Source organism: Myotis myotis, unplaced genomic scaffold, assembly GCF_014108235.1.
Source record: "Myotis myotis isolate mMyoMyo1 unplaced genomic scaffold, mMyoMyo1.p scaffold_m19_p_1, whole genome shotgun sequence".
Taxonomy (NCBI): Eukaryota; Metazoa; Chordata; class Mammalia; order Chiroptera; family Vespertilionidae; genus Myotis; species Myotis myotis.
The window spans coordinates 178,525,211-178,584,166 of record NW_023416313.1 but is presented as its reverse complement, the minus strand read 5'-3'; the positions used below and the strand labels follow the sequence as shown (position 1 = coordinate 178,584,166).

The 58,956-nt window shown below is 42.2% G+C and overlaps 2 protein-coding genes and 1 long non-coding RNA gene across 10 annotated transcripts; 1 reads left to right on the top strand and 2 right to left on the bottom strand.

Annotated features, from left to right (window-relative positions):
• Positions 1-835: 835 nt before the first annotated feature.
• On the bottom strand, positions 836-26,292 carry LOC118653255. Of its 5 annotated transcripts, XR_004966825.1 has the most exons (9): positions 25,723-26,292; positions 23,102-23,639; positions 21,394-21,891; positions 19,555-19,850; positions 18,937-19,071; positions 14,526-14,649; positions 10,232-10,351; positions 2,602-3,524; positions 1,000-1,121 (listed from the first exon to the last, which is right to left on the bottom strand). It is a non-coding gene; the product is annotated as an uncharacterized LOC118653255 (long non-coding RNA). The 5 variants fall into 5 exon arrangements; XR_004966829.1 differs by lacking the exon at positions 2,602-3,524 and having other exon boundaries at positions 836-1,121; XR_004966830.1 differs by lacking the exon at positions 14,526-14,649 and having other exon boundaries at positions 21,394-21,426.
• Positions 26,293-27,562: 1,270 nt separating this feature from the next.
• RPS27L (ribosomal protein S27 like) lies at positions 27,563-30,598 on the top strand. Of its 2 annotated transcripts, none has more exons than XM_036303918.1 (4): positions 27,563-27,716; positions 28,478-28,586; positions 29,215-29,325; positions 30,398-30,598. In XM_036303918.1, exons 1-4 carry the CDS (start codon positions 27,711-27,713, stop codon positions 30,424-30,426), a joined length of 255 nt encoding a protein of 84 aa, XP_036159811.1. In that variant the 5' UTR covers positions 27,563-27,710; the 3' UTR covers positions 30,427-30,598. The 2 variants fall into 2 exon arrangements, with proteins under 2 accessions (XP_036159811.1, XP_036159819.1); XM_036303926.1 differs by lacking the exon at positions 27,563-27,716 and adding an exon at positions 28,319-28,337.
• Positions 30,599-35,645: 5,047 nt separating this feature from the next.
• On the bottom strand, positions 35,646-55,067 carry LACTB (lactamase beta). 3 transcript variants are annotated; one of them, XM_036303905.1, is made up of 6 exons: positions 54,603-55,062; positions 54,146-54,212; positions 48,986-49,176; positions 48,365-48,716; positions 46,137-46,302; positions 35,646-36,425 (listed from the first exon to the last, which is right to left on the bottom strand). In XM_036303905.1, the coding sequence occupies exons 1-6, from the start codon at positions 54,975-54,977 to the stop codon at positions 35,894-35,896; spliced, it is 1,683 nt and encodes a 560-aa protein (XP_036159798.1). In that variant the 5' UTR covers positions 54,978-55,062; the 3' UTR covers positions 35,646-35,893. The 3 variants fall into 3 exon arrangements, 2 of the variants coding, with proteins under 2 accessions (XP_036159798.1, XP_036159804.1); XR_004966816.1 differs by having other exon boundaries at positions 36,288-36,425; positions 46,137-46,298; positions 54,603-55,066; XM_036303911.1 differs by lacking the exons at positions 35,646-36,425; positions 46,137-46,302 and adding an exon at positions 46,397-46,487 and having other exon boundaries at positions 54,603-55,067.
• Between the last annotated feature and the right edge of the window lie 3,889 nt (positions 55,068-58,956).

Here is a 58,956-nt window from a genome sequence, read left to right as displayed (position 1 = left end):
ATTTAATCCTTTATTTACTATTTTAGACTATTTTTTGTTTTTGTGGATGTACTACCATTCAGGTCTCTTTCATTCTCTAGTAGCAGAAACCCCATCAGACCAAGTTCTCCAGAAAGTAGTGTTTACTGGCTCAGGTAAAGTTGAAGGACAAATAAATAGCTAAGGAGGTCTGGACCAGTCAGGGCTCTCTGTCTCTCATCTCTTTTTTTTCCTTCTCAGTTTTAATTCTAATATGTCAAATACCAACAGAAAAGACCCACATGAACAAAAACTCTTTAGGGTCCTCAATAATTTTTTTAAGATGATAAAGGGGTCCTGAGGCCAAAATATTTGAGAAACTGGCCTAGGCATTTGCCTTAGATCAGGGGTGGGCAAACTTTTTGACTCGAGGGCCACAATGGGTTCTTAAACTGGACCAGAGGGCTGGAACAAAAGCATGGATGGAGTGTTTGTGTGAACTAATATAAATTCAAAGTAAACATCATTACATAAAAGGGTACGGTCTTTTATTTCAATAGTTTTATTCATTTCAAACGGGCTGGATCCGGCCTGCAGGCCATAGTTTGCCCATGGCTGCCTTAGATCAAAAGAAACAACTTCTAGTAGGTTATAGGAGGTTATTAAGGGAGCCAGTGGCCTCAACCATCCTATATAATAAAAGGCTAATATGCAAATAGACCAAACAGCAGAACGACTGGTTGCTATGATGTGCACTGACCACCAGGAGGCAGATGCTCAATGCAAGAGCTGCCTCCTGGTGGTCAGTGCGCTCCCACAGGGGGAGCACCACTCAGCCAGAAGCCGGGCTCACAGCTGGTGAGCACAGGGAGGTGGCGGGAGCCTCTCCCGCCTCTATGGCAGCGCTAAGGATAAGGATGTCCAACTATGGCTCCCGGACTTCGAAAGGGTGAAGGCCGAGCTGAAGGCCCCCCTCAAGCACACGAATCTCATGCACTGGGTCTCTAGTTAGTGGAATAAGGAAAAAACATGGACAGCTAGTTGAACAAGACAGCAGGCTTTTATAAAACACATCTTTGTGACTTCATGTACAATGACAGTGATATTTCCTTCTTAGTCTTGGTATGAAAGAAGATTTAGTTGGCTCTAGTGCTGGCCTTCACCTACATGGAAAGAAGATGAAATGTATCATTAATTCACACCTATTGATCATATAGTACCCAGAAGGTTGCTGTAAATCTAAAATCTAATTCCTAGAGCCCACTTGATGGGAACAAAGCTCTAAGGAGGTCAAAAGTCATAATTTCTGCTGCCTAGTGAGGAGGGTTTCTGCCCTCTGCCCCAGGCGGACCCTCCCTGCCCCAGCCAGTTCTTGGGCAAGTCTTTGAACTTTGCCTGAGCAAAGACTGAACAAGTGTGGACAGCTCAGTGCTACATGTTCATCTTTATTCTGAAAAAGAAAAAAGATATCTGCAAAGACAGTGGGATCTTTTTCATAAAATGTGTGCTGATTAAAGTAACATTTAGTCCCACTATCTGCATGCAACTGTTGGCATTCTCTTTTTGTGTGAATAAGAACACACTGCTCTCCCCTTGTGGCTCAGTTGGTTAAAACATCCCCCCATGCACCCAAGGCTCTCGGGTTCAATTCCCAGTCAGAGCATATATCCAGATTTGGGGTTTGATCCCTAGTCAGGGCATGTGCTGAGGCAGCTGATGGATTTTTCTCTCTCCCTCTCCCTTCCTCTCTTTCTAAAAAAGATTAATAGAAAAATAAAAAAATAAAAAAAGCCCTGGCTGGAGCATCCTCCCATATACCGAAAGGTCTCAGGCTCCATTCCCAGTCAGGGCACATACCCAGGTTGCAGGTTCGATCTCTAATTAGAGTGCCTATCCATGTTTCTCTCACATCAATGTTTCTCTCTCTCCTCCTCTCTTTAAAATCAATAAAAATGTATCCTCAGGTGATGATTTTAAAAATAAATAAATAAATAAAAAGAACACACTGATGTGGTAAAAAAAAAAAAAAAAAAAAAAAAAAAAAAAAAAAAAAACAACAACCTAAGGTCAGAAAAGAAGCTAGAGTTAGGAATTTTAAAGTCCCTAAATTTCCTTAGGGGAATTTTGTTAATTGATGGGAATTTTTTTAAAAAAATTCTGTTTTATTCTCACTTCCCTGGTCTTTCTCTGCTACCAAGTGTATATAACATTGTGACTTTCTAACAGGTAAGTCTGTGCACCACCGTTGAACCATTCAAGCATTTTGATACATTGACATTGCTTCGAAGAATCCCATTTTTTCTTTTATGCATTGTTCATCTTCATATTTTGTAAAACAGAATGTTACTTAGAAATGAGGTTTTGGTGGTAGTAACAATACTATTGAATCAAGGCATTTTGCTCAAAAGACTGGACAATCTATTTGTAGATCTAAAGGTACCAAAGGTGACAGGTTGCCACTTTCTTTCTCCAAATGGCATCTTTAGATCTCTTTCTAAAGGAAACCACATCAATACTCTTGTGCCAGTTATCCAAACCCACCCTTGAAATACTACATCACTGCAGAGCCCTAGGCGGACCAGCACATTCAATTTGACCTTGAAAATGTTTATTGAAGCTTTTGCACATGGCAGCTTGACTTACAGAAATCTAGATGTCCAAGTAGTTTACCCTCTGTGTTTTTTGTCAAGCCAGCACTTTTTCTTCCTGCTTTTTGGAAGCTGCTCCTCCCCAACTGGTGACTGTGAATCATGGTACTTTACTCCTCCAGCCACAGAGATGGGCATATGACGGGGCTGGGTCAATCTGAGTTCTTCTCTGTGCATTTTCTAATGATGCAGAAAGGAAGTCTGTGTGGTGTGAGGTCTCTGTGAGCTTTTGGTTTTGATCAGACTCTAGTTCATTTTTCTGTAGTCACTGGTTGCTGCCGTCCTCGATATGTTTAGTTTGTACTCAGGCTAGCCTCACTCACGGTAGCAGGCAGGACTGCCGTGTTGCACAATTCCAAAGGCATTATTCACTTCTTACAGTAGTTTAATCATCTTGCGGGTTAAAGGCCTCCAAGAATCTACAAACATATTCATGAGGGTGTATGTGTTCTCTAGGCAAATTTTCAAATCAATTCAGGCATTCTTTAACTGGTTTAAATTGCTCCGTGACACTTGAGTGCAAGAAATGTCACCTTTCTTAATTGCTTAAATGAAATTATATTTGGCTGAGACTCCTGCTTGTCAAGGGCTGGCACAACTGGTAGCAATCGTCATTGGGACTTTTCCTCCCTTTAATTGTATCCTACAGGAATCCAGGCACTTGCGTGGTCCGGAAAAATGAGGGGCAAAATATCTACTGGCCATCAGTCTGCACCCATGAGTGTTGACGCTTCTGCCCAACCACTCTTGAGTTCTGGTCCTCTGCCATCTGTTGAGCACAGCTGTCCCGGTGGGCTACAAAGATGTCCTTCACGGTGATTATTTTCCCTGACTGATGACTCAGCCACCGAATAAGCTGTCTCTCTGTTATCTAATAATAGTTTGTGTACTTCTTTGTCTTCTCCCTTAAAACTTGAGCTGATGGAGAAAAAGGACATTGCTAGTTTTCCACTTTGTTCCCAGCATGCCTAGCATGATGCCTTACACACATTAGGTACCCAACTGAGTTGTTGAATGGATGAACAACTGACTATCATGCCAGCGGTCAAGGTATTTTAAAAACATCTGGGACACCTTCAGTTTATTTGCCACGAGACTTAGGTATTTTTGGCCTCACCAATACCTTTCTGGTTGTACTCTAGCTTGTATTTGTATGTTATTCATTTTCTAAGTATACTATTCATTGTTGTGTTTAAGAAATTAGTGTTATCCTATATTATTTCTCTAGCTTGTCAAGATCATATTGAATGATAACTCCTCAAAAACACCAATTTCTCTTTTATCACCTGTGTGTCATCAAAAAACATGCTATTTGTTTAGTGATGTTCCAGTGGATAATTCTATAATTATCTTTATCAGAGAGGGACAAACTATACTCTTTCTACCCACTGATGTTTCCTGAGTAATCACTAGGTGAATAATGTCCACTCAAACAAATATTCATTAAGCTCACACGATACAACCAGCTCAGCTAGGCCACCTGGAGGATATAGAGGTCTATCACGTGGTCCCTGTCCTCAGTTTATTTCCCAGCTAATGGAGGAGAGAACGCACAGGTGAAAAGTTTAATGATAAATGGGAGGCAGATATTTGGCTGGTACACACTTCATTTATTCTGATGGGTCAGGTGTCCATTCTGATTGGTTGGTTTTAATTAAGATTGATTAAGCATTCATTCTGATTAGTTGGGTGTCCATTTTAATTATTTGCACATACACTATGATTGGTTAGACTTCCAATCTGATTGGTCAAATGTTCATGCAAAACTGATAGTAAAATATTTTACACTGCATGTAAAAGTTAAATAAAAATGACATGGAAATACAAAAAAAAAAATGCTACATGAAAGTACAGAATCCACTTGAACAACCGATCTCTATAAACCTAACTTCTTAGAACAAAGTCAGCAAGGTGTAGAGAGGATGAAAAGACAGTCTGCATCCCTCAGACCTGGGTTAATGAGCATAACTGAATGAGAGGCTATCTATGGCATGGGCCCCTAGAATATAGGCAAAGGCTATGGTCAATGCCCAGATGAAGGCAAAATTCTTTTCTTGGGAGTAAGAACCTAATCATCCAGAATCGAGAAGAAGCCACCCAAATTGCAAATATCCTGGGTGGCTCCATTTCTGGGCAGGGTCCAACCCACAGAAAGGGGAGGTAGAGCGTAGCCTGCATAGAGAGTCAGCTCAACATTACTCCACGAACGGGTGGGTGGGAATGGGCTGTTCTTATACCGCTTATATTATTTCTTTCTCTGATAATAAAGTTTCTGACAATAAAATATGTTAGTAAAATTCATTCCTTTCATTACCCTCGGCATTGCTATATAGGGTTTTGTGTCAAATGGGGCATATTCAGTAAGTCCTAGGAGATTTGAGGATAGTCTCACATAAGCTAAGTGATTAAATAAAGACTTTTGGGGCCAACTTTAAAATGGACACTGACCCAAAGGCAAAGTCAAGATGTGTCAAAGCTCACAATCAGCATCATAACAGGTATTGGGAAGCATGTGGTAGTAAATAAAACACTAAATGGCTTAACTGGTAAAACTATTTATTCAATCACATACTGAAATAATAAGAAATAGAGGTAGGGACAGGTGAGTAATCCAGCAGCTCAAATGACATGCAGGAAACCCCGTGTCTCTCTTTTGGTTTCTTAGCAGTGCTTCCTCAAAGTAATACTTATTTCAACAGGCTGGCCCCAGGTGGTTGCAAAATGTCTTTCTGAAACTCCTGGGACTCCTTGCTTCCAGATTCAAACAGCAAAATGTACAGCATCCTCTTTTTCAAGAGTTCAAATAAATACCCTAGACCAGTGATGGCGAACCTTTTGAGCTCGGCGTGTCAGCATTTTGAAAAACCCTAACTTAACTCTGGTGCCGTGTCACATATAGAAATTTTTTTATATTTGCAACCATAGTAAAACAAAGACTTATATTTTTGATATTTATTTTGTATATTTAAATGCCATTTAACAAAGAAAAATCAACCAAAAAAATGAGTTCGAGTGTCAACTCTGACACGCGTGTCATAGGTTCGCCATCACTGCCCTAGAACTAACTGAGTTCCCTGGGCCCTGACTGCCCTTCTGTGAACCAACCCTGGGGCCAAGAAGATGGCATAGGTCAATTGGCTTAAGCCACTGAGGCTGAGTGTGGGGTCAGACTCATCCTGAATCACTGGGTTATGTTAGAAATAGAGGAGACAAGGCTGCAGAAGCAACAAATAGAATACCTCCACCTGTTTCAGTGTCAAGTGCATATTGATAGTTGTACCAAGTACTGCTAAGTGGTTGGTTATGTGGAAATTTCTGGAGAAGTCCTGGAGCTGAATACAGAAAAATTCTGACTTGTCATTCTCTCCTTTTTAAAAAAAATATATTTTATTGATTTTAGAGAGGAAGGGAGAGGGAGAGAGAGATAGAAATATCAATGAGAGAGAATCATTGATTGGCTGCCTCCTTGCACGCCCCCTACTGGGGATCAAGCCCGCAATCCAGGCATGTGCCCTAGGCCAGAATCAAACCTGGGACCCTTCAGTCCGCAGACCGACACTCTATCCATTGAGCCAAACCAGCTAGGGCATGACTTGTCATTCTCTTAAACAAATCTTAACTGGGAAGAAGAGGCAGGAAAGAAACATTGTTTTCTAAAGAAAGGAGGTGTGGTCCAATGCTAGAATTAATGTAAGCGCTTAAACACCTGGTCCCTTTCCTTCCCTACTTCAGCAACCAGCTAAGGTTAAGCACTTCGGCAGCCTAGAACTTTGCAAGTTCTCTATCAGGCTCTGTCAAGTCTGTCCTGGGATTCTGTAATGGAAAGAGGGGTAGATTAAGCATCTGGTGACCTGGGTTCAGTTCCCAGCTCTGCCATTAACTAGCTCTGTGACTTTAAAAAAGAACAACCTTTCTGTGCCTCAGTTTCCTCATCTGTAAAATGGCGGAGGGGAGGACTGGATTAGATAATCCTTTTCTGTCTATAAAATCCTTTGGCTCTCAAATTCAAGCTCCCATAACAGGTGACCTAAGGTTTGCCATGGGATTTCTAGTCTTACAGACAAACCAAACACCCTGGTGAATTAAAGGGATTTATCAACAGCCTCCAGACCTAGGGGATCCCAGGAGGCCAGGCAGGGTGTGGTGCTGGGAAAGGAGCCCAAGACACCTAGTTCCTTGTTCTAAATAGCATTCAGTTCACCCTATGACTCAGTTATCAGCACTTCTCTCTTTCGGAGGAGTGAAAAGTTTTAGTCCTCTCTGTGCTGACGACAACCATTTATTGAGTTGCCAATCTATAGGATTAAGAGAAAAATGAATTTCTGCTTTGTATTTTGAACCATATCCAAATCAGACTCCTACCTCAAATTACGACTTAATTTTTCCTGAATCATAGACTATTTTCCCCCAATTTAACAACAAGGGCTTATAGATGGAGTGAATTAGAGAGCAGGCCGAGTACCCAGAACTTATGATAAAACACACTCTCTCTCTCTTGAAATTCCTTGTTCTCACTGCTCAGACAGAACTGAAGAGTTAATATGAAGTCAAGCAGAACTCTTTGATTACTCATTTTTAAGATTTACAATTATGTATACATGATGGTGACAACCTAATAAAATGTTGAACAAATAAGGCAGAATAGGTGATTCTTTGGATCAAAGGTGAATACTCAGGTTAAGAAAAACTGCTAATGAAATTCCAATCACATAGTAATTTCCCACTTATTACTTTCTGAAACTCAAGTAGCTGTATGGTCTAACGGGGCCTGTTTGGGGAATTATCACAACATCTCACTTCTGCAATGAGTGGCGTCATTGGACATTTAATATTCGTTAAGGCTTTTATGAAACAGAGAGGTTTCCATATGTCTCTAGAGCAAAACATTTGTGTTTGCCATCTGCTACTCAAGAGCAGTTTTGTTGAAAAAGAATACAAATTGCTTGGTTCTTTAATTACTTCGAGGTTAGGCCATGTGATAGTTGGGACTATAGGCCAGTCAGTTCACCGTTAGGAGAATACTGTTATTTACTCAGGCACCAACTTAAAGAATTCTTTACAAGCAAATGACCTGAAAAGACATGGAAGCCTAATATCATCGTTGTCCTTTTAACTCAATGCAAAGACCACTGTGAAGCGATATGTGAGATTTTTAAGAGTTGGCCTTAGGGAGACACCATCTAGGACACTGGACTTTAAGGTCAGTTTAGCAAGCATCAGTTTCTCTTTCTGAGTCCTGACCAAAGAAACATATGACTCAACACTTCAAAAAAAGAATTAAAGGATCTGCTTGAGCTCAGTATCAAAGAAAAGGTAATCTAATTTTAATCACCCAGGAGCTAATAACCTGGGCTTTGGACTCTGTGCCATTTGTTTTTCCTTCCACCTTCTCATTAGCTTCTTGAACTGTAGATAATTCTCTGCTCAGTCACATCTCCACTAGCCTATAGATATAGAACATTAGTTGTGCTTAATCAGAAGTAACTACAAACAACAGAGTTAATCCACAAGTAGAAATCCTGGAGCTTACAGATTACTTGATGCTTTTTCTAGCCCGCCTCACTGTAAAATTTCATTCACTGGAGTTATTAACATCTGAACCATAACAAATTGACAAATGAAAGGGACCTGGTTTGGCCAGAACAGCTATGAGATCCTACCACATGGACCTCTGATTTCTAAGACTAGTTTCTGCTTTAAGATGCTATAAAACCAATAAATACAGAGATCGTTTATTGTAATATTTCCAAAGTTCATAATACCTCAGCATACTGAGTGAGTCAGTAGATATTAGTAGGTGAAACTAGAAGAAAGGGTTTCATGGCAAAACCCTTTGGAAAAATGCTGTTATAATAGCGTTTTGATGGTACAACTTCCCAGAACCCTCAACATGCTGGTGTGCACTCTCCCCACACTTCTGCCTGAGGCCCCTTTTTGAGCATCTTATGGGACTGTGTCCTGCAGAATATACGTTGAGAAACTGATTTAATCTAAACCCTTCATTTTAGATACGAAGGTCTACATTGTGAAGTCCTCCTGGACCCAGAACACCTGTTCCTGCCTCCTGGGTTTTTCCTGAACCCCAGGGAAGGGCATCTCATGCAGCCTCTGTCACTTACCACATCCACAGAACCATCAGCCAAGGGGGTGGGGGCGCCAGATGGCTGTTTCCTCCCTACCTGGGGCAGTTGCTTTACCCCCAAGTCCTGGGGAACTGGCAGACATTGTATTAAACTAAAGTGAAAGTCATCTTATGTGCAGAGGCAAATTTACCCAGAATTCTGAAGGTGCAAAAAACTAGATTCTTAAATGAACATTCTGGATGCTGTTTGTTTTTCAGGAAAAAAAAAACCACATCACTAATGTCAAGTAATTAAGCTAATATAAGCTTCTTTTCCTTTTGTATTAGTCTGTATTTTGAATGAGTTGTAGGATGTTAGAGGGTCACATCACACCCAGGCTAACTTCCTAGAGTGACATGTAAATTCTGTAAAATGATCTGCACAATAAAATGTTTTTAAAGATAAATTATTTCAATTTCTTGTAGGCATGGATTATATTCGTATTGTATACCTAATGACTAACACAGGGCTTGGCATATATTAGGCACATGGTGGTAAATATTTTTGCATTAATTAGTAAATTATAATCTGATGATTGGACTTTAATAATGGTAATAATATATTAATGGTTTTAATGATATCCTACCTTTTCAAATATCTCAAAGATAAATTCCTTGACCTGGTTGAGATTTATAAACTGGTTAACACTCCTTATTGTAATCTTTTATTTATTTATTTTTATTTTTTTTTATTGATTAAGTTAATACATATGTGTCCTTATCCCCACATAATCTTTTATTTTAATAAACAATTGCACGGTGATGTGATGTTTCTTTCAGATAATAATAAATAAGCTCACTTCAACATTTGACTTTTAAACTTATGCACACAGACCTCTAACTGGAATGAGCCAGTAGATAACAAGTCCTAACTTCCAGTCATTGTAGAATTCCCCTTTCAGCCACTTGGACTGTATTAAGCATCCTTAGAGACATTGCACATAATAATGAATCTGAAGAAATGTGTGATCCTGGAGGGCCTTCTGAGTCATCAAAGACGGGTGAAGTCATGTTGGTAAATTAGTTTGTATTCTATATTTTCATTCATTTAATAAAAACTTTTTTAGTACCTACAATATATAAAGCAATTCATTAGGTACTATAAGGAAATAAAGATGAAATTTGTACAGACCATCCCTTAAGAAGCCTATGTCCTGGGAGGAGAGGTGGGGCACACACATAAATAATTACAATGCTAGGTAAAATCAGGATATGCAAGTAATGTGCTATTGTGTTAGTTTATGGTCCTTTCAAATTAGTTTATTTTTCTTACAAAACTGGTAGTCTACAGTTAAGCAGATTGCCCAGTGCATTAGAACTCCCCATTTCCTAGCTACTCTGGATAAACAGAAGGCTACATCACTTGGTTATCAGTGATATTAGATTTTACTAGCAGTCACCAGCACCATCAAGAGCCATGCTTCTCATTAGATGGCAAGACAGGACCATCCTAGCAAGCTCTATTGACCAGCACTAAGTCACTTACTGTGGACACACAACTCACCTGAACTGGATGGGCAAAGAGGATGGCGTGGGAACCTGACTTGTGGTGGGGAGGCTGTGGGTATGCTTTCAGGAAGTCAGATACTTGTGTGGGCAGCAATGCAGTAGTAGACGGGCCAAGCTGTCAAGTGATAACCAGAAATGGGGTCAGTATAGGCACACAGATTGTTGCTGGCTCTGCAGAGTGGTTTTGACTGAATGGAGAGTGAATTCGTTGGGGAGGAGACTATGGGGGCAGGGGAAAGACCTGTCTCTCCACACCCTAGAAGTCACTACCACCTGATGTTGGGAATTGACTCTTTTATTCTGATTTGGCCCATATTTTTGTCTCCATTTTAAAAGCAAAAATAAAGATTTAAGAAAATAGTTTATATAACCAACATGTGAAGACCATTATGGAAATACCTCCTCTATATATTAGGAACAATGCTGTCAGAGAAGGTGAGAATAAAGCCTTGGTCTGAGCCAAGAGTCCAGAATTCTGTTAGCATTATTAACATATACATATCTCTATATATAAAAGCCTAAGTGACCATTAAGATGGAATGACCGGAATGATTGGTCGCTATGATGCGCACTGACCACCAGGGGGCAGACACTCAACACAGGAGCTGCCCCCAGCCCGCAGGCCCCGATAACTGATGGGGCCTGCCGGCCAACCAATCTCCCAGTCGCGCCCCGCCCCCCCCCCCCCCCCCCCCCCCCCCGCCAGCAGGTGATAGATCGGGGCTGGGCCCTGGGCTGGGATGGGGAACTGGGGGTGGGTGGTGGCAGACACGGGTCGGGTCGTGAGGAAAGAAGGAAGGGGGAAGTGGGGAGGCGGGGAACCGCACAGTGATGGTGCATGGGTGGGGAGGGAAGGAGGAGGCAGGGAACCTGATTGGCCCTGATTGCCAGCCAGGCCTAGGGACCCCACCCATGCATGAATTTTGTGCACTGGGCCTCTAGTGTTAATATAACACAACAAATTAGCATCAAAGTACACACTTTACACCTTTCCCTATTGACATTTTTGCCTTGAGAATTGATAAAAAATAACTTTTATGTGTGGACATAGTTCCTTTAAAATTAAATGTTGTGAATCATTTATTGTTTTAAAAATTTAGTTAATAAGGAAGCTCATAATTTTAACTTCTTTGCATGTCAAGCCAGGACTATGATCATGACTGATTCTGAGGGGAATGCTATGGACACAGGGATTGGTTTGTCCCATAGCTCCTTGCAACCTGGCTGACGCAAGGACCCCCTCCACAAAGGGCAAGGCAGCACATGCCCACCTGGTGGCCCAGAAAGTCATGCTTTTCTCCTTCCTCCCACTTGGTACCTTTTGGGGAGACACTAGCAGGGATACCCACCATCTAGAGCTTTGGTATATGGTTTTTCATGGGAGCTCAACCTCTCCAGTAAAATATTTAAGTATGGAGTTTATTCATTTGGGTTCTGGCCCTTATACCTTCTGGAGACCATGCCTACTGCCCAGAATAAGTAAGTTATCTGTGAAAGGCAGCAAACAAAACACTTGAAACAGCTCATGCCTCTGTGTTTTACAGTTGAACAATTACTTATGCTATCCAGATTTGTATAGGTTCCAGTATTAACTCACACTTTTGGCTTATTTATTATTTGGCCAGATATCATTTGCTCTTAGGTCTTGGCACGAAGAAGCCTTCTCCTGAGGCCCCCTCCTTAGAAACCCCACCCTTGCTCTCTTCTAGTCACTCCTCCCCACTGGGCAAGGAATCCACAGGCCAGGTGGACGTATTTACTCAGAGCCATGCCCCCCTCTTAGGCCACACTCTAGGAATTCAGAACTCAGAATTCCTGCCAAAAGCCCTGCTTCCAAGATTCGTGTGGGCCTCTTATCCTTCCAAGGGTGGACTATGTCATTGCTATGGCACCACAGGCCCAAGCAGTGGCCAAAAGTGGTTGTGATGTGGCCAGAGCTTGAGCTTATGGGCAGGGGTCCTCATTGTGTGTGTGTGTGTGTGTGTGTGTGTGTGTGTGTGTGTGGCCTGTCATGATGTGGGCCAGGTCTGCAGTGGGAAAGAAGGACACGGGTCAGGGCCAGGACTGCTCTCCATGAACTACCATACTCTGGTGTGGAGCTCTGAGGAGCCAGAAAACTCTAAATCCAAACCCATTTTCCAGGTCATTATGAACAAACAGCGTGTCCCAAAAATGTATGTACACTTTGAATAATTATAAAGGAGTTTTTATTAAAATACATTTCATTTTCAAAATTGAGCTTCAGCTGTTAAAGTGTGTATACATTTTTTTTTGGAACACCCTGTTTTTCTGTTAAGGTAGGAATCTAACTTGTCAGCTTCAGCTACAATTTTTAAGTATTTAGACACATGATATATGGGCCTCCATTTTTATTCTTGCCCTGGGCCTCACAAATATGGGGCTAGACCTGCTTTTGGAATAGGTTTGATTTTTGAGTTTGTTTTAACATCCTATATAATAAAACCCTACTATGCAAATCGACTGAATGGCAGAATGACCGGTTGCTATGATGCACACTGACCACCAGAGGGCAGATGCTTGATGCAGGAGCTGCCCCCTGGTGGTCAGTGCACTCCCAGAGGGAGCGCCACTCAGCCAGAAGCTGGGTTCATGGCTGGCGAGCACAGCGGCGGTGGCAGGAGCCTCTCCTGCCTCCGCTGCAAGCAGGAGGTAAGGAACGAGGGATCCTGGACTGCGAGAGCCCTGGACTGTGAGATGGATGTCCGACTGCTGGCTTAGGCCTGGTCCCCCAGGCCTAAGCCGGCAGTCGGACATCCCCCGAGGGGTCCCAGACCGTGAGAGGGCACAGGCTGGGCTAAAAGACCCCCCCACCCCCAGTGCATGAATTTTGTGCACTGGGCCTCTATCCTATATAATTAAAGGGTAATATGCAAATAGACTGAATGGTGGAACAACCAGAACAACTGAACAACCGAACAACTGGTTGCTATGACGTGCGCTGACCACCAGGGAGTGTGTGCGGAACATAGAGGGCATTGGCCATGGCGGAATGGTGAAGCAGGTGAGTGGGGCACCAGACCAAGGTGGGGTGCCAGTCACTGTCATTGGGGCAAGCCTCTGGTGGTTACTGAAAATTCTTTGCTCCCATGTGCCACAGTTCTGCCCAGTGCTCACACCTGCTGCCGGCGCCAGCCCCACTTGTACCTGCTGCCGGTGCCTGACACCAGTCTTGATCACTCAGCACTATCCACTCAGCACTATCAGCGGGTGTGAGCAGCGGCTGCCAGCCTGATCAACCCTGAGGGCTTCTCCACCTCCCCCTGATCCTGAGGGGCAATCGGGGCAGCAGCCACTGCTCGCACCCACTGCTGGCGCCGGCCCCAATCACTCTGTGCCATCAGCAAGTATGAGCGGGGCCAGCACCATCAGCAAATGGGAGTGGCGGTGGCGGCAGGAGTGGGGCTGCCGGCAGACAGGGGACCGAGGGCTGCGGTGGGAGGGGCTGGGTGGGGGCGCAGGGGATGGGCCGAGACCTGCCCCTATGCCTACTGCAGCCTCGCAGCCCACAGTTCCTTTCAAGGTGCACAAATTCAGGCACTGGGCCCCTAGTTTATAATATAAAGTATCTGATAACAGAGGGTTGAAGTATGAGTAGTGGGGGGGGCTGCTTTCTACCAGGTCAAATGTAGCACAGCTCCCAAGCAACATTCCAACTATGTCTCAGTGGCCCTGTTCCCTGGCCTTATAGGAGAAATTATATGTGTGTGCGTGTATGTGCATGTGTGTATGTGTGTGCACATGCGTGCATGTGCATGTTTAACATCCATTAAGAAACAGAAGAATATGACTTAGCTATTTTGAAATAATTCAAGCCCCACACTGTTGCTCTGGTTTAGTTTATTGCTGTTCCCCTGCCAAGCAACTCTTCCCAGTTGACTTCCTTAAGCTGCTTGGAGTTAAGAGCTGGGCACTCTGAAGGCCTCTTCCAAGTGAAAAAAAAGAAACTATATAGAAAGGGAATTGGGCCAGGTGTCCTTGATTGAATGCCACTTCACTTCAGCAAATCTCTAAGCCCTTCTGTCTGTTTTGTCAGCTGTAAAATGAGCAGACTAATTCGGCCCTCCCGCAGAGTGGCAGGTTTAGTTAATAATGATGGGGACCGGCTTTGTAACGTAAAGTTGTATATACATGGAAAGAAGCACTGGAGCCATGTTATCCAAAGTCTGGAGTGCATCCTGCTTTCCACGGCCACAGTTAAGCCGCTAAGTCCTGGTCACAGGCTGCTACAGACTTCAGGGGTGCTGAAAAGCAGAGTTGGGTCACATTACCTGAACAGAAAGCAGGGTTTGGTAATGGGCGTGGAGCACAGAGTGAGTAAGCAGTGCACGATTCAGATTTCTGGCGGCACCAGGATCCACTGGATCTAGCTGGTGGCAGGTGATGGAATGGTTTCTGCAATCAAAGTACAAAGAACAGGTGTACCCATTTATTCTTGACATTGTCCTGGTAAGATCCTTGAGATCTGAAGTATCTCACTGAAGGGAGATCTCTTTCCAAAGATCTTGCTGAGCTTCTTCCTGTTGTCCCTGCTGTGGTTTGCTGGCCGACAGCTCACTTTAGAGGTGTTTTCCGCTGCAGCAGCGTGGATCAAGCCTGTCTTATCCTTAGGGGGAACATTCCACAGTTCACTTAAAGACATGGCTACATGGCCTACCAGAAGTCATACCCAGCCTGGTGAGAATCACACCTGGGAATTGTTGGTTACTTTGGCTAATATGGGATTTCTGTCTCTCCCACGCAATTCATCTAACAACATTCATATGCAGCAAATCATAACTTTTATATACTCAGTAGACATGATCTCTGCTTCCCTTAATCTCCTGGAGCCTTTGTGTTCCTAGGATGGAGTAACATTCATATTATAACTACAATAGGGGCCCAGTGCATGAAATTCGTGCATGGGTAGGGTCCCTAGGCCTGGCCGGTGATCAGGGCCAATCAGGGCCTTCCTTCCCCTGCTGCAGGCTGCCAGCCAGGGCCTTCTTTCGCTCCATGCCACCCCCTGGTGTTCAGCGCAGATCATAGCAAGTGATCAAACTCCCAGTCTCCCAGTTGAACTCTGAGGGGACACTTTGCATATTAGCCTTTTATATATATAGATTTGTACAGCTTCTTCCTTAATATTAGATGACTTTGAGTTCCTTGAAAACCCTGCGAAGATCTTAATCATTTTCTCATTGTCCTTGACATCAGTGCCTTCCTTATAGGAGACACACACAAAAAACACACACACTTGTTCAAATGCATTTAAAATAAAAAGACCTGATGAGTGAGGAACAATGACAGGAATGGTAATGGGAGTAAAGTGCAGAGTAATCTGTGCATTAAGAAGGCCTAATGCCCATTAGGGAGCTTCATTTTCAAATATTGGAAGATCTAAGTATATTATATTGATTAAGATCAAAGTTTTCAGCAAGACTTAGACTTATATCTTGGTTCAGCAAGTTACCGTCTATGGGACCTTGGGAATGGTTCTGCGCCTTAGTCCCCTCATCTGTAAAATGAGGACAATACTGCTATCCATCTTATAGCGATGTTGTACAGAGTAAATGAGATAATCCATGGAAAGGGCTTCGCACGGTGCTTGGCACAAAGTAAGCACTCATGGTATTATGGTCATCATCATCATGGGCTGTAGGGGAAGGAGTCTGGGTTGCTCTCAGAGCCTAAGAGTAAGTCTTCAGATTTAACAACCGGCCTCCAGAGCTCCCTTCACGCCACCTGATGAATCTGAAGCATGGTCTATTAAGGTCAAAACCTCCAGATTTTCTGCATCTAGAAAATCTGATTTCAGATTTTATTCTTTGGATAGTTAAAGAAGTATGACTAAGACAGTTTTCATTCAGACATAATATGAAGGCTGTTTAAAAAGGCACTTTGCAAATTAATTACTTGTGTCTGTGCATAAGTAATTTTGTTGGTTGTAAAATATATTGTTAGGCAATGTGGATCCTTGTAAACAGGCTCAGTTCCAATATACTTTGTATGTTTTTAGTTTAAACTGGCCTCTCCCCTCACCATGTGGTCCCAAGATTTGATTATTCTATATGGGGGGAAAATGTTTTTGTTGCATATATTCATCACCGATTTGCTGACACTCATGGAGGTGTTTTCAGTTAACAAGCTATGTCCAGTTAATGTTCAGTGTTCCAGGGAGAAGGGGGAAGACTTAAGCCGCTGGAGGGAGTAGTCACCTCCAGGATCTCCATTCCGTCTCTGCCTTTCTTCCTAAGCGCTTTCCCCAGCCCCGTCCACAGGGGCGGGCCCCAGGAGTCACGATCACCCCAAGTGCCCACAGGTTATTAGAGTAGTTACTCCTGACACACACTGAGACAACCAGAGTCTTTTCCAAGGCATCTGGAATTGGGACACGGGCCTTCTGGTCAGTCACTACTGGCCCTGGAACTAGGACAGCATGTAACAGGGAGCTGGCATGGCCATTTTCACTGTGTGTTCTGGGAGGCAGAAAAACTGGAATGTAGAGAAAGGAGACTGAAATGGTGTCAGGGAGAAGCCGAGACGAGAAACCAGGTGACCCCTGAGAGAAGAAGGGAAGTGGCAAAAGAATAGCCATCTCCATTCCCAGTGGCCTCTCAGGGCTTTGTCCTGACCCTCAGGAAGCCCAGCTACCGTTCCTGCCCTGGCCCAGGTCCGGTACACTCTCTGTTTTAGCTCAGGCAAGGTTAGGATGTATCTGTTACGTGAAACCCAAGGAGCCTTGGCTGAGAGTGAGCTGGCACTGCGAGGGAGGCTGAGCCAGGGATTCTGGTTATACAGGCAGGGTCTGCCTGAGAGGACCACCTGGGTGGCCCAGTCACACTGACCTGCCAGAATCAGACACGCACACAAGTAGCTTTCGCTGATGATAAAATTGAATGGAACAGATTCAGAGTAATTCCTGAAAGCTCCCTCTTAATCACTTCCTGGTATATTTTCTTGTGTAGTAGGGTAAATAGGTGGCAGTACAGATGGCACACCCAGAATTTTGTCCAACCCTGAATCCTTCTACAGGGGTGTGCGTGTCTGTGGCTGTCATTGGTCATGCCTGTTGCAGCAAAAACAAAAACACTGGACAGGCACTGGTCTCTTCTCATGATCTGTCAGTCCCTGTTGCTGGGCCACTTGACACTCGTCCACAGCTTTGGCCCTGCACCTGAGTCAGCGACAAATCCTGTCTCTAGCTAAAGGCTTTGAGAAGCTGTTTCTGTGGTTCAGGGGACACGGTTAGGTTACCCTGTGGCTTGTCTTGCTCTGACCAAATACCCTGGTTCTGGCTCCTGGGCTTCTGCCTTTATCCTGACACAGCCTCAGTTCTGATTCCCTCTTGCAGGGCTTGAGTCCTTGATTGCTTGGGCTTCAGTCCCTGCCTCCATAGCCTGGCCAGAACCCCGGCCTCTTCAAAATCAGGACTCTAATTTGAGTACCTTTATTTTTCCCCATAACATACCTGAAATGCAGACCAAGCTGAGAATTTGCTGCCTGCCCCTTGTCCTGTCTGACCCACACTGCCAGTCTGGGTCACTTATGCTATTCTCCCCAATATCTCCCCACCATTCCACCACCCCACTTCACCACTGCCAAAAATCATATTTGCTCCACTTCTGGGACATCCACCTTTTACTAACCTTCCAGATCTAAATCACCATATCACCTTTGACTACTCTGAGGAGCCACATGGTCCTGCAGCTCTGTCTGCCTTTCAGACTTCTGCCCACCGACTTTGACTGGGCACCAATTACAAAGCCTACCTCACAGCAGGGTGACAGGAAGACAGTGTGGTATGGTGGATGAGCATGCCATGAGCATGGGCATCCCGAGTAGATCTGGGTTCAAATCCTTGCTCCTTCACTTGCACAAGTTTCTTAATTCCTCTAGAACTCAAAAGGATTGTTGACGGGATTACATAAGATAATGTATCTGGCAAAATTTATTAGTTTTTGAATAAAATACAAAATTTAGTACTTAAAAAGATACATCTGCCTTTCTTTCCTGCACTTATGTTTTTTTAACAGGTTTATTGGTATATAATTTACATATCATTCAACCCATTGGTTTAAAGGATATACTTCAATGGTATTTAGTGTATTCCCTGGGCTTAGATTCCTTAAAATGCAATTATAGCATAAGGGATATGAGATTTAGTCACAGTTAAAAAATTAAGGATGGTATCAGCTATATGTTTATGGAAATCAATCATGTGGTGCCATTGCATTGCCCAAAAAGCTAATGTGATATTGGGCTGTACTGACACATATATGATGAGCAGAATAAGAGAAGTAATGGCGCCATGTTGTTCTGAGCTGGCAATGTGTTAAGTCATTGGGCCTATTTTAAGAGGGATATGGACAAACTGGAGCACGTCCAGAGAAACATGAAAAGGGTGATGAGAAACTGCAAAGATGTAGGAGTCTGTGATGTTCATCTGAAGAAGTAAAGCCATCCTCAATTAGCGCTGGGGGTGTCATTTGGAAAATAAGTGAAGGTATTGTCTGTGTTCCCTTCCTAGACCGGAACTTCAATAGGTGAGTTTAAGTTAAAAAGAAGATTTTTACATGATGTAAGGAACAATTAGAGCTATCTAAAATTGGAATGAATTGTTCTTTCCTAACCTGAAATTCTATATTTAATATAAACCTCTTTATCTACAAGTCAGAGAGAAACATCTTACAGAACTCTTACTCTGTTACATGTTGTGCTCAGGTGGGCAAAATGATAAAGTCAGCCAACTCTTCTTTATTCAAGGGCATCCAGTGTGGGTTTGTCTAGTAGTCCATTCTTTCCCTTATTTTTCATTCCCATTCTCTGATTTTTGACCTGAGGAAGGAGAAAAGGAAGCCCAAAATTGTCAATATGGATATTTTATTAGTAGTTCTGATGATAACGGCGATATTCCTAAAATAACATTTTGGCGTTACCTGAACAGGAGATTGTGCTCATCTCTTCCCCATTCTGTGTAAACTAACTTCATCTTAGTACTTGACATTGGCCATGGTGGCGACATTTATGGAAATTAGCAAACACTGCAGATCAGTGGCACAACTCTCCCCCGCAGCTCACGCCCCAGTGCTCCCCTGCTTCAGTCTCTGCTACCCAGTGACTGCCAAGCTGCCGTGAGTAATAATGAAGACACACCTTCTGCTATATTTTGGACTATATGTTTCTATAAAAAATATATTTAGAGCCAGTGGTATTTACTTTATGTAAGGGCAATTTGGAATTGAAGTAGTTTAATATAGTTAACTAGCTTCAGATGAGTGGAATATTTAGGAGAAAATATTTGTGGAAGACTAGTCTCACCTTCCACAGCCTTCTAGGCCACACCTTTCTCTGTCGGGAAAATCCAAATAATCACGGTCTGCACAGCTGCTTTCAGAGTGACCATGCAACAGACGAGGAAGACATCTCCAAGATGAAGGCCCTCTGGAAGCAGAAAGGTACAGCTCTCCAAGGCCAGTACTTGTCCTGCACAAGTGCCTCCTTGTGCCACCTGTTGGATTTTGAAGGAGCAAGCTCTCAGCTTTTGATCAAAGGTAAGACTCCTGCAAACTTTCTGCAGATGGAATGTATTCACAATCTCCCCTCAGGCAGGACTGCTGTAAAAACCTTGCATTTTACAAATTATTTTAAGGAAATCACCGTCGGCCCAAGATTCCCAGAGCCAAATGATTTTTATAGTATCAACAAGCTCTAGCAATTACAATTGGGCATTTATTGAGCACTTAAAGCATACTATACACTTTACAAGTATTATCTCACTTTATATTCATTTAACCTTATGAAACAGGTATAAATATTTTCATCTTACAGATGGAGAAACAGCTTAAAGAGGTTAAGTGGCTGTTAGAGTTAAAAAGTTTCTGTGCTCCTAAGAAACAGGGTTTCTATTACCTACTTCTTTGTATATAGCAGACATTTCATAAATAGTTGAATACGTTCTTTAATGTGAATAAATAAAATACCATTCTTAATACTTTAAACCCTTTGGCTCACTAGACTTTTAACCAGCTTTCATTTAATGGTAAAACAGAATGATTTCATTTATTTTGCCTGTACACACTTTCCAAGGGAAGAGCTCACTTTAAAATCTGACCAACCCCACAATGACTTAGGATTGTTTTCCCAGTTTTAGAAACAAGGTAACTGAGGCTTAGCCAGAATTAAGTGGTCTTTTGGTCTTTTCATCACACCAGGTTGTGGCAGAGGAAAACGGTCAAAAGGCATGTATCATGAAAAACCTAGTAAAGTTAAACTGAAATAGAAGGGTTCCAGATAACCTAGTGGTACAATAGTCCTCAAAGAATGACCATCCAGTTAGCTACGTTGAGTATAGCACTCAATGGACACATCCCTGCACTTATTATGCATGGCACTAGGCATGTGGGGGGATGAGACCAAATCCTGATCTTAAGAAGCCTGTGGACTTTTAGGGAAGAAAAGACATAAACACATAAACACAGGAGCTGAAATTACAGTAAAAAGGCATAAAATGAAAACCACACAAGGTAACAATGATTATTAAGCAACTAGAGTCCCAGTGCACGAAATTCGTGCATGGTGGGGGAGGGGGAATCCCCTCAGCCCAGCCTGCACCCTCTCCAATCTGGGACCCCTCAGGGGATGTCCAAATGCCAGTTTAGGACTGATCCTAGGGATTGGGCCTAAATTGGCAGTCAGACGCCCCTCTCACAATCTGGGACTGCTGGCGCCTAACTGCTCACCTGCCTCCCCCCCACACCAGCCTGATCACCTCTAACTGCCTCTGCCTGCTGGCCTGGTCATCCCCAACTGCCCCCCTCTGCCAGCCTGGTTGCCCCCATCTTCCTCCTCCCCCTGTCCAGCCTGGTTTCCCCCAACTGTCCCCCTGCCAGCCTGGTCACCCCAACTTTGTCACCCCCAACTGTCCCCCCTGCCGGCCTGGTCACCCCACACAGGCTGCTGTTCAGTTGTTTGGTCATTTCTCACTAACCCCCTTGCCGGCCTTGTTGCCTCACGCAGCCTGCTGTTTAGTCGTTACTGTTACTGTGATGGTGTCCCAGACAATTTGCATATTCCTCTATTATTATTATAGATGATTAATGTAAGAGCTGCAAGAGTTCAGAAATAGGAGAGATTACATCTGTATAAATTTTTGCTTACCTCAGCATCTTCACAAAACATCTTCACTATGAGCTGTGGGAAGACAATGTAGTTTGAGAGAGTATCTGGCCTCTAAGCAGCTCACTCTTCCTGGAGACTCAGGCAGGTAGTGAAAGGATTTGCAAGAAGCAATAGGTGGAGAGATGAGGAGACCGGAGGCCTGATCGTCAAGGCAGGCAAGACAATGCTGGGAGATCTCACCTGACTACTGAGGCTGGATATTAATGTTTTTTTCTTCCTCTATGCATTTTTCCTATCTCTACCTTGAAGCAGGAACAACCTATAATTCTTCCTGGGATTTGCTTTTGAAAATTTGAGGCCTCAGGAGAACTTAGAGCAGTAGTTCTCAACTTGGCTCCTCATGATACCACCTGGGGAGTTTTAAAAGCTCTGCTGCCTGGGTCCCATCCCCAAATACTCTAATTTAGTTGACCTGGGATGTTCCTTTGGTGGTTCTAATGTGCAACCAAGTTGAAGTATCATTGACTTACAGGATTCCTAGACACAGTAAGAGAGAATGAGATTTGCTGTAATGAACAAAATATCTTGGAGAAGCAGGGGAAAGGGGGAGCTTCCTTGCTCCAGTTTAGAAAAATAGCCTTGAGTTGTTACCCTGGAGTAGTAGGAATCTGGATTCTGGCTTCCTAACAGCCCCACAGGTGTTGGTAGGAGGACTCCAGGGAGATGGCAGTGTGGTGTATCTAGGCCAGTACTTCTCACACTGGGATGTGTACACCAATCACCAGGGCATCTTGTTAAAATGCAGATTCTGACTCAGAAGGTCTGTCTTTCCAAAAAATTCCTAGGTTTTCCCAGTGCTGCTGGTCCACAGAGTGGCAAAGATCTGCATGGCTAGGACTCTAGGTGGTCCCCCTTAATATTCCCAGATTCATCTCAAGCCATGACCTGTTAAACCCAAAGGGTTCCACAGGCAGGGACAATGACATCCCTGGGGTAACTTGGTTAAATTGATGACTGAGGAGCAGATGGAGCGCATCTGCAAAGCCTTCCAGGCTAAAATAAAAAGGAGCGCATCCCAGCAGGGGATCCCCATGTCCAGGGTCTGGCAGATTACACATGGCCCATTCAACCATACAGGGACAATTTACAAGGTTGGGGCGGGGTTAACAGAAACCAACAAAAAATTTGGAGGCACCACCTCTCAGGCCAAAGGGGAGGGAGTAGTGACTGGAATCCCGTGAGAGCTGTGGGAAAGGGACACCTGAAGCAACTGTTATTTGTAGAGAAACACAGCCACTTGGGAGAAAATGAATCATCAAGGATAAATCTAGGAGAATAAATTATCCAATACAGCTCTTCTCCCACTCTGTGATTTCCTACTGATGCCTCCCATCAGCCTAACCCAGGGGTGGGCAAACTTTTTGACTCGAGGGCCACAATGGGTTCTTAAACTGGACCGGTGTGCCGGAACAAAAGCATGGATGGAGTGTTTGTGTGAACTAATACATGTTAACACTGCTGCTGGTGAAGGAGCGGAGGGGAGAGCAAGAGAACCCTCTGCTCTTTCGGCTCCATGGGCCGGATAGAACAGCCGAACGGGCCGGATCCGGCCCGCTGGCCGTAGTTTGCCCACGGCTCTAACCCAACCAGAAACCAGAGGGCAAGAGAACCCAGCTGCTGTAGCCCATCAAAGTCAGCCTTCTGGGCACAGATTGGGTGGTTTAAACAACAGATATTTATTTCTCACATTTATGGAGGCTGGGAAGTCCAAGATCAAGGGCATCAGCAGAGTTGGTGTCTGGAGAGAACCATCTTCCTTGTTCATAGATGGCAGTCTTCAAACTGTCCTTACATGGCAGAGGGAGTGCTCTGGGGCCTCATGTAAGGGCACTAATCCCATTGATGGGCTCCACCCTAGGGACCTAACACCTCCCAAAGGCCCCACCTCCCAATATCATCATATTGGAGGTTAGGATTCAACATTTGAACTTGGGGGTGGGGGGACACCAACATCAGTCTATAACACCATCCCAATAAGGGCTCAGCCTTAGTCAGAAATTAAGTTATGGAAGGTAAAGAAAAGGACAGCACAGTCTGCATCTGAGACTCTTACCCCTAATAGGTGGGCACTTACCTGAGAGTGTCAAACGTCTTCATGAATGACAGATGGATCTGAACCCCTGGTTGTGACCCTGTTGAACTGGTGTGTAGAGAAGACGCGGACTTTCAGAAGTTGCTGCTGATTTCAGGAATGTGTTGAGAATAAGTCACATGTGCTTTGAAACCTGCCAACAGGTGGACAATAGAAGGAAGAAAAAAAAGAATGCAGCCTTGTTACAGTTTGCTGATGACACAGATTTCTCTGAGCTTCTCAGAAAAAAAAAAAAAATACTCAGAAAGGCAGGAGTGTGAAAAGTTATTTAGGCCCCCACCTCACACCCCAAGTTTCTTAAAAACAAAACCTCTGACCATCTTTCTGGGAAAAGAAAGGTACAAACCTGAGAAGCTCTAACCCAGGGAAAAGTGGGATCTGACCTATTTAGAACCAGTCTTGGCCGGCTTGAAATTTAGCACGAGTTGAGCTCCCAGTTTATCCCAAACACCTGTGAGTTTTCCCAGTGTCTGGCATTGGTAAAGGGGGAAAGGAGAGGAGATGACTGCACTTCTGAGGTGAAGTGAACCAGGTGCTGACTGGGAGTTCAGCAGCACCTCCCCAGACCTGGCCAGAGACAACAGCTGGAGAGTTCTCAGGCAGTAAACAGAACTCCAGCTGGCTTTTCATGGTTCTTTGGGAAGCAGGTGGGAGCTCCTCCAGCAGGATGCCTGAGAATCGGCTACCAAGGCAGAGGGACTCTGGGCCCCTTCATCTGACATCAGTGCAAGGGCCTGGGGGACAGTTTAGGAGAAACTGAGTGCTGGAAGGGGAGGCAGAGTTATAAACACAGTTCGGGGCTTCCTGAGAGTTTTATTTCTCAGGTTACCACAGTTTCTCAGAAGTTGGAGGGTTTCCACACTGTATTGGGCATTGGTTACGGAACTGAAGCAATAACTAGGCCTGATCATTAGAAGTTCTGAAACCATCAAGCACCAAAATAAATTCCAGGTTAATTAAAAAGTTAAAGACTAAATATCGCAACAAAAAAATTGGAAGAAAATATAGGCAAATGTTTAGCCGATTCTAAGGTGGCCAAGGCCTGTCTTAAAAAGGAAAACCCAATAGGTTTACAATATACAGCATACCCTGGAGATACTTCGGGTTTGGTTCCAGACCACTGTAATAAAGCAAGTATCGCATTAAAGAGGGATGTAATCCTTTTGCTGGTGGAGAGCCTTGCCTTACATTTGTAAAACATGTGACATCTGTGATACACAATAAACCAAGATGCAATAAAACGAGGTATGCCTGCATTATACAGTGTGTGTGTGTGTATGTAACACAATTAAAATTTACTGTATGATTTTTATTTTTTATTTTTTATTTTTTTTTATTATTAGTTAAGGTATTACAAATGTGTCCTCATCCCCCCCTACTGTATGATTTTTAAATCGCACAAAAATAAAATTAATAGAAAAAAATTGGGAAAATATTTGGTTAATATCCTTAATACAGAAGAACACATAAGGAGGAAATAGATGATGAGCCCAACAGAAAACTGCTAATGAGAAATAAGCATATGGAAAATATTAATTAATACAACAGCGAAATATAACAAAACACCATATAGTTTTTCTGGATTGACTGAAATAGGGAAAACCATAATACCCAATATTGCCAAGGGTGAAAAAAAGGGGGCATTTTCAATCCATCTGGAATGTAAATTGGTTTGACTTTTCTGGAAGGTAATTTGGTCGTTAATATTGTAAACCATTTTATTGTTAATATTGCATAACTTTTAACTCAGCAATTCCTCTTCTAGAAATTTATCCTAAGAACATAATCAAGGATGTGCACAAAGACTAATCTACAGGAATGTTTACCACAGTGTTATTTTAATAGTGAAAACTTGGGGGTCAGTTGTATTGACTGTTAAGATATGACAGAGTTGGGCCCTAACCAGTTTGGCTCAGTGGATAGAGCGTCAGCTTGTGGACTCAAGGGTCCCGGGTTTGATTCCGGTCAAGGGCATGTACCTTGGTTGTGGTCACATCCCCAGTAGGGAGTGTGCAGGGCAGCTGATCGATGTTTCTAACTCTCTATCCCTCTCCCTTCCTCTCTGTAAAAAATCAATAAAATATATTTTTTAAAAAGATATGACAGAGTTGGGTGATGGGTACATGGGTCTTCATTATTGTATTTGTTTTCTATTGTTGCTATAACAAATTACCATAAAGTTAGTGGCTTAAAACGACGCAAATTTGTTATCTTACAGTTCTGTAGTTCAGTCTGACCCGGGTCTCACTGTTAAAATTGAGGGGCTGGCAGCAATGAGTCCCTCCTGGAGGCTCTTGGAGAGTCCATTTCCTTGCCTTTTCCAGCTCCTGGAGGCTGCTCACATTCCTTGGCCCATGTCCCTTCTTCCATCTTCAAAGCCAGCAACATAGCATCTCTCAGACCCTTCTTCATCATCACAGCTTTTTTCTTTTTAATTCTCTTTTTCTGTCTTTTTCTTCCACTTTTAAGGACTCTTGTGATTACATTGGCCCTACCTGGGTAGCCAAGCATAATTTTCCTGGTTTAAAGTCAGGTAGTTTGTAACCGTAATTCAACTTGCCATGTAACTGTAAGTCTTGGGGATTAGGACATTGAAGACTTTGGGGTCCACTATTTTGCCTACTCAATTGCATTATTCTATATACTTATCCATCTGAAAATATTTATTATTTAAGATATTAAATATTTAAAAACCCAAACTTAATTCCAATTTAGCATGTGGATGAAAGGAGGATATATATTCATACGATAACTACTATGTGCCTATCCTATATAATAAAACCCTAATATGCAAATCGACCAAATGGTGGAACCACTGGACACTATAAGGTGCACTGACCACCAGGGGGCAGACACTCAATGCAGGATCTGCCCCCTGGTGGTCAGTGCACTCCCACAGGGGTAGCGCCTCTCAGCCAGAAGCTGGGCTCACTGCTGGTGAGCGCAGCTGCAGTGGTGGGAGCCTCTCTGGCCTCAGCTACAGGTGGGCAGTAAGGAGCAAGGGGTCCTGGACTGTGAGAGGGATGTCCGCCTGCCCGCCTCCCAGCTTGGGCCTTCTATCCACAGACATCCCCTGGCAGCCGGACATCCCCAAGGGGTCCGAGACTGTGAGGTGGGAGTGCAGGCTGGGCTGAGGGATCCCCCCAGTGCATGAAATTTTGTGCACCAGGCCTCTAGTTAAAAGTCACAATTAGGAAAATATGTAGTAACATGGAATGATGTTCATTATACAGTGTGGGGGAGATGAAGTCCAAAAAGGAATATGCACAAGGTATCCATTATGTTAAACAAAACCCAAAACAAGCCTATTTGTAAGTGAATAAAGAAATGTTTGAAAGGACAGAGGTCAAAATGTTTAATATGTTTATCTCTGCATGGTAATCTTAATTTTCTGTTTTTCTGCATTTTCCAAAATGTGTATTATACATATTTTATTTTTGCAAGCAGAGAAACAGGTGATTAAGAACGCCTACCTAGGACCATTTTCTGGCCAAGAGTCTCCCTGGTTTCCTAGCGGTCGATCACATTCCCTCACTCACACTCTTCCCTCAAGCTTGTCCTCCTCATCAGAACGTTTTCTAACGGTGACCCAGCCAGGAGTCTGCATGCGCCTCGGGGGCAGGCAGGAGGCGCTAGTGACGGCGCGCGGCAGCGAACTGGCCGCGAATCGCGCCGAGAAACTTTTCCAGGGCACAGCCCGCCCAAGGCACAGCTCCACCCCGCGGAGCGCTTGGCAGCCGCTGCCTTGGAAGCCGATGCTCGCGTATAGGAGCCTCTTTCCTAGCCGCTGGCACAGGTTACAGTTAACTAATAATATTGTGTTCAGTACCCAAAAGAGCAGAGGACGGCGGCCTAGCGACCAGCGGCCGCACCCCCTCTCCGCGGCCCACGCCCGAGGGGCTTCCCGGCCGGGCACACCCCGCCGGGCCGACCCCGGGCGCCGCGGGTCCAGTGCGGAGCCCTACGGCCGGCGGCGCAGCCCTGGGCCCGTTAGGTTGGCGGAGCGCGGGCCGCGGAGCCCGGGACCGCGGACAGGCCGGGCCGAGGCGCACCCACCACCGAGAGGAGCGCCTAGAGCGGCCGCCCGCCGCCCCGCCCCCTCCGGCCTCCCCTCCCCCGGAAGTCGGTGCGGCGGCCGATCGCGTGCTGCTCCCCTGGGTGTCGCTAGGAGATCGGGACGGGCTGCGCCTGCGAGACGATCAACATGCCTGTGAGCCGTTTACTTTCGGGCCGGGGCTGCTCCGGGTGCCGAGGGGCCGGGGCGGGTTGGCCCGACGTCCCGCGGGCCTGCGGCTCCCTGCGGCTCCCTGCGGCTCGCGGCCACGCGGCCGGGGTCGCGCGTGGCGGACTTGCGGGGGCGGCGCGCCCGGCCGGCCCTGCGGGCGGAGAGTGGGGGAGGGGCGGCGGCGGGGAGGGGCCGCTCCGGAACCTAACCCGGGATCTTCGGAGTCCTGGGGCTCTCCGAGTGGCGTGGTGCGAGCCCCCTCCGCCTGGTCTCGGGAGCGATTTTCTGCCCGTTTCCTTTTTAAAACCGAACTTCGCAGCTGCCTTTCGCGTGAGCTCCGCCCAGGGCGGTCGCGCCGCAGCCACGCAAGGCCCGGTCCGGGCAGATGTCGGGCCCTGGGGTCCGCAGCCCCTCCGCGGGTCGGACCCGGCGGGCCCGGGGTCGCGGTCCCGTCCCGACTTGGCACCGCAGGGGTGTTTCTATTGGAGACGGTTCCTCGGTGGAGCCAAGGAGAACCGGGTGAACCTGACCATATGTTTCCCGGTGGCCGGAGAGCCGCGTTCCCGGGACCGGGGGACGTAAACGTCATGAAAAGTACCGAAGAGGGTTAGCGAGCTCCACGGAGCAACACCCGGGGCGTGGCCTCTGCCGATCGGGCTGCTTTTTGCGTGTACTTTCCGCGTATGGTCGCGTCTGCCGGCGCTGTGGTTTCATTCCGGTAGTAATCATGTGCTCTTTTTATTCAGTTGGCTCGAGATTTACTACACCCGTCCTTGGAAGAGGAAAAGAAAAAACACAAAAAGAAACGGCTAGTTCAAAGTCCAAATTCTTATTTTATGGATGTAAAATGCCCAGGTAAAGTTTCAAACTTAATTCTTTCCTAATGAAAATTCCTATGGGGATTGCTGGTGTGGCGTGTGTATTTGGTACCTTAGGACCCTCTGGTGAGAAGTGGGGTTACAGAACTGGGTGTTTTCATCATAAACGTATTCAGACCACGATGGAAACATTTCGGGGTGGGGGTCAGTCAGGGGTGAGGGGTGAAGATGGGACTCCCCAGGGAATATGGCATTTGATGTACTAAGTCTTCAAGCTGATGAGATGATGAGCTGCTTTTTCATGATGCAATGAAAAGTATGTTGATTCTTGAGGGTAAAGCAGTGCTGCCCAGTAGGGCGGTGCGGTCATAGCTGTACGTGTGGCTACTGAACCCTTGAAATGTGGCTACTCGAAATGAAAATATTCTATAAGTGCAAATCACACACCAGATTCTGAAGGTGTAGCTTCCCTCCCCCCACGTATTGGTTACATGTTGAGATGATAATGTTTAACAAGTCTGTGGCTACGAGACAAGTTGGTTGCATCTGTGGCTTCTATTGCACAGCACTAGAGTACTTCATCGTTCACAAGGTCTCTACTAGGGTCACGTTGAACAAGTGCTGTGTATTCTTCTGCTTTTCACTTTTAACTGCCCCTTTTCTAGGTTGCTACAAGATCACCACGGTTTTCAGCCACGCTCAGACGGTGGTTCTTTGCGTAGGTTGCTCAACCGTGTTGTGCCAGCCGACAGGAGGAAAGGCGCGACTCACGGAAGGTATAGCACCTGGCATTTTCTAACCCGTGATGAGATTTCATGATTGTAAATGTCTATCTTTACGAAAAGCCAATTTAAAAGAAACCTTAAATTCGTGATTACCAAAATAATTCTGTCTTTTGATTGTGTACTCTTTTAGTAAAGAGTGTCCTGTTCAGTCTGACCTTGCAAAGAACTTTGAATATTATTTTTTTTTTAGGATGGAACACTTTACTTTGCTGTATTTAATCACTTAGTTTGCCTAACTTGGGATATTAAACATAAATCAGAATGGAGCAAAAGAAGAGTATACAATAGGACATGGTTTTTTATAAAACAGGATTTAAAAACTTCTCTTGTAACCCTTGCCTGTTTGGCTCAGTGGATAGAGTGTGGGCCCATGGACTGATTTCTTTTGTAAATATTTTGTTTCATATGTATATGGTACATAAGACTTAAGACAGTTTTTATCATTGCTAGTTAAGTAACAGATAATATATAAATTTAAATGCTATCTCTGAGTAACTACTTAATGGTTAATATAAAAAATTGAATTTTAATCGTTTTTCATTTTCGTGCAGTAGGAAAAAAATAATTCCGTATATAGTTTTCCATGGTACAACTTGTAGATTTAGAATTCTATATGATACTTGAAATTTGCTTGTGATATTTTGGGGAATTGTGAATTCTCTGTTGTTCTCACTGGGAGAGTTATAAGTGGATTGGCAACAAATTCAAGATCTATTTGATATGATCTGGTAAGATATAAGTATGAAGTCAACATACTTGCAACATAAAGTTTTAACTAACAAATTCAGGCTCCTGGTCTTAAATAGACTCCATTATAGCATTTGAGAAACAGGAGTGACAGAGTCACATTAGAGTAAATTCAAATATAAACGATTTATTATAGCAAATTTCTGGTATGAAAGAATAAATAACCTAAATATGAATATTAATGTAATATCCCTAAAATATAAGTTTTTACTTGTGTTTTTTGCCATTAAAACTATACCAAAGGAAAACAAACCAAAAACTATACCAAGAACAGAATTAGACTTGTGTTTAATATGCTTTTGTAATTCTATTGCAGGATGTTCATTTAGAAGAAAGCAACACTAATGATCCACACAGCTTCCTGAATTTGGGTTATATCACAAAAAGCCTTATCAGTTTAGTAATTCTACTTAATCTACCAGGATAATGTAATTACATTTAATTTTGTAAGTATACAACAGTGATCTCCTATTTTGGTGTCAATTTTTCAATAAAGTTTTGATTATGGGAAAATTCCCCCTATTTGCCTCTTTTTTTCAAAGTATGTGTGCATGCTATACATTAATATATACTTTGTTAATTTGGTTTAAATGAATGGAGCTAAATAATTACAAATGGGAAAAAGTCCATTATTTGTTAATTCTAAATATAGTTTTGCTATTATAACCATGGAAATGCATTTTAGAAGTACATGTTTAATGTAACAATCACAGTGTAATGCCTTGGATTTTTATGGTCGTAATACACAGCATAATTAGGACTGTGTTGGGGGTCTGAGTTATAGGAAACTCCTTTGGGGATAGAAAATGTGAGGAGGAATCAGAAGCATCGCGACTTACCCTAGGACAGTGATGGCGAACCTATGACACGCGTGTCAGAGGTGACATGCGAACTCATTTTTTGGTTGATTTTTCTTTGTTAAATGGCATTTAAATATATAAAATAAATATCAAAAATATAAGTCTTTGTTTTACTATGGTTGCAAATATCAAAAAATTTGTATTTGTGACACGGCACCAGACTTAAGTTAGGGGTTTTCAAAATGTTGACACGCCAAGCTCAAAAGGTTCGCCATCACTGCCCTAGGATGTGTGATGGGGGATGGTGGCAGGTATTGAATTCTCTGGTCTAGACAGATAAGCACTCCCGACTACACATGTGTCAAGTGGCTCTCATTGTCATTTTTATAGTTTATGAAATGGTCTGTGGAGCTAGGAACTGGAGTGTATCTTTCCTTCTCTAGCCACAGTACAACTCCTCATTGGACTGGGAAGATAACTGCTTCTGTTTTGTTACCTTTAAGGCAGGCACAGGTATTTCCTATCAAAACCTTGAAAATATCTGTAATTCAAAAATTACTTCTGCAGTAATCTGCTTACATACATCAAATGCAGATTAACCCCCTCTCAATAAGAGGCATATATATATATACCCCCAATTGGAGATGGATCCTTTAACATACAGATTCATATATCATACTGAAAAACTATGGAAAATTTGGGGTGCATTTAAAAAATGGAAAAGTAGATAACCCAGAGGTTCCCATACTTTCTGTGTGTGTGTGTGTGTGTGTGTGTGTGTGTGTGTGTGTGTTTATATTCTTAAGTCCATGAATGTCCTTTTAATTTTCTTATTTCACATTTTAATCCTCAGCTATTTATTGAAATATGAACCTGTTGCCTCCCATATGTGCCCTGACTGGAATTGAATCCATGACTTTTTGGTATATGGGACAATGCTCCAACCAATTGAGCCACCTGGCCAGGGCACTTATTTCCCCTTTATATATCATGCTATGTATTTAACAGAGGAAATGCATAAAAGCATGACTCTACTATGTCATCCATATTAATTTGTATATTAATGTAAAAGGTGTCATTTTTTTTATTTGCAGCCAGATTTACTAAGTAAAATCCCAATATATATTTATTTTTGTGCCTTTTATTGGATCTGTAAATTATTTGAGACTTCTTTCTTATGGGAAGGCAAGATAATGGTTAAACAATTTTTAGAGTCGGGTATACCTGGGTTTGAAACAAGTTCAAATGGTCAGTGGTTGTGTGATCTTGAGCAAAAGGTTATTGATTTCTATTTAATAGGGTTGTTTTGAAGATAAAAATGAGACAACATATAGAATGCTTAGCACAATGCCTGACACAGAGTGCTGTTAATAGAATTTAGCCTGGTCAGAGTGGCCCAGTTGGCTGAGTGTTGTCCCCTGCACCCAAAGGTTGCAGTTTCGATTCCTGCTCAGGGCACATACCTAAGTTGCTGGTTCAATCCCTGGAGGCAGCTGATTGGCGTTTCTCATGTGGATGCTTCTCTCTCCTCTCTAAGCATGTCCTTGGGTGAGGATTACTTTTTTTTTTTTAAGTGTTTATTTAAATAAAAGGATCTTATCCAAGTACTCTCAAGTTCTACATTTTTGCCCAAATTATTTACACACCTGTTATCACACCAGAGTATAGTTGTGTTAACTATTGCTGCAAAGCAAGCCACCCCAAAATGTAGTGGCTTAAAATGATGATGATTTATGATTTCTCATGATTCTGAGGGTTGGACTCACTCATGCGGCTGCAGTCAGCTGGAGGTTCAACTGGTTTGGAAGGTCCAAAATGGCTTCAGTCACATGGCTGGCAGCTGGTGCTGGCTGGCACCTGGGGCATCTCAGTTCTCCAGGTGGCCTCCCTGTTCCAGGAAGCTATTAGAGCTGTATTCCATGGCAGCCCTGGGGCAGTGTTCTTAGAGGGTGAAAACAAGCTTGAAGGCCTCCTAAAGCCTGCGCCCTGGAACCTGTACACCATCATTTCCACCACATTCTGGGGGTCAGAGAAACCGCAAAGTCAGCCCAGATTCAAGGGCGTGGACAAACAGGTTCCACCACTGGCCGGGAAGAGCGGCAAAACCACGTTGCAAAGGAGAAAAGGGGGATGGGGAGAATAAAGGAAAAGGGGGCCTAATACATGGTGATGGAGAATGATTTGACTTGGGTGGTGGGCACACAATGCCATATACAGATTATGTATCATAGAAATGTACACTTGAAACCTGTATGACCCTACTGACCAGTGTTACCCCAATTAATTTTAAAAATTACCATTATATTTGATTTGCTTTTAATCACATATCTAATGTTTAAAATTGAAAATAACATTAAAGGAAGGTATGACATTTTTATATTTGTCAAAGAGCATGGATTGAAAAAGTTTACATACATGAATACAAAGTCTACAGATCAGGAGAAACGAAAAAAAAAGGTGAAATGGATCGGTTTTAGAAAGCAGCTTTTTTCATATTTCAACCAACTGAGAGATGTTCCATCTATTTACCTTTATGTATTGAAGTGGAAAGTGGAGAAACAGGCTTAGGGCTCAGAATGATAGAAAACCCTTTTATTAGAGTGTATAAAAACGATTTCCTTTTGAAATTTTCTGAATTCAGTTTAGTCTCCAATATACACACCTATGGCTGTTACAACAAAATTTCCCATATGCCCACACTACAATAAGCTATTTGTGGAGCCAGTCTCCAAGTAGCTCTCAATGATCCCTACCTCTGGTATTTAGCCTTTGTGTAGTCATCTCTCAAACTGAATCAGGGTTGGTCTGTGTGACAGACAGAATTTGGCATAAATGATGGTATATGATTTCCAATTCTGGATTATAAAATACATTGTGGCTTTTGCCTTTTTCACTCTTCACGCAATCTGAAGGAAGCCATGCAAACAGCCAAGCATACCTTGGAGAGACTCATGTGATGTAAAACTGAGACCACCTGCCAAAATCCAGTAAGTAAGTCCTCATGCCTATAGCCACATGGGTGAGCCATCTTGGAATCAGATCCTCTAGCCCCAGTCAAGCCTGATTTTAAACTATATTACAAAGCTACAATAATCAAAACAGTATGGTACTGGCATAAAAATAGATCAATGGACTACAATAGGGAGTCCAGAAATAAATCCTCACTGATATGGTCAACTAATCTACAACAAAGGAGGAAAGACTATACAATGAGGTAAAGATAGTTGCTTCAATAAGTGGCAGTGGGAAAACTGGACAAATAGTACAAAAATAAATTGGACCAACTTTCTTACACCTTGTACAAAAATAAACTCAAAATGGATTCAAGACTTAAATGTAAGACCTGAAACCATAAAAATGGTAGAGGAAAACATAGGCAGTAAGTTCTTTGATGGTCCTTATAAACTGATGAACAAAAATAGATACAGAGGCAGAGCAGCATCGAACAGACTGTCAAACTACAGCGGGAAGGCTGGGGAGGGTTGGGGGTGGGAGGGGGCGGTAAGAGATCAACTGAAAGACTTGTATGCATGCATATAAGCATAACCAATGGACACAAGACACTGGGGAGTAGGGGAGGCCGGGGGAATGTCAAAGGGGGGGGGAGGGACATATGTAATACTCTTTGTAATACTTTAAGCAATAAAACAAAATTTAAAATATATATATATACATATATATACTAACACTTTAAACAATAAAGAATTTAAATTAAAAAATAAATAAAACCCTGAAAAAAAATTCTTTGATGGTCTTAGCAATATCTTTTTGGATATGTCTCCTTGGGCAAGGTAAACAAACAAAAGGGACTACATTAAACTGAAAAGTTTTTACATAGTGAAGAAAACATCAACAAAAGAAAAAGACAACCTACTGAATGGGAGAAGATATTCATAAGTGATACATCTGATAAGGAGTTAAACTCCAAAATGTATAAGGAACTCATACAACTTAATGCCAAACCCCCTCTCCCCAAACAATCCAATTAAAAAGTTGGCAGCAGAACAAGTAGCCATTTCTCCAAAGAGGGCATACTCATGGCCCACAGACATATGTAAAGATGCCCAGCATTACTAATTTTCAAGGAAATGCAAATCAAAAACACAATGAGATATCATCTCGAAGCAGTCAGAATAGCTATCATCAAAATATAAAAAAATGAGGATGTGGAGAAAAAGGAGCCCTGTGCACTATTGGTGGGATTGTAAATTGGTGCACCCACTATGGAAAACTGTATGGAGATTCTTCAAAAAATTAAAAATATAGCTGCCGTATGACCCAACACTTTCATTTCTGAGTATTTATCCAAATAAAATAAAAACGCTAATTCAAAAAGATCTATACACCCCTATGTCCATTTCAGCATTAATTACAATAGCCAAGATATAGAAGCAACCTAGGTATCCATTGCTAGATGAGTGGATAAAGAAGTGGCATATATGTACAACAGAACATTATGCAGCAATAAAAAAGAACAAAATCTTGCCATTTGCAACAACATGGATGGACCCAGATGGTATTGTGCTAAGTGAAATAAATCACACAGAAATATAAGCACTATTTGATTCCACTTATATATGAAATCTAAAAAAACCCAAAACAAATCTAAATAAACAAAACAAAGAAGGCTCATAGATATAGAGAACAAGCTGGTGGTTATCAAAGGGGAGGTGGTGAGGGGATGGATTTTTTAAAAAGAAAAAAAGAAGAATATTTGAAGATTCCTACTGAATGAGATTTTCTCTATTTTACACATTCAAAAAGTATATTTATCAGAATATTTTATTTCAAGAATTAACTTTTTTCAAAAAGTAAATACAATATTGTTACTTCCCTGAGTATAAAGAACTAACCCTACAATAAAAGTCAATTACAAAATTAAAACAATTAGAGGTACATATTTTCTGCATTCAATTATACTATATTACAAATTTATTCTTAAAAACCTCATGTTTTTTGGAACTTTAGTTAATGTTTAAAAAAGCAAAACAGTTCATTTTGCACCTGTGATGTTAAGGTATGTCTGATCTGTCTTTATCAAATTCCAGGGCAATCTTTAAAGCAGTGCTATTGAGTCCTACAGACTGCATGTTACATATGATGGAAACAACGATTCCCCTTGGAGGAACCTTGTTACATACAGATTCTGCATCCAGTTCTTCAGGAAGGATCAGCAGGACACTACTGGCACCCACGGCACCGCCAGTATGTGAGGCATAATGCCGTTGCTTCCTACAGGAGCCATATGTTTGCTTCTTTTCCACGACACCCCATGCCATTGCATATTTACCCTCTTTATCCCAAGACATCTCTGTGTTAGGGACTGGTGTCCAAATCATAACCATGGTTTCTGGTTTGAGATATCCAGGCAAAAGATTTTCATTTGAGTTTTTAAACAGCCTGACTTGGTAACCATACAGCATTGCATTCCCGAATTTCAGAAGGTCACCCACTGTAGACAGAAATCCACCACCAGCCCACTTATAGGAGTTATCCACGTAAGGTGTGTTGACAAGACGTCTCTTTTTATTGTAAACATAAAATCTAAAATAAAATAAGAATGGTGATTAAAAATTTAATAGTCTATTGTTGACTTTACACATGAAAACGAATAGGAAAATGTACATGAGACAGATTGCATTTCATTGTAGTAATCACACATTCGCAGGAACTAACCACTAGTTTTCAGTATAATTCAGATCTTAATGAAATACAAATAACTGAGTAGTCTAATTGCCTTGTAAATTAAAGCATAGAAAGTGGGTTGTTTTTTCTATTGTCATGTTTGCCCATACTGAGTGTATCAAACTTTAAATAACTGCAAAAAATTTAATGATTAAGATTATACATGCCTGGTCAACGTGGCTCAGTGGTTGAGTGTTGACCTATGAACCAGGAGGTCATGGTTTGATTACTGGTCAGGGAACATGCCCAGGTTGCAGGCTTGATCCCTAGTAGGGGGTATGCAGGAGGCAGCCAATCAATGATTCTCTCTCATCATTGACATTTCTTTCTCTCCCTCTCCCTTCCTCTCTGAAATAAATTTTAAAAAACGATTACACATGATATATTTGCCACATGCATATGCAGAAACACCTATGGTTTGGCAGAGAGTCCTTAGACTTAGTGAATCATGTGCCACACATGAACTTTACAAGTAAAAGTGTACACATCAAGATGTTTAGAAATAAGCCCTAAGGTTTGGCTCAGTGGATAGAGCATCAGCCTGTGGACTGAAGGGTTCCAGGTTCGATTCCGGTCAAGGGCATGTACCTTGGTTGCGGGCACATCCCCAGTAGGGGGCGTGCAGGAGGCAGCTGATCCATGTTGCTCTCTCATTGATGTTTCTAACGCTCTATCCCTCTCCCTTCCTCTCTGTAAAAAATCAATAAAATATATTTTTAAAAAAGATGTTTAGAAATAAGATTAATATTTGTAAGGAGACTAGATCTCTTGGCTAAAAGTACCATAGAAATACCATATATAATGATGTGATGTGGTACTATCTTGGTGTAGAAGCTGGAGTTAGCAAACCTCAGTTTGGACCATAATCTCACCCTTTCTATCTATGCTTATTTTATTTGATTAACAAACACTTATACAGTTCTTACTATGTGCCAAGCATTGTTCTAAGAACTACATACATATGAACTAATTTATTTTGTAACAATATTAGGAGATAGGTACTATTATAATTCCTATTTTATAGATGAGGAAACTAAGACACAGAGAGTATAAATAGCTTATACTCTTATAGCTTACATCACATTCACACAGCTTGTAAGTGGCAGAGTGTGAATTTAAACCCAGGCAGTCTGGCATTCCTATTCACTGCTTTAGCATCCTATCTTTTAAAATGAGGACAAAAATATCTATTTGCAGAGTTAGGAATATATGTATGAAACACTGCATATATCTGGCAGGTACTTAATAAATGATAGTTATTATTTACTCATGCATTCAACAATTATTGGTGGAGCACTCACTCTGTGGCAGCGACTGTTTGGATGCTGGGATAAAGTGTTAAACAAAAGAGACAGTGTCCGACCTCATGAGGTTTCTATGCTAATGTGAGGAGGCTGTAACATAAATGAGGTAAAAAAAATGAAGTCACAAAATAATTAAAAAATGAAACTTGGCTCAGGAGAATCCTTTCTTTCAAGATTCATAATAAAATGATGCTTTTAGGTTTTTAGTTTGCTGACTGTCTCACTCTGATGATCTTCATCTTCATTCTACGTTGGCTATGCAAAGCACTGTCTGACCTGGATCTCACCGTCACGTTGAACTGTTTTATCTCTAAGGTCTCAGACTCAGAAATTTCTTCCTATGACTTCAATTCTTCGAGCTCTTCAGTGAACCTGCTCTCTGCCCTCCCTGTGACCTCCGTCTATTCCCCTCCATCTAGTCCCCCGACTCTTCCATCTCCCCAGGTTTTGTGTTCCTACTGATTCCACCAGATTTTCTGTCCTAACCTGAACTAAACCATCCGCCATTTCAACTACTTCAGCTGCCATCTTACTAGCTCCTGCAGGTTCCTCACTCTTCTGACCAATCCTGAATACATATAGGCAACCCTTTCCTTGGTTCCATTATCTGCCAAGAAAGGCTATAGAAATTCATCTAACAAAGGTGACTGATACCAATTCATACTCTTGCTAAGGGTCTTGACTGCTGTTATCAAATCTTTTCATTCTCTTCCTGGTTATTCCCTGGTAATTCTTCATAATAGCTATTCCTAATCTCTTCCACCCTCAGCCCTCTACTCTGCCTCAGGCCCAATCAGCAGATAACTGTACCTTTTGTTTTACTGAAAAGATTGAGACCATCCAAAGTGAGCTAGAAACTCCAATCTTTATCCCAAAAGGTATTTACATCATCATCCATTATTTTTTCCTTCCCTAGTCACTTAAGAAATGTCCCTGTTATTTTTAAGACTAATTCCACGATCTACATCTTTGCCTCTAAACTTTGCTCCATCAGTTATTCTCCCAAGATGATTTATCTTCTTGCAGTCCATTCTCCATGCAGAAGCCTGAGACTGTCTCCTCCTTCTCCCATCCATTGGAAACCCTCCAATGGTTACCACTGTAATGATAATAAAAGCCAACGTTCTTACCATGGCCTATAACACAATCAATGGTTCTCAACAGAGGCAGTACCAACCCCATAAGCAAAAATTTTGGAGGAATTTTTTTTTCAGTTCTCACAATTTTTAGAGGGATTTTACTGACATTTAATAGATAGGGACCCAAAGTTCCTAAATGTCCTGTGGTGCATGGAAAAGTCCCACACAATGGTCCATTCTCCCATATGCTGCCAGACTTTCTGTGCCATGCTGGGAACTTTGACTCCTTCACCTTAGTTCCAAAATGCTCTAGTTTCCTAGATCCTAAGGGGGGGAAAACTTTTATCTTTTAAAACATCCTCGCCCAAGGATATATTTTTAAATTTATTTTTATTGAATCTTAGATGGAGAAGAAGGAAGAAAGAGAGAAAGACATCAATGGGTTGCCTCTCATACATTCCCCAAACAGGGATTGAATCCCCAAAGTAGGTATGTGCCCTGATCAGGAATTGAACCCACAACCTTTTGGTGTAGGGGATGATGCCCCAAACAAATGAACCACCCAGCCAGGGCAAAACAACAACACTTTTATCTTTTTATCCTTGTTACATCTTCCAGTTAACTGTCCTTTCTCTCTCATTTACTGCCAAACTATGTAAAACAGTCTAGTCTGCACCTGCTGTTTCCATGCACTCACCTTCTGCATTCATTCAATTTCTTCTAATCTGGCTGCTGTTCTCCCATCACAACTAAATTAGAAGATCTCTATGGGTCATCAAGGATCTTCTAATTCTCTTTTACAGTTCTCATCCTATTTGCCCCCATGTAGCACTATTAACCAGCACTTCCCTGACACTCCCCTCACACAATCCTGCTCTGAGCTCTCTCTTCTAGTTCTAATCCCATATACTCCTCCAAACACCAGTGGTTCCAATTTCCCAGGTCTTTTCTTCTATGGAGATAACTATAAATTTGTACGTGCCACAACCCCGTTCCAAATTTACAACCGGTTTTGGAGAAGGGCAGGAAAGTTGTTTATCAGACTCACCTCTGGACCTCCTACCTCCCAAAATTATATGCTCCCTTAAAAATTCATAACTTTGGAGGGACTGGGGGCATAGTTTGAAAAGTAACTCCTCTTCCTTCCTTCAAGATTCTTATATGTCCCCTAAAAGCCCAAGTCATAATATTGAGTGAAGCAGGGGTGGCCATAGGTATGTGCTTTAAAGATTAAAAGAAAAAGTCTACAGCCCGGCCAGCATGGCTCAGTGGTTGAGCACCAACCTATGAACCAGAGGGTCATGGTTCTATTCCCAGTCAGGGCATATGCCAGGGTTGTGGGCTCAATCCCCAATGTGGGACATGCACGAGGCAGCCAATCATAGATGTTTCTATCTCTCTCTCCCTCTCCCTTCCCTTCTGAAATCAATATATATATATTTAAAAGAAAGTCTGCAGAGAATCTTAATATGCTCTCTTGAGAACCAATGACTTGATATGTGGTCTTTTCATGTCTCAAAAGGAATAAATCTAAATGAATCTCCTCCAAACCTTCTCATATTTTCCTCTCCATTAAAATCTTGGTTGACTCTCTTGCCCTCAACTCTTATATACAATAAGAAGCTAAACTCTAACATTCTGACTAAATACTGATTACACTTGGAATTCCAAACCAATCAAATCTAAAAGAAGCCAAATAATAGAAATGTCATTGCTGTAATTAGCTAATCCTATATAATAAAAGGCTAATATGCAAATTGACCAGGCGAGCACCGCTCAGCCAGAAGCCCTGAGCCGGGCTCACAGCTGGTGAGTACAGCAGAGGTGGCAGGAGCCTCTCCCACCTCCGCGGCAGCGCTAAGGACCCCTCGGGGAGTGGGCCTAAGCCGGCAGATGGACATCCCCCAAGGGGTCCCAGACTGAGGGACCCTCCCCCAGTGCACAAATGTCATGCACCATGCCTCTAGTTATTAATAATAGAAAGTAACAAAAGAGAGGCCAGACATTATAAGCTTGGCCATCTGGGCAGCTTCACCAGGAAGCTGCAACTTTATATTCCCCAGGAACCACCTGGCCCATTCCCTGCAGATTACTGGGGGAAGAGACTGGACAAAGGGGAGATGGATGCATGCGAAGTAAAGTTGGGGTGCCTGTTAGAGATCATTGGCTAGAGGGGATGGAACAGAGATCATTGGCTAGAGGGGATGGAGCCTATGCAAGCCTGTGAAAATTTTGGAATATATAACCCCCCAGACAAAGGAGTTTTCTCTCTCTCTTAGCTTTTGTGGCTCTCTGGTTCCTCTGGTTTTGCTCCTGCGTCCTTGCATTTGCCAGTGTTCCCTCCATAGCCATGTGGTCCTACAGGCCACATGGCCCATGGCCATGGGGATCCTAAACTCAATGGACTGATGAACTGCAGCTGGGAACACAAGCTAAACTAGCCCAATGCTGGATCGGATTATGCAAATATGGAACGGAAACTCTGGGCAACGGCTTTAATCCTAGCCCCGCTAAAGACACAGCTGGACTTCTTCCTTGGCAGGACAAAGGGAAATGGAGCCTTGGAAACTCAGGGATATAATTTCATGCAAATAAATGCCACTCATTCTCCTGTGCAAGTCTCAGAAAACTCCTTTTCTTGTGGCATCGCAAGAACCCCACTTTCACGGGCAACCGCTGGGGACACGGAAAGCTCCCCACTGGCAACAGAAATACATTTTCTTATTAAGAAACATAGTTCTTAGAGTGAACTCCATGTCTGTAAACGAGGAGAGAACTACCAGTATATTTTGGCTAATAATCAGCTTTGTGGAAAGCATTTCAAACCACTTATATCAAGGTTGGAAATTAGAGCTCCTCAGTCATTCCTCCTTTAAAATACAGAACTATGGAGAATTCCAGACTTTAATCTAGAATTTTAAACTTTAAATAGATTTTAGACTTTAATCCCTTGATTCCTTTTCACAGAGGACAAATTAATGGCTTTTCATAAAAATAATTTGTTCAGGGTTATTTTTATAAATAATAAATTTATTTTAATTTCTTAAGGAATTTCTGCTTTAAAAAGAATGGGATACAGACATAAGTTCTGTAGTCATTAACTGGGCTACCTTCGTAACTGAATAACTGATGGAATGATGCCAGATGACAAGCAGCCTCGTCCTACTTACTTAAGAATCTCTAGCTTCTGCACAAGAACATTATATAACCACAGAAATCTATACCTACAAACTTAGAAATTCAGAATACGTTTATTTTGCCCTAGCCAATTTGGCTCAGTGGATAGAGTGTCAGCCTGCTGACTGAAGGGTCCCAGGTTCAATTCTGGTCAAGGGCACATGCCCGGGTTGCGGGCTCCATTCCCAGTAGGGGGTGTGCAGGAGGCAGCCAATCAATGATTCTCTCTCTTCATTGATGTTTCTATCTCCTCTCGTCCTCTCCCTTCCTCTCTAAAATCAATAAAAATATATTTAAAAATTTTTTAATACTTTTATTTTTTAAATGCTTCTTAAATGCCTTTAGAAACAATTATGCACTACTTTGTAATTTTATTGTTACGAGAAGTTAAAAAACCCAAAGAATTTAAAATGCATATTATAAAAACCAATCCCACTTTAACATTCAGCTTTAACATCTGGATTGAATCTACTACTAGAGTCTGTCAGCTGAAGGCATAAGAAACAAGACTTAATTTTAGAAGATAATCTAGAAAATAAAGATAATAAATAAAAATAATAAAAATAATACCAGAAAGTAAAGACCATATCTATACTGTCAAAGTACAGCAAACACTTCAGAAAACATTCTACTTGGTTTTGGTCTCATCCAATTATAAAGAGATTTTTGTTGCAACTATTGTGCCGGGCATGTGCCCTTGACCAGAACTGAACCTGGGACCCAAAGTCTAATAATAAGTTAATGCATTGACTAAGGATTCTCATAGCAACAAACTGAGTGTCTTTCTGTGGCAAGAACATTCACTCCACTCCCTTGAGATTATTTGCTTAAAGGGTTATTTAGTTTATTTGCCTATACAGAATATACTAGTACTTGCTATACAGAGTCAATATACCTATTTGCATACATAGAATCAATATTCTTATTCTTTCATTAAAAAAACACACAACACAACCCAATTTTATTCAGGAGAGCAATGTACCCAGCTAAAAACTAGTTTCTCTGCATTCTTATTAAAAGAAGAGAAAGTATGTTTTTATTGTTTTATGTTTTAGAGAGAGAAGGGAGAGGGAGAGAGAGAAACATCGACACCAGCGACCTTCTGGTGCACGGGACAGATGCTCAACCAACTGAGCCACACTGGCCAGGGCTCTCTCTGCCTGCTTTACCATACAGCTAAGTGTGGCCTGTAGCTAAAATTCTGACCAAAGAAATGTAAATAGTATTTTGGGGTGGGATTCTGGGGAAATACCTTAACAGGTGACAGACACTGAGAAGCACTATTTTAAACACACAAATGTACACAGAAAAGTGATAAGGACAATAAATATTTGGGATACAATAACTCTAAAAGACTTGGTCAGGATAGCATAAACATGTTAACTTTATGATTATGATCAAGGAGTCGGCATGAGCTGACATTCTAACCACTTAGCCACACCGGCCAGGGTGAAGGTTGTTTGTTTTCTTCTTTAAATACATATATGGAAATGATTCCTTTACTCCCTGAACTCTCTCTAAAAAAAAGAAAAAAGGTGCTCCCTTTAAACTCTTTTAAATAATTATTACAAAGAAAGAAAAAAGAAAAGCAAGCAAGCAAGCAAGCCTTGGCAGGTGGCTCATCATCTCATGGTTGGAGCATCATCTCATGCTCAGAAAAGTTGCTGGTTCGATTCCTCTGTCAGGGCACATGCTTAGGTTTCAGGTTTGATCCCCAGTAGAGGTGTGAACAGGAGATAATCCATTGGTGATGTTTCTCTCATACATGGATCTTGATATCTCTCTCTCTCTCTCTCTCTCTCTCTCTCTCTCTCTCTCTCTCTCATTTCTCTATCTCTCTATCTCTATCTCTCTAGAATCAGTAAAATATGTCCTCAGGTGAGAATTAAAAAACACACAACAGACTTGACTTGTATAGGCCCAAGTACATAATGTATCAATTAAAATAAAAACAAAGCAAATGGACAGAACATTTTCCTAGATAACAATCTTTCCAACCTATTTTATTTCAGCAGTCCATTAATCTAACTAAAATGAATCACCCCTGTAGCACCAGTGGGTACTACCAAAATCTGAAGAAAAAACTCAAAGCAGATAGGAACCTTTTATAATATAAATGGAAATCCACTGCCTTTAAAAAAAAAAAAAACAGGGGCTAAAATAAAATTAACTCTTCATCACATGCCATATTTTGATTTTTGTGCTAGTTATAAATTAATCACTCATTAAGAAAACAGCAAACAAATGATAGCTGCTCTGCAGTCTATACATTCATAGATCCGTAATTTTCAGTTTAGAAAAGAAGCCCAATGATATATAATTTTCTCCTCTCCCTTATATAAAAGTCTAGGCATTCATTATCAAATGCCTAGATCTAAATCAAAATAAGGTCATGCATCTATGCCATCTTTATTAGAGAATCTTTTTTAGATTCAATTGACAACCTGTGGCATTTGCCAATTTTTCTTATACTTTCCAGTAAAATATAATGTTGGACAAAAACCCCCCACCAAAAAACCCTAAGAGTCTCTGAACTGATTGAGAACTACAGGCCATTTAAAAAAAAAAATTAAAATTCATTGCTTGCTACTAACCCAAATTCTTTTAGGTCCAAAAAAAAGTCTCCTTCAGGCTGACTAGCAATGCACATTTAAGTCCTTTAAATAAGCTGATTAACTCCAAATGATAATTTAACTAAATACAACAGAGGATTAAACAAAACTAGTGTGGAGATAGGAAGATAAAGCTAAAAACATTCCACCATTTCATCTATTTCAAGTGCCATTAAACCATTTAAAGCATGTACTAATGGAAATAGGCAACAGTTGATTAAATTTTACTTTTCTAACAAATCAAATTAGAGTAAAATGGAAAAGTCATTAGCTTCAAAATTTTCTCTCAATGCCCCTTTACAGGTTACTAATAAAATTACAATAAATTTTTCACTCTCTATATTTCAATGAAATTACTTCCAAAATTTTATAGTGCAGAAAACTGGCAGGTACCATCTCAACAAAGCAATTAAAATTACCATCACCAATAATGGGACAAACTGACATCATTACAGTTCAGCTATAAAGAACATTATTTGGACAATTGATAAAATGTGAATAATGCCTGTAGATTTGATAAAGCATTGTGTCAATGTTAATTTCCTGAATATCCTGGTTTTTAGAAAATACACATTTAAGTATTTACCAGTAAAGCAGAGGTTCTCAATCTGTGGGTCGCGACCCCTTTGGGGGTTTAATGACCCTCTCACAGGGGTCGCCTAAGACCATCGGAAAACACATATATAATTACATATTGTTTTTGTGATTAATCACTATGCTTTAATTATGTTCCATTTGTAACAGTGAAATTGGGGGTCACCACAACATGGGAACTGTATTAAAGGGTCACGGCGTTAGGAAGGTTGAGAACCACTGCAGTAAAGGCATACCATGCCTGCAACTTATTTTCAAATGGTTCAGGAAAAGAAAACCAAAAACATATAGATAAAAAACAAAACAAAAAACAAACAAACAAAAAAGCCTCAAAACATATAGATAGATAAAGCAAATGTGGTAAAATGATAACATTTGTAGAATCTGGGTAAAGAGTATGTGGAAATTCTTTATATTTATAACTTATTCTTATAACTTTTCTATAAGTATAAAATTATTTCAAAATAAAAGTTAAAACAATTAAAAATAACAAAAGATAAATAAATAAAGCATTAGTTTATAAACACTTAAGAAAAAGAGATGGTTAAAGAGCAAATTATAGATGCCAATGATGGGTGCAATTTTGGTTTAATTCTTCATGTGGTTAAATTATTATTGCTGCCTTTCATCTAAGGATCTTGGGAATATTTTACAAACACACTTTATAAATGGAAAAACAGACATGTAGAAAAGCTTCCAAAATGTGACAAGTTGATTTTGGAAAGAAGATAAAATTTGAGTTTTAATTGATAACAGAGTATTAAGATATGATATAGTTAGACACACCAAAAAATATTCATTTACCTTGCTCTGTTGTAAATCACTGGTTCATGTTCTTCCTGCACAGTTGTCAGCATATCCAATTCATGGAATATTTTCTGCATATAGTCCAAAAATTTATATCCTGAAGCTCTTTCAATTATGGCTGCCAGTAGGGTATAGCCAAAAGTTGAATACAAAAACTGACTACCTTGAGACATCATTGCAAGGAGAAAAAAAGAGAATATGATTCATTATTATTTAAATCTATGTAAAATACTTTTCCATTAAAAACTGGTATATACCTTAAAACTGGAATATTTTACTTCAACATTTATAAAACATCATGGATGATATATTAGTCATCTCTGTAATGGTCCTACTTATTCCATGTGCCTAACACAAGAATAAAATGATGATCAATATGTTTACAATTTCACATGCATCTACTCCTTTCTATGATAAAAAATAAGCAAATGATCCTACCTCAAACATAATAAAAATTCTACAAACTGGCAACAAAATAGGAAGAGAAAGAAAAACAAATTTGGATTCTTTGAGTCAACTATCTTGTTCCTAATGTACCTATTCCCTATTGCTTAAGGCATAAATAGTTATATAAGTTATTTTAATAAAACACATCTATTTATATAAAATCCTAAGCAACCGGCCGACTGGCCAACTGGCCGGTAGCTATGATGTGCACTGACCACCAGGGGGCAGATGCTCAGTGCAGGAGCAGAAACCACAGGCATGGGAACATGGAACAGACTGATGAATCTCAGAGGGAAGGGGAGAGGGTGAGAAGAGATTAACCAAATATCTTATATGCATTCTAGAGGCCCGGTCAGGTCCCTGGGCCTGGCCTGCAGGGATCGAGCTGAAACCAGCTCTCTGACATCCCCTGAGGGCTCCCGGATTGCGAGAGGGCACAGGCTAAGCCGAGGGACCCCACCGGTGCACAAATCCATGCACCAGACCTCTAGCATAGATATAAAAACCTTATTCCAAATACATATTAATCCTACCAGACCTGAGGCCCTGAACCTAACTGTCCCCTATACCTGGGCTCCTGAGCATTAAAGAGAAAAAACCAACATGATATAGAAAAATGTTAGTTACATGCGAACAACTGGTTAGAATAAGATGGAACTTGGAGACATTGTAGAAAATAGGTCTATCTTTCATCTACCTTTCATCTAGTGCCAATATTCCACCTTTGTGTGGAAATTACCAAAAAATCGGTACAGCGGTCTGGTTATACATATTCAAATATATACCTTTATCTCATTTTGGATTCTGGAAATGTAGATTGTACCATCTGTACTGAAAATGGGTGAGAACCTTATTTTTAAAGACAAAATCCATAATCTTATTTCTTTGCCATTACTGGTTATACCTATGTAATATCTACTCATGGTAGAAACATCTTTTAATATGAAAATGGAATAAAAAAATCTATGGTAAATTTCTTTAAAGCTATGAAGTAATTTCAGTTGGCATCATACCAAAAAATATACAAAACCGAAGAGAGTTATTTTTACAATATTAGTTATTTTTGGAAGTAAAATTAAGTTGATGAACACTGATTTCTTTTAAGAAATGAAGGCACAAAATAAGTTGAGCAATTTAAGGTCTAACTAAGCCCAGCTGGCACGGCTCAGTGATTCAGCTTCAACCTATGAATCAGGAGGTTACAGTTTGATTCCCTGTCAGAGCACATGCCCGGGTTGCAGGTTCAATTCCCAGTGGGGAACATGCAGGAGGCAGTTAATCAATAATTCTCTCTTATCATTGATGTTTCTGTCTCTCTCTCTCTCTCTCTCTCTCTCTCTCTCTCTCTCTCTCTCTCTCCCCCTTCCCTCTCTGCAATCAATAAAGATATATTTTTAAAAATGAAGTCTAAATAAAAAACAAGATACTAGCAACACATTATCACATCCACTTTGATCCAGATTGTGTTTGGAGAACTATTATTCCAACATTTCTCCATAATCTTTCAAAATATTTTGATATTTAGAATCTAGTAAATGACTGGGTAGCCTCCATGAGGCTAAATCTAAACAAGTAGCTGCCTGGATGTTAGGCAGGAACTATGCTCTACGCTTTTAACTACTGTTAAGAAATGCAGACAAAAGGCAAGCAATGGACTGACAACAAAATCCATGCCACAATCATCTGCCACATCTAAAGCACTCGGTGCTATTTTCCATTTTCTGAAAATTAACACTTCAATAATGATGAGTTTGCTACGAGAGGGAATTAACACTCACCAGGTTTAAAGAACAAAGGGTCATTTTTAAATAATTTTAGGGATTCAATTGAATTTTCAAACTTCTCTTTCAAATACAATTCATCTTGTTCAAAATCATTTTTTTTCTTGACAGGTTTGGAATTCCGGCCTTTGGCTTCATTATCCTGCTCTATCTTAGCTTTAGCAAAGTCATTCTTTTCATTATTTTTGTCTCCTTTATCTTTTAACTCTTTTCCTTGGTCGGATTCCATCATCTCTTTCATCATCTTCAAGGCTTTATAAGCTTTCTCTTCTTTCACCTTTTTCATGTCCTTTTCATAATGACGAATTCCACTTAAATGGGAAATCAATAATCTTGTTGTGACAGAAACCTAATTGTAAAAACATGAAAATTAATTACATTACTAAACTCTAATAAAAAGTTAGTAGCCTTGGAATAATGCCTCAGTAATATTTTCCATTTTAAACTGCTATTGAAAAAATATGTAATATACACATCTTTAGTTTTAAATTTCAGAAAATCTCGATTATCATGTGGATAAAAAAAGTTAACAATAATTTAAAACAAACCAAAGAATCCTATGCAACCTTTTCAACCATTAAACGTGCCACTTGTAAAATGAACTGTGAGTTTCATTACCTTTTCACCTTCATATTCTTTTTCTGGGAATTCAGGAACATAATGTTGTACTGGAATATCAAGATCAAGTTTTCCTGTTTCCCACAATTTGGCAATAGCAACCATGGTAAGGCTTTTGCTGATACTGGCAATTCTCATAACTGTCTCTGGTTTGCATGGTACACGGTTCTCAATATCGGCATAGCCTAAGCCTTTGAAAAAAAGCGAAAAGTCACCATTAATAACCTTCAAAGTCAAAGGAATCTTGAAAAACTGAAATAATACTATCTTAAAATTTCCTGTATATTCATCTAAAGGAAAGATATTCCACTTTTATAAGTTAATGAAAACTTAACATGCAAGGGATAAGTCTTTTTTTTTTTTTTAATTAAATCTTTATTGTTCAGATTATTACAGTTGTTCCTCTTTTTCTCCCGCCATAGCTCCCCTCCACCCGGCTCCCACCCCACCCTCTGCCCTTACCCCCGCCACCCACTGTTCTCATCCATAGGTGTACAATTTTTGTCCAGTCTCTTCCTGCAGCCCCCCCCCCCCCACACCCCTTCCTCTCCCACCTCCCGAGAATAATAGTCCACTCCCTTTCTATGCCCCTGATTCTATTATAGTCACCGGTTTATTCTGTTCATCAGATTATTTATTCACTTGATTTTTAGATTCACTTGTTGATAGATGTGTATTTGTTGTTCATAATTTGTATCTTTACCTTTTTCTTCTTCTTCCTCTTCTTAAAGGATACCTTTCAGCATTTCATATAATACTGGTTTGGTGGTGATGAACTCCTTTAGCTTTTTCTTATCTGTGAAGCTCTTTATCTGACCTTCAATTCTGAATGATAGCTTTGCTGGGTAAAGTAATCTAAGTTGTAGGTTCTTGCTATTCATCACTTTGAATATTTCCTGCCACTCCCTTCTGGCCTGCAAAGTTTCTGTTGAGAAATCAGCGGACAGTTGTATGGGTACTCCCTTGTAGGTAACTGAGTTTCTTTCTCTTGCTGCTTTTAAGATTCTCTCTTCGTCTTTTGCTCTTGGCATTTTAATTATGATGTGTCTTGGTGTGGTCCTCTTTGGATTCCTTTTGTTTGGGGTTCTTGGTGGTTCCTGGACTTGTAAGTCTATTTCTTTCACCAGGTAGGGGAAGTTTTCTGTCATTATTTCTTCAAATAGGTTTTCAATATCTTGCTCTCTCTCTTCTTCTGGCAGCCCCATAATTTGGTTGTTGGTACGCTTGAAGCTGTCCCAGAGGATCCTTACACTACCGTCATATTTTTGGATTCTTTTTTCTTTTTGCTTTTCCAGTTGGGTGATTTTTGCTTCTTTGCATTTCAAATCTTTGACTTGATTCTTGCGATCCTCTCGTCTGCTGTTGGAATTCTGCATAATATCCTTTATTTCAGTCAGTGTATGCTTAATTTCTAGTTGGTCCTTTTTCATAACCTCGAGGGTCTCACTAGATTTCTTGAGGGTCTCACTAAATTTATCAGCGGTTTCTAGAAAATTCTTGAAAAACCTTATAACCGTGGTTTTGAACTCTATATCCAGTAGTTTGCTTTCCTCCATTTCTGTCATTTGTGACCTGTTTCTTTGTCTCCGCATTTTTTATGCTTCCCTGTGTTGGTAGAGTGGCTTTCTGTGCTAGGTGTCCTATAGGGCCCAGTGGCTCAGCCTCCCCAATTACCTGAGGTGGACACTCTTGGTGCACCCCTTTGTGGTCTTTGTGCACAGTCTTGTTGTAGTTAAGCCTTGATTGTTGTAGGTATCACTGGGAGGAATTGACCTCCAGGCCAATTGGCTGTGAGAATAAGCTGTGTCTGCAGTGGGAGAACTTCTGAGCTGGAGACACTTTTCTGGGGTAAGACTTGCTTCAGTGGGGCTTTGGTGCTCACTGAGTCTGCCCCCTGAGTGTGTCCCTTATGGATCTGAGGAGTTGTAATCTGGATGGTCCCACTCTGACCACTGAGTACACTGGCTCTTGGGTCTCTAAGGAGGTGCTAATTTAGCCTCTTCCTGAGGCTACCCAGCAGGAGCTATGGAGAGATTCCTCTTCTTCTTTTTTTTTTTTTTTTTAAATATATTTTATTGATTTTTTTACAGAGAGGAAGGGAGAGGGCTAGAGAGTTAGAAACATTGATGAGAGAGAAACATCGATCAGCCGCCTCCTGCACATCTCTCACTGGGCAATGTGCCTGCAACCAAGGTACATGCCCTTGACCAGAATTGAACCTGGGACCCTTGAGTCCGCAGGCCGACGCTCTATCCACTGAGCCAAACCAGCTAGGGTGAGATTCCTCTTCTTTGTTTGGGATTTGGAGGTGCCCAGATGAGGCCCAGCTGTGAAGCAATGCAAGCAGCTGTGGGGCCTTGACCCTTCTTTTGGAAGTTCTGGGTCTCTCTGATTCAACTGCAGTTTGTTAGGTCATTTTCAGGTTGCTAAAGGCCAGGCCTTTCATATGCAAAAGCCTCTGTGCACAGCTTGGGTGGGGTGGGGCGGGGTCTCAGGGGATCAACAGGGCGGAGCAAGCAGCTATGGCTGCTCCCCAGTTCTACCCTAAGAGACCCCGCATCTCAGTGTCCTGGTAATCGCTGCAAGCACCTCTGAGAGAAAGCCGCCCTCGAGTTCTGCCGATGCCAGACAGTCCAGTTTCTCCCCGTATGAGTCTGGGTCCCCAGAGACTCACCCGGAAGTGGAGTTCAGAGCAGTTAGGAGCTTGAGACTCCCCCCCAACCCCCCACCCCCTATTGAAAAAGACAACCGTGTCCTCAGCTACCAGCCCTTTCTGCGTGAGCCTCTGTACCTCTGCACTTTACTTCCACACCTCCTCTGAGTCTCAGTGCTTTTCTCTTTCCTTCTAGTTGTAGAATTTCCACTCAGCCAGCCTTCCTGTGGTTCTGGATGATGTCCGTTTTGTCTTTTAGTTGTATTTTTTAAGTGGCTGTGTGAGGCAGCAATTTCCGGTGTTTACCTGTGCCGCATCGAATACGAGCATTCTTATCCAGCAGGCTGCCTCTCCTTTCTAATGCGATCGCAAGGGATAAGTCTTAACACGGGCAACAGTAAGTCTAACAATTTAACCTTATAACTAACCAGAATTGTGCCTTGTACAGAATAGTAATTTTCCATCTGATTCAAACACTAATTTTTCTTAGCTTATCTAAGCAATTTGGTTATACCACATTTCTAATAAATTACTCTTCATTCTTTAAAGAAAACATCATTGTTGTTCAGATTATATTTATTCTTGAGCGAGTTTCCACTGAATTCCTGAAAATACCCATCCAGTTAAAAATAAGTGAAAAGAGGTCCTGCAAATCCACTTTAGCTATCAATTCAATTCAGCTGCAAATTAGGGGGGTGGGGGGAACCCACAATAATGTACCACCAATTTAAAGCTCATTCTGGAAAAAGAATTATGTTTGATTTAATCTTCTGGACAGGTTGAAAGTAGAATCCTAAGAGATATAAAGAACTGAGATCTGAAAAGAAAAAAAAAGGGGTACAACGATTGTTGTTTTTTTTAATACATTTTATTGATTATTGTTTTTAACAGAGAGGAAGGGAGAGGGATAGAGAGCTAGAAACATCAATGAGAGAGAAACATCGATCAGCTGCCTCCTGCACACTCCCTACTGGGAATGTGTCTGCAACCAAGGTACATGCCCTTGACTGGAATCGAACCTGGGACCCTTCAGTCCACAGGCCGATGCTCTATCCACTGAGCCAAACCGGTCAGGGCAACGATTGTTTTTAAACTGTAAAGGAATTATGCTAAAATATTTGCATAAAAACAAAGCCCCCACCCATAAAGCTGACATTTATATAATTTTGGTTACAATATTTTTCATAAATCAGGCATACAGATTAGGCTATACCTATATTTGGAGGAAGAATCATTTTTCTTTAAATTCATTTCCCTACTGCCCCCATAGTAAGAGTAAATAAGTACTACTTCATTTAAATAATGTCTGAAACAAAATTTCCTAAAAGTATGGTTCTTTAAAACCTAGGATGACCAGTTGGACCAATTTGTGTTGAATGAAGAAGTAAATCAAGTTATAAAATATGATTTGATAAGAGTATCATAAAATGATTAGAAATCCCTTTCCCAAACGTTCTAGCTTTTTGTTTAAAAAAATAGCTACTACCTCTGCCTACTCAAAAAAAGTAATAAAGTAGATCATAAACTCATTAAGGACAGGAATGACTTTTACAGAATAGGCGACTCAAATTGTTGACTGAATTAAAAAGAAAAACACAAAATTCTGATGTTTTATCTACTCACTAGAGCAGTGGTTCTCAACCTTCTGGCCCTTTAAATACAGTTCCTCATGTTGTGACCCAACCATAATATTATTTTCGTTGCAACTTCATAACTGTAATGTTGCTACTGTTATGAATCGTAATGTAAATATCTGATATGCAGAATGGTCTTAGGCGACCCCTGTGAAAGGATCGTTTCACCGCCAAAGGGGTCTTGACCCACAGGTTGAGAACCGCTGCACTAGAGGCCTGGTGTACGAAATTCCTGCACTGAGGCGGGGGTGGGGAGAGGTGGGGAGTGTCTCTCAGCCTGGCCTGTCCCCTCTCACAGTCCAGGACCCCACGAGGAGCAGGCCTAAGCCAGCAGTCGGACCTCCCTCTTGCAGTCCCAGTCGCCTTGCTCCTTATCCCCTTGGCTCCCTGCTCCTTAGCACTGCCCCAGAGGTGAGAGAGGCTCCCGCCACCACAGTGGGGTCGCCAGCTGTGAGCCTGGCTCAGAGCTTCTGGCTGAGCAGTGCTCCCCCTGGTGGTCAGTGCACGTCATAGTGACCGCTGGTTCTGCTTTGGTCGTTTTGCATATTAATTACCCTTTTATTATATAGGAAAGGAGGATAAGGGTTATCTACAAACATGCAGTTAACAGGCTGTTCTATATACAACTTTCAGAACAATAAATCCAGTCCTTTTAGAGTGGGTGTAGAAACAAGCCATTTTTAAGACTCCAACTTACTCATTAGTTACATTTTAAATCTTACCGATAGAAAACTCGATACATTATTCTGTTGGACACATTTTTCTCCACAACATGGATAATTTCACGAAGGGCATTTCATGAGATTCACTCCAAGCAGTAAAACATCAAGATGTCATTCACCAACTGGCACAAGAACACTTTTCTGAGCCTACCTTCTGACCAGATTTCTTTTCCATCTACAGAGACTCCCACCACGATGCCAGGGGCGCCCACCTCATCCTAAGAGGAAGGGGGAAGGAACAGACAGTTCAGAGACGCGAGGAAGTACCTCGCGGGGCCACGGGCACTGTCACCCGCGCGTCTCCAGGCCCCGCCCCGACACGCCCCTCTGTGCGCCCCGCCCACCCCGGCTGCGCCCCGCCCACTCCGGCTGCGCCCCGCCTACTTCGGCGGCAGTTCTGTGCTAACCGAGAGGTGTGCCGAATTGGCACCCCGAAAAGGGAAGGGCGGTGACCTCCCCGAATTGGGCAACCCCCCAAGAGCGTCTGACCATGGCTTTCTCGGAAGCTGACCGTGGGTCGCCCAGGCTGGGGTGGGCTCGGCCCGGGGAGATGACCCCCGAGGGGTCCCCTCCCGGGTCCCGGCCGCCGGCGCCCCGCGTCGCAGTACCTTGATCCGGTGCAGCAGGTCGCGGCTGCTGTCAATAGCTCGGGCGTAGCGCCTGGGCGGGGACGCCGTCGGGGTCTGCGGAGACCGAGGGGCGAGGGGCTGCTCTCGCGGCGGCGGCTGCTCGGCCTGGGGCGACGCCTCGGCGTCGGGGTCGGGGGCCGCGGGGGGCGGCGCGGGGGCGGCGCCCCTCAGCGCTCCCGCCAGCTTCACCCCCAGCGCCAGCCCCAGCCCCAGCCCGAGGCCCCCGGCCCAGCCGGGCCCGAGCCGCGGCAGCCCGGACCCCGCGCGCTGGTGGGCTCCGCGCCGCCCGCAGCCCCAGGCCCAGCCCCGCGGGGTCGCGGCCCGGGTCGTCACGGCCAAGAGGAGTCGGTACATGGCGCCCCCGGAGACCCGCAGCCTCGGCGATCGCTCGGGCCCGGCGGCAGAGGCGCTGGGGAAGGAAAAGGGGAAGAGGGGGAGGTGGGGGAGGAGGGGAGGGACGGTACGGAGGGATGGGAGGGAGGGCCCGGACCCGCGGAGGGCGGCGACCGCGCTCAGGCCCTAGCAGTCGACGCCCGAGGGCGGAGCGCCGAGCGCATCGAGCCCTTCCTCCTTCCTTCCCCGGGCGGGTCTCTAGACGTGTGGTCTCTCTCCACCTCTTCCCCCCTCGGATCCAGTGCCACCTCCTCGGGAAGCCCGCCCAGTCCCTGTTCCCTCGGGGTGCGCGCCACCCTGGACCGCCGGGCGCACGGGGCCTCAGCATCACTTCGCACTGTGTTCTCGGAACAACGCGATTCCTCGGGGACCGGGACCCCTGCATCCTCCGCGCCTGCGGCAGCACCGCATCTCCTTCCCCCCAGGACCCTCTGTTCTCTCTCTTGCCTTCCCCATAGTCTATGTCTCATTTCAGCTCATAAGGCTCTTGTAAAAAATCTATTTCCGGGAGTCTAGAGCCACACCACATCAAACACATTAAGTTATATCCAGGCCTTTTATCATTATTATTTGTTGTTGGAAAGAAAGGTTCAAAAAGTTTTGCACTTGAAAATGTTTTATCCAAAATAACTCATACAATTTACAGTTAGTGATGATTTCTGGCATCTGTAGATGATCAGATATTCTTGTGAAATAAGACATCTAACCTCAAATTGCTACAAAATGTAAAAGGTGTATAATCCTAATTGAACAATGACATAATGTTAATTTTGAAGATGATTAAACGGCCACTCCAATGTTACAATTTTATCTTTATACTTTGGGATACACACACACACACACATTTCTGAAAGATTTTTGAAAGCTTTTGGCCTTAGGTACCGGGGCAATGGACCCAATATATAAAACTAGAGGCCGATGCACAAACTTCCTGCAAGAGTAGGCCTTCCTTCCCCCAGCTGCCGGCACTGGCTTCCCTCCGGCACCTGGACCGGGCTTCCCTGGCAGCCCCGGCTTCATCTGGAAGGACCTCCAGTCTAATTAGCATATTATGTTTTTATTATTATAGATGATCCTGTCTTTTCTTGCAGGTGGAATATAGAGAGAGTTTATAGGCTTGAGTTGACAAGCTGTTGTCAAGAGGAAAAAAACCTGTTAACATCTTGAGCTAATAATTGTTTAACTGGAGGAAAAGGCAATAATGGTAATCATACTTATCAGGAGGTGAATAACAAAGACCACAACCTCCACGATCAGAGAATCCTAGGAGCCAGAGAATTTAACAGAGGAACTCACAAAGGTCTCTGTAGCACCACCTGCTGTTAGAGTGGACAAGTGCACTCTGTCAAAATGGTTCTGGAGGTTCCCATCTTAGGGGTCCCACTACTCCAAGCACATGACAGAGAGAGAAAAGAATATATTAAAGAGGATATATTAAAAGAATACATTAAGAGAATATAAAAAGATTATATTAAAGCCAGTGGTGGTTATAATAAGTGCTGACTATATCATTATTTTAAAAATTATACATAGACATTTTATGCATTTTTCTATACATTTCCAAAACATATGAAGGAAAATATTTCTAAGGAAGACTGGCAACAAAATCAATAATCAAAAAGTGGAATCACCTGAGACAAAGGAAAGCAGTAGAACAATCTATAGGAAAAGTGAAAAAAAGAGACCATTCCCTGTCTAAAAAAAAAACCCCAATATGTTGATAGAAAACAATATGTTTTTTAAAACAACAATGAGATACCACTGCACACCTATTGTAGTAGTCAAAATCCAGAACACTGACACCACCACCAATGCTGGTGAGGCTATGGGGCAACAGTATTCTCATCCTTTGCTGGTGGGAGTGTAAACTGATACAGCCACTTTGGAAGATAGCTTAGTGATTTCTTATAAACTAAACATATTCTTACCATTGATCCAACAATCATGTTCCTTGGTATTTATTTACCCAAAGGAGTTGAAAATTTATGTCCACACAAAAACTTGCACATGGATGTTTACAGAAGCGTTATTAATAATTGCCAAAACTTGGAAGCAAACAGGATGAATGAATACATAAGCTTTGGTACATTCAGATAATGGAATGTTATTCAGCAGTGAAGAAAAAAAAAAGGAGCTATCGAGGCATGAAAAGACATGGAAGAAACTTTAATGCATGTTACTAAGTGAAAGAAGCCAATCTGAAAAGGCAACATACTGTATGATTCCAACTCTATGACATTCTGGGAAAAGCATAACTACAGAGACAGTAAAAAAAAAAAAAAAAAAAATCAGTGGTTGTCAGAGGTTAGAGAGTAGGTAAGGATGAATAGAGCACAGAGGAATTTTACAGCAATGAAACTGCTCCATATAATACTATAATGGTGGATACATGTCATTATACATTTGCCCATGAGTGAACCCTAATGTAAACTGTGGGCATTGGGTGGTAATCGTGTGTCATGTAAGTTCATTAGTTGTAACAAATGTACTACTCAGGTGTGGGATGTTACAGTGGGGAGGCTATGCCTGTGTGTGGGCAGGGGTAGTATGGGAGATCTCTGTAACTGCTCAATATTGCTGTAAACCTAAAGCAGCTCTAGAAATAGTCTATATTTCAAAATGTAGGGTAGACATAACATAGTGATGAGTACTGAAGTGAGTCCAAATCACTACTCTGGTACTAACTGTGTAAAAACACCAAACAAACCTTGCCACCCTCAGAACATTTTCATGTCTTTTCCTGAATGGGATTATTGCACAACTTCCAAAGCCCAACTCAAGTCCTGCCTCTTGCATGGAGACATCCTGGATCAATATCGGTCCTAAACGTTTTCTCTTCTCCCTCGATCTTTTGTTTTCTAATCATTGCCCATGCTGTTTATTCTGATTTAGATGACGAACTATGGGAGGCATAACTTTGTCTTACACATGTTTGTGTTCTTCGTATACAAAGCTCAGGACTTGTTATCTGATGGGTTTGGGTGATGAATTCTGAACCTCAGTGTCCTCATCTGTAGGTTGGGACTAATAATAAAGGCATCAAAGATGTGTTGTGAAGAGTACGTGTGCTTCAATCTGTAAAAAATATAAACTTTAATGAATAATCTGGCTTAGTAGTATCAGAGATTAGAGCTGTTTGTTCCCTTCTAATAATATTTTCAGTTAAAAAACAAGATGTCAACTACTGAAGTCCCTAGTTCTTTTCCTGCTACACGTGAACAATCTTCCAGTTTATACTTGTACAGTTTGTCTTCCTCCCCACATCTCTTCCCCTCAACTTGTCAACTTGTTTGGTCACTGCCTCCGTGATTAAAGACAAAATAGGAATTTAATTCCTGTCATCCGAAGAGCCAGCCTGCGCCTCCCCTGCATTGGGACTGATGCAAAGTTCACAAACAGTCCTGTCTCGAAATGTCAGAATGACCTTTTGGAAGAAAGCGATCAAGTCATACATGAGCGCATTCTCACTGTAGCAATGGGAATGTTTAACTCTTGGGAGCTGGGCCAAACCAAACCCTTGTGGCTCTCTCTTGTCACATCTCTGCAGATCCACAGGGAGTCTGAAACACTGCTCTTAGCTCTGCTGCTGCAGCTGACTGTGTGTCCTGGATTAGCCAGGGGAGTGTGATGGTGTCACACTTCACTGATGAGCAAGAGGTGCAACAGAAGGGATCCAACAGAGGGCCTTTCAATCAGGCACTTTCTCCTGTGGCCTTAATAACAACCGGCCCCAGAGAGATGTGCATCCTGGGGACGTGGGGAAGAATTGTTTTTAGGCCCCAAAAGCAAAGAATGAGGTAACAGAATGCTGTAGGCATCTATTTTAGTCCCACAGCCCCAAACAGTTTCCAGCTGCAGATGTTAAAATACCCAGAATCCATGGAGAGCAGAACAGATGACATTATTCTTCCTGCCTCTGCTGCTCTGAGGACCTTCTGCG

Bases quoted from the DNA above. Each gene is read 5' to 3' on its own strand.
- RPS27L (XM_036303918.1), top strand. The intron at 28,587-29,214 runs GTAAAGTTTCAA...CCCCTTTTCTAG, and splicing joins TATGGATGTAAAATGCCCAG to GTTGCTACAAGATCACCACG. The intron at 29,326-30,397 runs GTATAGCACCTG...ATTCTATTGCAG, and splicing joins AAAGGCGCGACTCACGGAAG to GATGTTCATTTAGAAGAAAG.
- LACTB (XM_036303905.1), bottom strand. From the start codon at position 54,977: ATGTACCGACTCCTCTTGGCCGTGACGACCCGGGCCGCGACCCCGCGG. The intron at 54,213-54,602 runs GTACTGCGACGC...CCTTCCTCTTAG, and splicing joins ACCTGCTGCACCGGATCAAG to GATGAGGTGGGCGCCCCTGG. The intron at 49,177-54,145 runs GTAGGCTCAGAA...TTTTTTTCAAAG, and splicing joins AAAAGAAATCTGGTCAGAAG to GCTTAGGCTATGCCGATATT.